Source organism: Leuciscus leuciscus (assembly GCF_965113295.1).
Source record: "Leuciscus leuciscus genome assembly, chromosome: 5".
Lineage (NCBI taxonomy): Eukaryota > Metazoa > Chordata > Actinopteri > Cypriniformes > Leuciscidae > Leuciscus > Leuciscus leuciscus.
Window position 1 is genome coordinate 43,399,214 of NC_138729.1, and position 72,089 is coordinate 43,471,302.

The 72,089-nt window shown below is 37.2% G+C and overlaps 2 protein-coding genes across 2 annotated transcripts in view; one reads left to right on the forward strand and one right to left on the reverse strand.

Annotated features, from left to right (window-relative positions):
- Positions 1-451: 451 nt before the first annotated feature.
- Positions 452-56,567, reverse strand: htr7c (5-hydroxytryptamine (serotonin) receptor 7c). Its single transcript, XM_082170355.1, has 2 exons — positions 55,294-56,567; positions 452-9,895 (listed from the first exon to the last, which is right to left on the reverse strand). The coding sequence occupies exons 1-2, from the start codon at positions 55,752-55,754 to the stop codon at positions 9,148-9,150; spliced, it is 1,209 nt and encodes a 402-aa protein (XP_082026481.1). The 5' UTR covers positions 55,755-56,567; the 3' UTR covers positions 452-9,147.
- A 9,938-nt stretch (positions 56,568-66,505) lies between these two features.
- The window catches only part of piwil2 (piwi-like RNA-mediated gene silencing 2), a 24,811-nt gene continuing 19,227 nt past the window's right edge, over positions 66,506-72,089 (forward strand). Inside the window, exons 1-4 of the mRNA XM_082170202.1 lie at positions 66,506-66,961; positions 67,712-67,808; positions 71,167-71,278; positions 71,708-71,908. Coding sequence (XP_082026328.1) covers positions 66,521-66,961; positions 67,712-67,808; positions 71,167-71,278; positions 71,708-71,908 — 851 coding nt within the window. The 5' untranslated portion in view covers positions 66,506-66,520. The remainder of the gene's footprint in view (positions 66,962-67,711; positions 67,809-71,166; positions 71,279-71,707; positions 71,909-72,089) is intronic.

The following is a 72,089-nucleotide window of genomic DNA, read 5'->3' on the forward strand; positions in this document are numbered from 1 at the left end:
CGGTATTTTGTCCCGCGACTACAGCGGCTCACCGTCACCCAGTTGCCCCTGCTGCACGGGCTCTACTACAGCCGGAACCGAACAATGTACAGATTTCACTAAGCTAGTCGCATCCAAAGCAGTATCTAAAGCCCTTACGCTCTTACAATTAACCTCGATTAAAGCTTGGATGCGTGTCTCTAGTTCTGAAATCTTCCCCATCAGCTTTACTATCTCCCTGCATTTATCACATGTAAATCCTGTGCTGACAGAGAAGGATATGCTAAACATGTTGCATGAGGAGTAACAATAAGAGGAGAAGATGACATGACTTACCGTGTTTGTTGACTGATCCTAAGTTGTTTGATGGACTCGTAAAAGGCGCGCGAGAAAAATAAATAACAAGCGCATGGATGGCACGCTAACAGGCTAGCGAATTACTAGCGTGTTGTGCTAGCAATAATGATTTAGATTGAAGCTAGCGATGTCAGGTAAATGTGTGATGTTGAGTAAGTTATATTTAGCAGTATAAACAAGAAGGAATGATAGTAAATAATGATTCAAAACAGAAAGATATACGAAGCTTACAGACGCAACGCAACAGCAGCAGAAGTAACGAGGAGGACAGGAGCAATCGATCCTTCAGCAGACAGAGATGTCACTTCAGTCGCTTGTGCGCCTCTTGAGGCCAGGGGAGTGAGGTTTTACTCACACAGCTCTTACTAGCTGGTCTCCATTACACTCTAGTGTTGTCAAAAGTACCGACTTCGGTACCAAGTCAATACTGAAATTTAAAAAATGTGACGCTTTGAGCGCTGTTGAGCGGAACTGTAAACACCTTGGAATGGCCATTGTATTCACGCGCTCATCAAATATGTCTATGATTGGCTACAATGATCAGCGCTTCAAAAGCACGCTCCGGCACCAATCTAACCCCTCCGGTTCTACTCTACCTACTCCGAGTAGAATTCGGATTAAAGTTTTTTTGGGGGGGATGTGATGGGCACATATAGCATTTCGTTTTGTTTGTGCAAAACTTATTACGAGGCCAGCAGGGGGTGCTCGCCCTGTGGTCTGTGTGGGTCCTAACACATAGTGATGGGTACACTATACTGTCAAACAGCAATGTCCTTCAGATGAGACGTTAAACTGTGGTCCTGACTCTCTGTGGTCATTAAAAATCCCAGGATGTCTTTTGGAAAAAGAATAGGGGTTTAACCCCAGCATCCTGGCCAAATTCGCCCATTGGCCTTTGTCCATCATGGCCTCCTAATCACCCCTATATATACTGATTGGTTTCATCAATTTGTCTCCTCTCCACCAATAATGGGCATTCTGGCGCAATATGGCTGCGGTCGCATCACCCAGGTGGATGCTGCTGGTTGAGGAGAAAAGCGATTTGAGTACACAGAAAAGCGATATATAAATGTAACAAATTATTATTATTTTTGTTATTATTATTATTATTCCTATCCCTGATATAGCTATACCTTGGGTCCTTCTTCAGAGGGACTTTTTTCTGAGATAATTACCATCTCCTATAGCCAAAAATCGGATCACTTATAAAAGTAATAGCAGACCTCCTCACAAGCCGCATGATTTGTGGTATCATTCATATCTGCACCGCAATCCAAAAGTTTAATACTTGGGGTTAGAAGTTTGTTCAAATCCGTTAGAATAAGTATGAGGTTTAACGGTATGATGCTTGCCTTGGTAAGCCCCTCTAATAACACCTAATCTCTAATAATAAAGCAGCTGAAGTGTGCTGAGGTTTGCCCTCTGCAGATAGAGTTATAGAGGATGTGCGACTCAACACAAACATGCATTGTCTTTCTGATTGCTTTGCTCCCTGTATACGTCATCCACTCCTCCTGTCTAAGTGCCCATCAGAACAGCTGAATGGGGAGCACATCTGCCACACAACCTCTGAATAAAATATTTCCCTGCAAACTGAGAGAAGAATAAAATGCCTTTTTGGGTCACAGTCTTCATTCTACGTTTCTAAGAGGCTGAGTTTTTTTTTTTTTTTTTTTGGCTCCCAAAAGCTCTCTGTTCCTTCCAGCTTTGTTATTAGACTTAAAACCTCTCAACTCGTGAATTATTAACCGTATGGGATGTTTCTTTTGGGATCACTTCCAGGCGGTCATTCAGCAAGCGGAATCCACCGAGAGAGTCTCACTTCTCCAAGAGTTAATGTCAGAAACAATTGAGATGTTTGTTTCTGGTTGGTTTTACGGTGGCAATCTAGTTCACAGCAAAGACAGCTCAGACCTAAGGGTGTGTGTGAATGAGTGTGTACACAGTGTGTTATGACAGTTCACCATAAATGCAATAAAAAACATGCTGTCATGTTTACCAAGACGGTGACACGCAGACATAACAGAAAAAAAAAAAATACTCAGGGCTCATAAACTTGTTCACAATTTTATAATTCCATATATAAATATAACGAGGTAGAAAGCACTTTTTCATGTGATCAGATGTGACATATTATACAACATGACTACAGTATGATAAAAAAAAAAATCCTTCTCAACTTTGCCCACATCCTGTAAACATAAAAGTTAGCAGGAAGTACTTCATGCAAGTGTGTTTCCCCGGCCCTGTAACTTTAATAACAAGCAGTCAGTCTATAGGATTATGATCGGCTTTGTTTGACCAAACACTCGTTACTAGCGAGATAGATTCATTACAAGCAGTCATTTAGATATAACAGATGTAAAACTGCACTGCAGTTATGTGTAACGCAATGCTGGGGGGAAAGAACAAAGTTCTCAGCAAACAAGGAACATTTGTGCTGTATCTTTCTGAATATGTGGCATAGTTCAGATAATGCACTGATGATGGCAAACGCGTGCACAAAAGCTGACACCTGTTTTCATAGGTGTTGCCTCATCCTGTCAAATCAGTTGTTCCCTAAACACATTCTGCTTTCAGATCTCAAGTTGGCACCATCTGGCTGGCTTTTCACATTGTGTTTGAGCACAAAGATGTGCATGATGTGCTTTAGCTGTCTTCAAACACAGCTTTTCCTTCCAAACAGGTCTTAAAACAGTTCAGATCTGAACACAATTACCAGTCAGCCAGGATTATGTGCCATGTCAAACAAAGGCAAGTGACTAAGAGTAGATATTCTTTTATTCATTTTAGGCTGAGACAACATTTTTTCACGCGAAGGTTTCTTTTAATTTGTTAAATGACCTTAAGGAGCTGAATTCATTTATATTCCTGAATGCTTATGGGTTCCGCAAGGATAAAGACCTCCCCGGGCTACTTTTCTAAACACCTGTTTGTCACTATGCACTATCAGAAAAAAAAGGTACAAAAGCTGTCACTGGGGCAGTACCTTTACAAAAGGTACACATTTGTACCTTATTAGTTACACACTTATTAGTTTGCAAAATTTTCCTGTTCTGTTAGGTTTGTGCATGTAATACAATCTAATAATCATAATTTATTTTCAGTTTTTATTGAAGGTTTTATTCATTCCAAGGTCAGTATACTCTCATTAAAAAAAAGGTTATTTTAAGAACTGTTCACTGGAAGTTTTGTTTGTGGAAACAAATATGGTTCTTCTATGGCATCATGAAAAAAAAATATGGTGTACATTTTCTTACAGGAGGCTTTTATCGATGTTATACCATACAAACAAAATTGGCTTGTATTGAGTAGTTCATAGTGGTAAGAACTGGATCTAGTAACTTCGTATTCCTTTCAAGTGCCAAAATGGCAATTAAAAACAATGATTTTGAGATAAACACTCTTAAAAATAAAGGTTTCTAATTTTTTATCATAGGGAACCCAAAATGGTTCTTCTATGACCAAAAAAAAAACTAAACTAAAATAAAACCTTTTGGAACCTTAATTTTTAAGAGTGCAGAAACATTAAGAAAAAGACTAAAAGTTCAGTTTGAAATATCACAAATGTGTCAGATTTTTTTTTTTTTATAAATATTTTTATATATATATTATTTTTATCTTAAAATAAAAAATAAATACAGAGACAGACACTTCATGGTAAAGTGGTGATATGTCATGGTAATACCAAGTTTTTGGAAATGTTTAAATTAATAGTATTATCATTTCTAATGGGAAAAACTATGTATCTTCATTTATGTATTATACATTACACTGTTCAAAAGTCTGGGGTCTTAAGCTCTCCAAGGCTGTATTTATTTGATAAGAAATAAAGTAGAAATAGTAAGCTAATATTGTGAAATATTCTTACAATTTAAAATAAGTTTTTTAATTCTAATATATATTAAAATGAAATGTATTCCTGTGATGACAAAGCTACATTTTCAGCATCATTACTCCAGTCTTCAGTGTCACAGTAAACATTTCATTTTTATCCATGTTTAAAACAGTTGTACTGCTTAATATTTTTGTAGTAACCATGTTATAAATAATTAGGATTCTTTGATTAATAGAAAGGTCAAAGGGACATCATTTATTTTAAATAGATTTTTTTTGTAACATTGTACAAGTCTTTATGTCCCTTTTGATACATTTAATGTACAGTATCCTTGCTAAATAAAAACTTCTGAACAATAGTGTAAATGTATATATCTATATTTATATGCTCAAATTGATTGTTTAGGACCCCACACTAAATCCATTATTACCATGTTACTGTTTTCTAAATCACAGACCGGTCAATATCAATGAGGCAACAGTACAAACTACAACTAATACATAGTTCTGGTATGAAACTCTGACGAACGCCGATTGGTTTCAACACTGAAAAAAATAGTGTGTTGGATTTACATGATTTAATAGCATCGGTTTCACGTGAATCAATTAAGTTAAACAAACATAATTTGTTCATGTAACATCAACATCATGGAATGAAGTCATTTTAAATGACCCAATTAAGTAGTCTCAAAGTGAATTTTAAAAGGCTCCCTGATATGATTCAGGTATTCAAATTCATATATTCAATCCAGAGCAGCTAGAGTTACAGAATCAGTACGCATCCTAACCAAAGGCTCCACTCTTCTCCACAATGGTAACCCACTGCAACTTAAATGGTTCTAATAATTCCAATGTAACTGAACATTAAACACAATTACACACTATCAAGTCTTCCCCTTTTCTCAGTTTCTCAAAAACACATAAAATAACACTTAATTTCAACATTTATTCTCTCTTAATTCAGCCATATGCAAAGCATGCTGGGAACTAACAAGCACCGCCCAGTTTCAGTTAATGCAACACAAATAATTTGTGTAATCCAACACAAACAGATTGAGTAAACTTAAACTTTACATATATTTAAGCAGATTGAACACAATCAAATTAGGTTAGGACAAAATGTATAGCAATTGTGTTGCTTAAGCTCATTTTAATCAAGCAATCTGAACAAGCAGCAAAAATAAAATAAAAATCAGTGAATGGAGCGGCCAATCAGAAGTACTTCCACATCCACGTACCCTTATATATCGTACCCTAACCTGCGATCGGCATGCTGCGCAATATAAAAGCTTATGTCATCCCTCCTCCTCCCCAGCAGCACCTGCAGAGTTCTGCTACGGAGGTTCTATTTCTTGTAACAGCCTTTCCTTTGTTTGTTATTTTGACTAAGCTGAACAAATTATTGTATTTGCTCAGCAGCAGCAGCAGCAGCAGTGTAGCAGATCTCATCCGCAAAATCAAGCCTATGTGTATTTCATGCCCCATGCAAATAAATGCTGGTTGAAATGTATTCACTCCGAGAGGTGTCATGACTGAACTACGTTTCACAGATTTCTTGAGATAAACGGAAGCTACAACTTTTGGCAGGCACAAATAGACTATCCATTTGCCATCAAAGCTATGGCACACATCAATGAACAGCTTCTGTCACTGCACAGATGACAGTATCTTTGCTGTCTGGATTTTGACCACAATCGCTTTTTCATCCCCACAAACTACTCGCTTGATCCATTGTGGCTCTACCGTAGCACCAAAATACTTGTCAGCAGGTTCAAAACCATTTATTTCCAAGCCTCAGCACATGCAATTTAACTTTAAGTAACAGCACTTTACCTGATAATGACATGTCTTAGGCTGCTATACATCAGTCATGTTTCATTCTTCTCTGCTCCCACTGTACTGTAATGTTGTTCTATTCATAGCTATTGAATTGTATGGCCTTGAATACCTCTGTGCTGTATATAATGCAGCACTGCTTTATCTGCTGCATGAACACTATGATCCTATATCATTTGATTAAAAAATTTTAAAGGCTGTTTTCACAGTTGTTTCTTGGTAACACTTTATTTTACAGTGTCTTTGTTACGTTACATGTATAGTAATAACTATAAATGATGCATAATCATGTGCAACTAACCCTAAACCAAACCAAACCAAATCCTAAGTACATAGTTACTTAATATCATTCAGTACTTAAATGTATAATTACAGTGTAACAAAGACACCTTAAAATAAAGTGTAACTGTTTATTTTATTTGCTCTGAATAAATGCTACTGTAAAATGTTCTTTACACTAAGAAAAAAAAAGAAAAAAAACGGTTATTGTAAGGATTGTTCACAGTAAGGTTCTTTGGGGAACCAAAACTGGTTCTTCTATGCTATGGCATCATTGCCAAAACCCCATTTTGGAACTTTTATATTTGAGAGTGTACATGTAGAACTAGCAAAGAACTAGTAGCTACTGTATAACAACTCAGAAGATGAAGACGCCAGTTTTTGTCCCTTTAGATTTACCACCAAAACGGCACTCGAGTCTGTCTGCCATGAATGTTTAGCAAGAGATACACCAAATGGGCGCTGCTTTCCGAAAGTAATTCACAAATAGAAATTTGCATTATTCTGTAGTAAGTGTGACTGAAAATGGAACAATACATAATTTCCTGGAATGCGTTTCATTGAATTTCAACACTTCTTGCCATTTACCTTCCTGTGTGGTTTGACCAATTCAGTTCAAATTCTAACTAATGAACTAAAAGGAAAGCCAGTTGTTAGTTTTTGCTTTTTCCAATACAACCAAACAAACCGAACTCCGAAGTCAAACAAATCTGGGTCCGCATCAAAAGCTCTAGTGTGAAAGCACAGTTAAAGGGTTTTCCGATATATACTGTATATAATCAATTTATATTATATTATTATATTTTAAATTATAAATTAATGTTTACAAAGGTTCTTAGATGCCCAGCCATTTTTGTCATTTCCACAAATCATTGCAAGAAATGATGTGCAACCCACAGGTACAGTAAGTTAATTCTGTGGAATGAAGACACATTGATGATCAGAATGAGAATGTCCTTATAGAAATACCCTAAAGAAGTCAAAACTGTCAAAAGAGTACCTTGGTTTCTTTTTCTTCTAATTTATTTCATTTCTTTAACTTTCTTCATTTTCCTCTTTACTTTGTTTTACATCAACAATCTTGGCAAAACACTTCGTGTTGTCCTTGTTCAGAAAAGGTAATACACAAAAATGCACAGGCAATTTCAATGTTTCTGGTGCATGGTTAAAATCTGTGACAATAAACACTTTGTAAGCTTCTCACAAAGATTTGGCAACACACATATACAACTGTACATCAAAAACATTTCACCTCCAGATCTCCGTATGTAAACAACCACATCAAGTTGTTCAGTCAATAATTTATCTGTTAAGAGTCTTTAAGACTTGAGATTTAACAGGAATTCAGTCCTCAGTAAATGTTGCTTACCACAAGTTTTGTCATTCATGGTTGAGGAGACACTTAAAGGCATTGAAAGTATTTTCCAATTGCCACATCAGGTCAAAAAATGGGTAGAAAACTGACAATGCCAGATCACAGCATATTCACAAAGGCTCACTGAGTCAGATGTTCCATCAAAGACAGCCGGCTATTCCATGTTCTTAAAGTTCTTAAAATAGATGGACTGAATCATCGGAAAAGCAAGGTGAGTGTCCTGTCTCTTGTTGTTTCTAGGCAGGGATTCACGCTCTCGCACACACACATTCTGATGGATTTCCAATATCAGTCAAGCCTCATAGTGACAACTGCCCACAAGCCCTTATTTTTCCTCCTCTGGAGACTCGGTCACCTGATATGTACAGAACATCTGCTTTAAGGTGGCCACATACTTCTTCAGAACACTCACACGTGGAGGGAAATCAATATAATCACAGCTTAATGCAGATAAATGAACCAGCAGCTTTAACCAATGACTGGCTAAATACAAACTAAGGAAGCAGCAAGTGTGAAGATTTAGGCTGCACTTTTGTGTCACATTGCAGAATCTATTGTGATGAGAAAATGAACAGCTTTGAGAAGATAACGGCCAGGAGCATCCCTATAATCACACCCAGTTGCTTTATGACAGCAAAAAATGAGCTGATTGCTGTGAATTCAAATAGCAAACGTACTGTTGCTATAATTTTCGGATATCACTATTTTATCCAAGCTGTGCAAATTTCAGGTAATTTTGGCCAACTTTTATAATTTAAAGTGTCTTAATTTACCTGAATTCACTCAAAATTTCCAAATGAACATATGTTTCTTTCTCCCTGATTCTTGAGAGTTTAAGCCAAAACATGAATCATATTTTAATTTGTTCTGAAAATAGCCAATAGCCATTGTTCTTTATACAAAGGTACAATTTTATTTGAAGTATAATTATATTATAACTCTTGCTGAATAAAAATATTTCTTAATCTAATTATCCTTACTGATCGTTAACATTTAAACAGTATCATATATCCATAGAATTGAAGAAAAACAGAATAACAGGTAGGTCTATATAAAATAAAATATAAACATATTTATATAGGTTTAAATGGTTTATATTATTTAATGAATTAAACAAAATAAAAGTATTTTTTAATGCATATTTTCTCAGTTATGTAGCCTGTTTTGTCTGAAGAATCAGTGCTGAATTGTTAGCCAAGTATTTTAGTAAGTCTAATCCTCAGTGAAATCATGCCTAATATGGTATACCTTGTTGTCTCATGGGGGAAAAAATGGGGGAGAAAAAACAACTACTGACCAAAACTATGCCTTAATGGAACAGAAACATAAATAATAGAAAGAGTGTTCTGAAGAAATATGAGTCTGTGATTCTGTTTATTGTTCACACTTTATCTATAAAAACCAATAAGTGGATGTAGCAATGCACATTGTTCGGCTTTGTGAAAACCAAAATTGGGCCAGACTACATCCTTTATCACTATACCTTAAACCCGCAGTGCCTCATGCACACCTACAGCCGACAGTCGCCGGTTTATGTTCCGGTACCTGCAACGGAGCAAATCCCTGTAAGTGGAGCGCAGGTCCCGGTTAAAGAAAGCATAAATGAAGGGGTTCATTAGTGAATTGGCATATCCAAACCATAGTAGAGTCCTCTCCAGCCATATTGGTATGCAACTACACTTGACCCCACATATAAAGGGTCTCGCTGTAGATAGAATAAAAAATGGCAGCCAACAAATGCCAAAAACTCCAACTATCACGCCCAATGTCGTAGCTGCCTTTTGCTCTCGCTTAAAAATTGAGATATTCTGTCGTTCACGGCTGAGAAAGCGAGAAAGAGCGGCGCACTCCTCAGCTACGCCCGGTGTGTGTTGAGGTTTTAGGCCTTGCATCCTCAGGGCTTCGCTGGCAACGGTCTCCAGGCGTTCCCGGCGGGGGAAGTCAGTAAAACGATGTTTGGCGCCGCTTTTTCTGGCGGCCTTGAAGATCTTGTAGTACATGAAGAGCATGACGATCATAGGGATGTAGAAGGCCACGGCGGTGGAGTAGATGGTGTAGCCGAAGTCCTGGCTGATAAGACAAACCCCAGCCGTGTTAACGTTCTTCGCCCAGCCGCAAAATGGCGGCAGTGTGATGGAGGCCGACACAAGCCACACACCAAATATCATCTTCGCCATCAATTGCCCATTTTGACGAGCAGGGTAGGTCAAAGGGCGGGTGATTCCAAGATACCTGCAATCAAACAAACAGATATAAGACATTATGATGTGATTGTCACTATGAATTCCAAATTGACATGTGCCCTCGTAATCTAATCAAAATAACAAAATAACTCTTGCAGCGACATCTCTTCTATGATGACATGTTTACTGGCGTGAAGGCGGGACAACCTGTCACTCACATGAGATCACAGCAATAGCAAACCACAACCATCCAATGATCCAATCAATTCTCTATTGACAAAATTAAGTCCCACCCAATTTTTTTTTTTTCTTGTAGGAGAAGCCATTTCTCTCGGATATATATCACAATCATAGACTAAAAAAAAGTCTCTGCTTCCTTCCACTGTAGAAAATGAAGCCAGTATCCAATATCCCAGTAATGGTCGTTGCCGATTACTTCGTTGGAAGCCCGAGTCTGCACAGTAGTGATCCTGCACTGCAAAATACTTGGTGCTAAAGGGATAGTTCACCCAAAAATGAAAATTATCACAGAATTCTCTCACCCTCAAGCCATAGATGTAAATTACTTTCTTCTTTCAGCCGAACACAATCGTAACAAAAGTTATATTTAAAAAAAAATCCTGGCTCTTCCAAGCTTTTTAATGGGAGTGAATAGTAACTGAGATTTTGAAGGCCAAAAAAAAAAAATCACATCCATCCATCATAAAAGTAGCCTAATCCATACAGTTCCAGGGGTTTAATAAAGGCCTTCTGAAGTGAAGCGATTCATCTTTGTAATAAAAATATCCATATTTATAACTTTATAAACTAGAATCACTGGCTTCCGGTAAACACCGTACGCGAGTCGAGTTCCGGCGGAAGAGTGAACTCTGAACAGACGCATGACGTATTGACAAAAACAGAGGATAGAGCAAAACAAAACACCGGTCACAAATTAGAATTCTAAAATTAGAATTTTTAACGAGAAATGTCGGAGGAGATTCATTTTGTTGCCCAGCCCTATTTGTTTAAACTGTGAGAGGCGTCTGCTCTCACCTAATCTTATGCTACGCCTACATCATATGACGGAACTCGACTCTCTCGTGAATGCGCGTTCAGCCATTATCCGAAAGCTAGTGATTACAGTTTGTAAAGTTATAATTATGGATATTTTTCTTACAAAAATGCATCGCTTCAGAAGACCTTTATTAACACACTGGAGCTGTATGGATTACTTTTATGATGGATGGATCTGCTTTTTTTGGGCTTCAAAATCTCAGTTACTATTCACTTCCATAAAAAAAGCTTGGAAGGGCCGGGATTTTTTTAATATAGCTTTATAATATATAATATTTAATATTTAATATAACAATTGTGTTTGGCTGAAAGAAGAAAGTCATATACACCTAGGGTGGCTTGAAGGTGAGTAAATTGGGTGAACTAACCCATTCAATTAACACTGTTTGGTGTTTATATGGAACCACCAGCAGAGAGTTAAAAGTAACCCTGAAGCAGTGTTAGAGTTAATTAGATAATTAAGTGATTAATTGAGTGATGATTGAGTATTATTGAAGCTCAATCAAGCTCATTATTAAACCTGATGATAACAAGCAGAATTATTGAAGGAAAGAGAAATACAAGAATAACTGACTTCAGCCACAGCCTTAGATGAAATCCACTCAAGATAAAAGAAGACATTTCATCTCTCAAGATCTCTGCAGAGGATTAAATAACTCCAAAACAGCATTACCAGCTTCACTTATTACTAAAGAGTTAAGAATTGTTGAGAATTAAGAGGTTTAGATGTTGATGTTTTATTGAAAATAATAGGTTGGTGTAAAGATCACCATTATGGTGATCATCGTTTGCTTTGGGCATTTTCTCTCTTGATTCTTTAATGAAAGTTTTTAAAATGTGATAAGACGATGTTGGCTACTTATTGATGATAAAGATATAGTGATCATGTAATAGTCTCATTCACTGATCTTATTCAGAGTCTAATCTCTGATTTTGAAGCACTGTGACTGCACATCTTGATATTAAACAGTGTTGTGGTATTAAAACAGTTTAAACCGAAAAAAAAAAGAGAAAAAAAACTGCTTCATTTGGACACACAGACATAAAGAACCATCATCTGAATCTCAACAATGGTGACATGCTTCATGCCGCTATGCATGCTGTGATCCATACGTTTTATACTGTGGTGGCTCCCAGAATGCAATGCAAGAGCCCAACTAAAGCAAACACCGATCACCATAATGGTGACTTCAAACCAAACTATTATTTTTAATAAACCATCAAAATCTAAACCTCTGTTAATTCTCAATAATTTTTAAGTAAAAAGTGAAGCTGGTAATGCTGTTTTTGGAGTTATTAATTCATCTTCTGCTGAGATCTTGAGAGATCTAGGCCTGGTTTCACAGACAGGGCTTAGACTAAGCCAGGATTTAGTTCAATTGGGACATTTAAGTAGCTTTTATAAACGTACCTTAGAAAAAACATTTCGGGTGTGCATCTTGAGACAAATCAATGACACAAACATATTTTAAGATATATCAGTGCAAATTGCTTTCAGTTAAAACAGCTCATGCATTTTAATTGCAGGCTAATGTCTTTTATCTTCAGTTGATTTCATCAAAAGCTGTGGCTGGAAGTCAGTTGTAGTTCTTGTATTTCTCTTTTCTTCAGTGATTCTGCTTGTTAGCATCAGGTGTCTTCAATGATGCTCATTTATCACTCAATTAATCACTTAATTATCTAATTATCACTGCTTCAGTGTGTTTTGCGGTGTGTACTTTGATTTTAATACCTTTAACTTTCTTATTATTCTCAGGTTAGGTAGAGTAACCCCTGGTTCACACCGGATGCGGAAGCGTCGCGGAACGGAAAATCACGCGCGGTCCGGCGCCTGCCTGTTCACACTAGACGCGTATTCTCCGCGGCGGTCGACAAGCGCTTCTGCTCAGTTGTTGTTTATTCAGAGCTATTTTTACATCATGGGTAAGTAAATAACCTCATAAAATGAATACACCATGTTTCTGTAACCAAGAAGTTTGTACACTTCTTTTATTAATCCGTTGTCGAGTCACACACGCAGCCAGAGAGAGAATATGGTAGACAGTTTTTTTCTTTGTTTGTTTTCATCTTTCTAGTCTGTTTAGATACACAAATATGATCGCATTTGTCACTCGCGGTATTTTAATTTGAAAATTGCTTTTATTTTGACAATTGACCGGATGTCTCGTGTTTCTTGGTGTGACTTCCTGCTGGAATGGACGCGGATCACTCGCAGTCGCGCAAAAAATAGACCAGACGCCGAAACTGGCGCTCCACGGCGCGGGCCGGCCGCGGCATGCCGCGGCGCTCCGCGTCTGGTGTGAACGACACCATCATAGGTTAACATGGGCGCCGAAAGGAAGCGGCCTCCGTTCCGCGCCGCTTCGGCGTCGCTTCGGCGGCCGGTGTGAATGGGCCGTAAGTCGAGTCTGTCTTAAATTATAAGCATTTTTAATTGCTTTCAGTTTAGTCAGAGGACTTCTCTGTGGAATGTTCTTGCTAAAAGCCTTAAAACACTATACAAAAACTGCCTACCGAGGCTTTGATTTAATCAATTAAATATCTTTAAATTGGCTACTTTATATAATGCACAGAAATGTAAAGGCAAATACAAATTCATTAAAGGATAAAATATAATAATCACGCTTTCAATCAAAGGTGTAGTCAACTCTGGGCTTCTTGTCTTCAGTTTATAGGAGGATCTTTGTTGACATCTTTGTACGCATGCGCGAGTGGTTGTGTGGCAACAAAACAAACAGTATTGCGGGCAGTAAAGACGCGACGAGCACTTTCAAGAGAGTTAGCGGGCGAAATCCACAATATATAAGCACTTTAACATCTGAAGACCGGAGGAGGTTTGGAGAGAAGCTCAAAATTTGTATTGGTGACAAAATCGAAGTTATTCAAAGCCCATATGAGATCTGGGATGACAAAAAACGTTGGTCCGACTTGCCCGTGTCTTGGCCACCAATCTGCTGGGGAGACATTTATTCTTATTTAATAGAAACCCCTGGACCCTTCACTCATGAAAGATTAAAGGCTTTCAAAAGTCTGGAGGCCTATGATTATTTTGTTTTTTCAAAAAGTTGGGCCGATCTTTTCTGCCAAACAGAAAGCAGTGATCGTGCTAAAAGCAGAGGTTAGAACAGCCTTTTCTTTTGCTTTTAAGTTTTGCGATCCAGAATAGCCCATTTTGATGTGAGGAACATAGTCTGGGTGCTGTGGATCGCGGTTTGGGACACCTGAATCAGAACGCGAAAACATATGACTCGGTTGATTTGACTCAGATTTATTATTTTTTTTATTCAATCTTCTATAAATACATAGTCACTAAGACTTAGGCCTACCATGAACAAAATGAGCCTCACAAACTCGATCAGTAACGTTAGCTGCAAGAATCCAGGCTTTCTTTGGAGCGTCCAGGTTCAATCGCCTAATTGCACGCAACCATTTCTTTCGTTTTTCGCGATCCTTTTCGGAGGGAATTCGAAAACTTTTTATCAGGCCCCCAACGAGCCGTACTCGACCACACAGCAAGAGTGAACCATCCTCTTCTCTAAATCCTCCTCCAAACGTGCAAAACAATCAAATTAGAGGTATCTAGCGGTGTTTCCTGCCACACGATTCCCATGATGCAACGCGACAAACATAAACAATGACGTCACAAAAGATCCGCCTATTGGTTTTCTTGTTCTCAGCTCTGAGCTTCTAGGCATCGGGGGTACAAATGTATCAGTATCCAAAGAGGCAATGAACTCATCAGTCTTTTATACTCCTGTTGTGTAATAATTAGTAATATTTTGTAAGCAATGCATTATATTAAATACATTAAGCTCCTGCACACTCAATTGCAAGCACAGCTGACAATCATGACATTACACCCCGTTTTAGCATCAAATAACTATAACTAAAAGCAGACTTACTGGGAAAACAAAAAATGACAGAAACCATATTTGGATTTATTTATTTTTTTAATGTAATTGGATTTTTTTTTTTTTTGGCTCACGTCCCTATAGTGAGACCTATAAGACCTATACTGCAGCCACCCACCAGGGTAGGGCGATCTAAATACTTTGCCTTCACTTTTCAGGATTTGTGCTTCACTTTTCAGAATAGGGAAGAAAAGATTATCGCAACATCAAATTTTCATGCCAATTTAAATCCGGAGTGTGATTCCTGCATATAGCTTTGACAAAATAAAGTGCTAAATTAAAGCCATCATTTACTCACACTCATATCGCTCCAAACCTATTTGACATTTTTCCATGAAACTCAAGAAGATGTTTAGCCAAAATCGGATAAAATTATAGTCCATTCTTATGAGCTATATTCCAATTCTTCTCAACGTTAAGCTTTTCCTTCACAGCTCTTCAATCTCATTCACATTTGCATGTATATTCAATATGCCTCATCCAGATGCCACACAGGTTTGACGTCAATAATGACAAATTACATTGATTCATCTGTGTTTTGCCAGTTATTGTGATGCACCAAATTTGAATATGTGCGTATTCAGATCATACTGATGAGATTTGACAATCAGAGGGAAAGATTTTCAGTGTCTAACAACTTAAATTTCATATGACTGCACAAGACTTGGAATAAAGTGCATGAGTCATTATTCAGTTTCAACATCTCCTTTTGTCTTTCACTGAAGAAAGAAAATTATGCAGGTTTGGAACAACATGAGGTTGAGCAAATGACGACTTTCATGTTTGGGGGAACTATACCTTTAAAATTAAATAAAAGAAAGTAAAGTATATAAATTACAAGTGTAACTTCTTTCCCAAAATCATTGCAGATGAATTTCTCGCCTCAATCTCGGTTCCCAGAATTCTGCTCAATGTGTGGTACTTTACAAGATGATTGAGAGGCGAATGAGAGTGAAGCGAGACATTCAGTATTCTAAAAAACACAAGTTCACATCAGGGGCATACTACAGCGAGACAAGAGCACGGCGGTGCAAATTGCATTTGTCTGAGCAGCTCTTGTCTGAACCAATCAGCACCCACTCAAGTTGAATTGAGCTGGAGCGCAGAATTTGAGAAAAATGCATGAGCAAAAAAAAAAATCAATTATATTATTGCCACTTCTGCTGCTGAGGAAACTGACCTTGATGGTGCCATTGTGTTTGTTGTGGCTAGATCGCAACTTAAAACCGCATTTAAAGAGCATAAGATTACAGCCCTTGAAGGTTTGATGAAGGATTCTCATTGCCATGACCCCTGCCCCCAGGAGACACTTATGCAAGAATGTGCTTTCCATAGAGATCTAATTTAATCTCTGTGCAGTTTCCACTCTTGCTGGGGTCGTACTGAACTCACAAAGCCGGTGAGTTTAGAATGGCTCTGCACTGTTAGTATAAGACCAGGTATGAATGATACTGAATAACTTCCCCTCCCTCTTGCAGCAACGTCTCATCTTTTCTCTGATGACGTGTTCACTGTCACGAAACAGAAGAGTGCAGACAGAGCATAAACAGAGTTTATTAAAGTACGCAAACGAATTGTTACGCGAATGAAAGGGATGCAAACAGGTGAGTATCTGGAGAGAAGATAGTTGGCGTGATACTGGCTGTGAAATGACAGTTTTTATCGGTTTCAGGTAGATCAGAGAAGTGACTGGAGGACTGTATGGTTGGCAGATGGATGATCACAGACGACTGAAGCAGACTGATAGTTGGGCAGTTTGAGAGAGGATTCCACCAGTGGAATCAGCAGGTAGGTAGTTCAGGTAAGTGTTCAGGAATAAACAAGAAGACCAGGGGTGCATTTCCAGTACAACGACATAACTCGCTGCTTTACTACCATAGTACGATGCATCATTGAAGAAATTAACTAGCTAGTCACGACTTTTTCACGAAACCGTATCGTCGCAAAATTGGTCGTTCAACCACGTTGGTTAATGATGTTGTCACGCATGTGGTGGAGTAATAACTACTTTTAATTAATCTGTTTGAGATCGAATTAATGCTAGATGTTTTGCGATAAATTACAGACATGGCATCTGAGGACTATTTCTCATTTTTCTCAGTTATTTTGTTTTATTTCCAGATTCAATCATAGGCTCGTTCTTACATACTAGAGCACGTACACAAATTCACACTCTTCAAAAATGACGCTTTGAATCTCTTGGCAAACTAAAATACGTAAATGACATTTGTATGTATTCTAAATAAAAGATATAGATTGTACTGAATGTTCTGAGTCTTCCTGATTCACAGCAATAGCAAACCACAATGATCCAATCAATTCCTGACTTACATTTATTCATTTAGAAGACACTTTTATCTAAAGCAGGGGTGCCCAATCCTGCTCCTGTCGATCGACTGTCCTGCACAGTTCATCTCCAACCCTAATCAAACACACCTGACTTTAATTTTCAAGTAATCCTGAAGGTATTAATTGGTTGCTTCAGGTAGTTTGATTAGGGTTGGAGATGAACTGTGCAGGACAGTCGATCGGCAGGAGCAGGATTGGGCACCCCTGATCTAAAGCAACTTACAAATGAGGAATACAAGCGTTTCATCTTAAATTTCTAAGATTTAACTGTGGTCTGTGGTCTTTATCAGTAAGACCAGTTACATTTGGTGCCGTGACCCCGGATGTGAGTGAGGTTTAGGTGGGTGAGTGCAACGGAGGCAAGAATTCTCTCCGTTACACACACGAAAAGTCTTAAATGTCCTTGTTAGCATGCCAGCCCTCCCATGCCAGAGATGAAAGTTCAAATCCCACTCGGAGTAGGTAGAGTTGGACCAGTTACATAAAGAATATGTGGTTAAGTACATGTGCAACACTGATTTAAAATTCCTGAAGCGCAATATCCAATATGCAGTGACAACTCAACCATTCAGATCTGAATCTCCATGGCACCAGCTCTGGCTTAGACACCATCAGCTGCATAAAGTAAATGATTCCAACATCCCTTTAAGCAGCTTAGCAGTCAAACACCCATTGGTTTATGACTCCCAGGGCAACGTAGAGGTCTGCGGGTCATGTAAATAACATGGCCATTATTTATGTAATGACACTGAGGGCACAGGAGTTTCCAAGGCTTTAATTTTAATCATAATTCTAGGTCATATGGAAAATGCAGTCTGACCTTTCCATGTAATCCTTTGAACAACACGTACAATTTCCCACTTCAAAATGAAAAAGAAAGTTCTTATGAGAGACCTTATGAGTTCTTTTGAGCTAGAAGGCTAGAAGAGGTTCAGGGTACTAATCATATACAGATCTCATGTGGCTGTATTACTGTATTTGACAAAAGTACCAGTGATTTCTTGACATGCAATTCTTTTAACGTTGTACAAAGCTCAGTGCACCTTTAAGGTTTTAGTTTTTAGCAATGCTTTTGTTTTCTGTTATATTTGGCAAATCTCAAATCTTGAACTTCATGTTGTTATCATTCTAAATCTTGAGGGTTTATTTTAACACAACATTCTTCTTCGTGCATGAAAAAGAGAATCTGAAATCTTCCACTTAGCATCAAACATTTTTCTGCTTTCATTGTTTTAAATTGCATCCATGACTTTTCAAAAGCATCTAAATGACAGTTTGATATAGTAACCATGGGAGCCACTAGAGTGAAAGTACTCCAAAAATAGCTATGATTATTTTTCTCATGTTGAGTCAACATTGTATATTTCAGATGTCTAGGAGTGAGGAGTGAGAGGGAACAACTCGATGAGCTTCTAGAACATTTCTGGCTCTTCTTTTCTTTCTCTCATTAGCGATATTACTTAGGGCATTCTGTGGTCTTTGATGTACATTAAGGCCGGGTTAATGGAGAGGATTAACCCTTCCACTATGTTGCAGAAGAGCGGTGAAGTGATTTCTATTTGAATGTTTTCCCAATACTGCTATGGCTCATCTTTTTGTGTCTGGGACGAGAGACAATGGAATATTCAAGTACCGCTTTTAGATGAACTCAAATGTCAAAAAAAAAAAAAAAAAAAAAAAAAAAAAACCTTCACAGATCTTTAAAAGCACTTGAAAATATGCTATAATAACTGAGAATCACAAAAAAAAAAAAAAAAGATTTTGATTCTGCTATTTAATATAATAGTTTTGTCAGATTAATTCCTTAACCAAGTTCAGAGTTTTGTTTAAAATAGTTTCCTCATATTTTGATGGATTAATTGAACTTGTAGGGTAATTCAAATATGTCTTCCTTATCTTTACAATATAACAGTTTATATATATATATATATATATATATATATATACACACACACACACATTTATATTTTAAAGATAATAAAGTCATATTTTATGACCATTAATATTTGCATTCTGACATTATTTTTAATATACTAGATAATTAGACACATTTCCCCCACAAATTCTCATTATTTGACGAACACTGTGCCGCTATTCGTCCGACTGTTTGTACTGTACTATATTTTATTTTATTTTTCTAAACTGTTTTAATTATTCTTATTTATTTTTATTATTTTTATTTCTTCTTATTTATTTTTATTATTTTTATTTCTTCTATGTAAAGCACTTTGAATTGCCATTGTGTATGAAATGTGCTAAATAAACTTGCCTTGCCTTGCCTTATCATAAAGCATCTAGACTTTTTACTTTTGAGTGTTTTAAAATTATTCTCAATGACCTCTGATTCTTATTAGATTCACAACAGAAACAGAAAATAAAAAATAAAATAAAACAATAAAAACTTTGCACTTTGCAACACAGCCACACTTGCAACATAAAACAATTTCTGCTACCATCTCTGAAAACAACCACAGGCAGGGCAGTTCATCACTTAAACAGGAATGTGACTGACAAAGGACATCAATGTTCCATACAGGGCACACAAAATACAAACCTTAACACAAAATGTTTTCAAACAAACTTTTGCTTTATTTTCCAAAAATGGCAGACTACAAAGACCATAACACCTCTTGCTTAACAGTAAGTCATTTTAACATTCAGTAACATTTTCCTATAAATCATTAAAAAGTTCTAAAGTGTCATTCATATTAAATTATTATGATAACAATCTGTGAAGGTAATTTCTTAATTTTTGTCAGGAAACCTTATGCATCCACTGAGAGAGAAAAAACGCCTGAACACTTCTCTACACTGGAGAAAAACGTATGGATTTGCATATGTTTACTTAAAATGTATTTAAAGAGAAGCCTATTCTTTTTCCTATTTTTTCCAAAATAGGGTGTTGTTATCATTATTGAGTACACACGTAATGTAATGTCTGTTTCATTCATACTCGTAGTTGGAGGGCGCCATCGTGCAGAAAGTCCACAAGTAAGACTCAGAGAAGTAATAAAAAACGTATGACATTTCAGGAAATCCCTTATATGGACAAAGAAATCAAGCTATCGCTGTAGAGACATTTTGACAGTATAAACATACAATACATATATGGTTTATCTGTGTTCTAGACATTTTCATAAGAATAAAGTATATTTATAGGCTATAATGCTAATCGACATGGCCTTTACTGCCTCGATATGAAGCAACGTCAGATTACAAAAGGAAGTTATTTCAGACTTAAGAATTTAAGACTGTTGTTACGAAGTGAGTTTGTCATTAAATGTTCTCTTTTGTTGGACAACAGGTTTGTAAACGCTTCTCATTTTCAAACTTGGATAGATATTTGGTGCGTGTTGCTTTTTCAAATGCACGTCGTTAAAAAGATAGTTCACCCAAAAATGAAAATTCTGTCATCCTTTACTCACCCTCATGTTTTTCCAAACCTGTATGAGTTTCTTTCTTTTGTTGAACACAATATATATTTTAAAGAATGTTAAAGGTATAGCGGAGGATGTTTTACTTCCTGGTGGGTAGTCTAAACTATTGGTCCTCCTAATTGTCAATCATTCTGGTGAATCAATCAAACTTTTCAAAAAGTGGAGAGGGCGGGTCTTATCTAAAATTTGGAAAGATCCTCCGCTATACCTTTAACCAGAAATTTGACCGTTTTGACTTCCACAGTTTTTTTTTCCTACTATGGAAGTCAATGGCTACCATCAACTGTCTGGAAACTCATACAGAACTCATACAGAATTCATGATTTTCATTTTCATCCCTTTAAGTGACTCAAACTCAAAGCTCTTGAAGAGATGGACTGTGAACAGATCGACCCGCTTCACCATGAAACACACTGTGCATATACTTATTTAATTAAAGGGGTCATGAACTGCGTTATTTTATTATTTTATAATGTTTCCTTGAGTGCACTTATAATAGTAGAATGATTTTTACATAATTTTTTTTCATAATTTAGAAATAAATGGCATTTTTCCTACTCTGATTTTAGCCCTCTGATTTGAACGCTCTGTTTTAAGGGGCGTTCCTGCTGTGAGACTTTAGTGTAAATGCTCACTGCTGTGATTGGCTAAAATCTCTACATATGGAAATAGCTAAGTATTACATGTGGCATTTTCTCGAAAATTTTAAGCATGTTTTTACAGTACTCAAGATTTACTAAAAGTGAGAAGTGTTGATTATTGCATTATATTTAGATTGTGGCATGAAAGAGATCTTGTCAAAGGGAGCGTTCTTTGATCGCTTTCTATATATAATTTAATCACAGTTTAAATAACAGATTATTTTCACCATGCATCTTTTTTAAATTCAGGCTCTCTGAAAATCCAATGCAGCCACTGTGTTTCTCCATAACTGCACAACATTTTGCACTCTTCAAAGGCATCTTTATCGCTTAGTTGCTCGTTCCAGTAAAATCATGATCAAGGACCCCTTTAAAACTTTGGGATTTTGCATTTTCAATTTAATTTCAGTCAATCGTGCAGCCATAGATAACCTCACACTCTTACAAGCACACAACAAATGCTCACTTAACACAAACAAGCGGCTCTGTCTCACACACATGCAAAACTGTATCGCACGCATGCTACAGTGTTAAATGTATTCATTGCACAGACGGATATTTAATAGCACGTGATTATAACACCCCTGATATTGTATTTTTGTTATTATTATTTCTTATCAGAGCGACTGCATGTAATCCTATCACAATCATCACAGTTACAGAAAGTAATATTAGTAATATTGTAATATTAGACCATCAATTCTAGTTTATTGTAAAGTCTTCCTTGCTTGGAGATAGAAAGAGTAAAGTCCAGGCTAAAGTGCTGCAGAGACCGGGTAAATGGATGATGAGACATGGCAGGGAAATGCACACAGGTCCGTCTCTGAATGAACTGATGAAAAGTGACATACAGAGGACAAAAAACAGTCAAGCAAAGGCATTTAATGTGGCCACTGCTCCTTCATCTTCCTCCTCCAGCTCAAACTCTTCATCAAAACACAGTTTCTTCACCATCTCTCCACTCCTACCTACAACTTTAACCTCTATGTTGATTGCTTCTGACATTCTCTTGGCACAATTTTATGGCACTTTATTTGTGAATTAATTTGTCAACTTAATGTGACTTATCTGTTAAGTTTATAGTGGAGTGGTGTAACGTATGCTTACTATGCATGTGCATGATGCATTTTGTGCCAAATACATGGCGATCACACTTATGTAATTCACTTAGAATGATGTAATTCTTACAGTATACTGTAACTAAAAATATCTGCACAATAGATAAATGCATTCACTTCATCAGCAAAAAAATACAAAATATCTAAAGGGCAAAGGATTTCTTCTTTTGCTTACGTATCTATTCCACTACAAAAAGTGAGAATTGTCCGACTTGACAGCTCCTTTTTCAGTTCTCTGCCTGCAGCCGCCTACTCTCGTCTACATACAAGATGAGTAGTTTGGCATCGCAAATGAGCCTAAAGCCAAGAAATGCAGAGGCTTGATGGAAAATGGACCACAGCACAGTTTTAGTGATGCCAGATTAAAAAAAGCTACAGCGATGTTTTCCTTATGAGACTCTCTCTCTAAGTCCCTCTCTATGGATTCATAATCTCACTGTACAACATTACTAATATTTAATGACATTTGTTTTCTTTTTGTTTATACCTGTCTTTGTTCCTCATTCTCTTTCAGTGTATTTTTCAATAATCCATACCCAAATCCAAAGAGCTTTAGTGGTATGTTTGGTCTCTGTCCAGGCTACAGCTAGTATTTTTTTAGGTCAGGGACAAAACCGTTGGCTATTTTCAGATTATAAATAAGACAGACAATATTTATCTGAATACAAGTAGATTCTTTCCATGTGAAACTACCCTTTGGGTAATATTTTTGTATCATCATGATACAAAAATACTGACCCCAAATGTTTTATATAGGGTCAGTAAGATGTATAAAAAAATAAGATTTAAATTAGATTAATAGTAACAGTAAAGATATTTTGTGATATATAATGAAGGTAACACTTTACAATAAGGTTCATTAGTTAACATTAGTTAACTAGTTAACATGAACTAAGAATGAACAATACTTCTACAGCATTTATTAATCTAAGTTATAATAAATTTAAACATTTATTAATACATTATTCAAATCCAAGGTTGTATTTGTTAACATTAGTTAATGCACTGTGAACTAACATGAACAAACAATGAACAGCTGTATTTGTATTGTAACTAACATTAACAAAGATTAATAAATGCTGTAACAAATGGATTGTTCATTCATGTTAGTTAATACATTAACTAATGTTAACTAATGAACCTTGTTGTAAAGTGTTACCACAATTTATAATGAGTTACAAAAGATTTCTATTTCAAATAAATGCTGTTCTTTTCACAAGAATGACTTAAAAATATATGAAAAGGGTCATTTTAAATTATATTTCACAATATTACGGTTCTTAATTTGTAAAATCTCTCATTTGTGATTGCAGACTTCACAAATTCGAGCACATTGGCATTGTTGAGATTTGTAAAGTCTCATTTGTTCCTTATGGAAAGCTGTTGCTTTTTTTTTTTTTTTTTTTTTTTTTTCGTAATGGACACAGTTGGCAAGCACTGCCAGATTCAATTACACAACCACACACCTTTAACTGACTTCATATTTCTATCTCAATGCACATGTACATAACCTTGGGCTTAAAAGCACTTTTTGGATGAGGCCTAAGCACTCGTCTTTGACCTGCCTTTGACTTTGTTTCTTACAGAACATTCGTCATCTGAGTAAAAGAGATGCAGTCGTATGACAACTGTGTAAAGTGACTTGTAAACCTTTTAGTGGCAAAGACCCAGGATTGAACTCATAAACAGATTGACCCTTTTCACAAAGCCTGACATTTTAAAGAGAGTTACTGAGAGGAATGAAGCTGCATTTAAGTGATAGGATATATCGGAGACTCACATGTTAAGTGAACTCAGGCGTTCATTGGATGCATGGTATTATTAAGAGAAGAGCACGATTTTAAACTCAGCCTCTCTATAAAACAGCTCTAAGCAGAGTTGGCTAAAAAGACAAGCCTGTTTTTAAAGGAATGATCCAAGTTCAGCCGTCGACAACAGCTGCCTGCTGTGGATTACAGAGAATAGTTTTAATTCGTCTCTCAATTCGTCACTCAATTTTGTTGTTGCTTCTGTAACAATTCTTTCATGTAAAATTCTGTGATATTTGACCTTTAAAGTTGTTTAAATCTTCCTTATAAAGGTTCATTACATCTAGTTTCATTACATTTTACTTTACATTTATGCTTTTTACCCAAATTAACTTCCATTGTATACATGTTATAAGTATACATTTTATCAGTAGTGTACTACTGATGTAATTGTTGTTGATGGGTTTTTTCTCTTTGTAAACCACCAGGGGGATATGCCACAAAGTTGTTTGCAATAACAACCAAAATATTGGCGGGACAAAACAAGGATGCAAAAACCATTTAAATACTGAAACTTAGCTTTCAGTTGGGTTTAAATATTATACTTTTACTTCATATTGATGTGTCAATTTTAAAAAAAAAATTTTTTTTGTTAAATGTTTTGATAGATAGACAGACAGACAGACAGACAGACAGACAGATAGATAGATAGATAGATAGATAGATAGATAGATAGATAGATAGATAGATAGATAGATAGATAGATAGATAGATAGACAGACAGACAGACAGACAGACAGACAGACAGACAGACAGACAGACAGACAGACAGATAGACAGATAGATAGATAGATAGTTAGACAGATTGATAGAATTATCCTTCTTCAAAATGGTCTGCTTAATGAATAAATGTATATGCATTGAGAGCTACATGCAAAAACAGCTTAAGTTGTATTGAACCTGTAATATTAAATATATGACTTAGAAGGAAGAATAAGTCATTTTAATGACACTTTCATATAAAACAAGATGGTTCATTGCCAAATGTATTCTTCTGTGACAGATGTGGCTAAAGAAACACTCACAAATTGGTGGTCCTTGGGGAAAATTCATGAAAACAAAAAGCACAGGGAATAGATCAACAGTCCCATTTGCAGCTATATTTAAACAGCTCTATTTTGATGTATTATAGGCCTTATAAAACCTCCCACGTAATTGTGCACTGCAGATTCAGGAGCTAATTGCTCTCTAAATATGTCATATGACACATGTCCTACAGAGTTTATTAGCGACAAACGCCAATACCTCCTCATTTATTAAGATAATTAATTGAACAAATTTCCTTAGTTCTGCTAATATGCACACAAGCAGCAGCTGTCACCCTAAATGCTTAGTGCTGAGCCAGACAGACAGGATGAATGCATAATATATTTGTGTTAGAAAATGTCATGTTTGAATACACTAGTCTGAGCTTCATGAAGACAGGATACATGGTGGAGAAAACTTGAAGGGATAGTTCACCCAAAATGAAAAATTTCCCATAATTTACTCACCCTCAAGCCACCACAGGTGGATATGACTATATTCTTTCAGACTAACACAATAGGAGATATATTTAAAAATGTCCTTGCTCTTCCAAGCTTTAGATGGGAGTGAATGGGGGTCGAGATATTGAAGCCCAAAAAAATGCACCCATCCATCATAAAAGTAATCCATACTGCTCCAGGGGGTTACTAAAGGCCTTCTAAAGTGAAGCAATGCATTTGTGTCAGAAAAAAAAAATCCATATTTAAAACTTTATTAGCTATAATAACTAGCTTCTACATGAACTATCCCTTTAAAAATCCAAGGCAACTTGACGTGTTCAGATTTTTAAGTTCAACTATTCAACTATTGTTTCAACTATTGCCTTAATAAATGTACTGAGTAAAGCTACTTTTGTCAATTTTAAATTGTTCCGTTCACTGAATGCAAAAGGCCTTATTTAGCCAATGAATTCAAGACAACAACAGATTTCTTGTTCAGCATATTTTCGTTTAGTAACACAACAAATTAATTTGTTGTTTTGATAGCTTTATAGTCTTATAGGACAATTAAAAGGTTGAAGGTAAGATTTTTGGATTAAAATATACAAAAACCACTAAAACAATGTTATATATTTTGTTGACTTTCTTTGCTGAGAAATCAGCAATTTCCACCAGTGTAACGGCTCGTGTCATTGCGTCACCTCTCAATGAAGCCCTTAATTTCCGGTTTTACTTCCATAAAGACCATGGAAACACCAAAAGACGCTTTAATATATTATTATGTGTTTTATTAGACAGGAGCAATTGTTTGGATGCCTTTATCGACAGAATACTAATCATTGTTATATAGCTCAACACGGTTATTCTTATTGTTTGAATCTCTTGTTTTCTTATTTACCACGAGTAACATGTTTGTACCATGCCTCAGAGACAACAGTATTTTGTCAAGTGGCTAACATAGCACAATCAGAAAAGGCTTTTGTACAATTTTTGTAAATACAATGTATTTTTTTTAAATGAATTGCATGTCATTTAGCAAATCAAGTCATCCAGCTTATATTAATATGATATACTAATATCGATCTAGCTTATTGCAGTGTGCAACAAGTGTCTCATACCAGCCACTGAGCGAACGCACAGAGTAACGTTCTAACATAACTTTCAACACACTCCAATGTATTCTTAATATGATTGTTTTGACCAAGTAAAACAGCGCTGTGTTTCCCCACAATTTTAATTAGTCAAATAAAGTGACCTTCAGCACTTGCGGCTATTTCATTAGAATGAAATAAAATAACGTGAATTTATGTGATCAAGAGTAACTCTAAAAAAGTTAAAGTTTAGGAAAGGAGGAGGACGTTAAACGTAACTTTAATCGTAAAATAAACATAAACAACAAAACGAAAGGAGTGGCATACTGTATAAGCATAATAACAACAGCAACGTAAAATGTCACAGGCTCTCGGCCCCACCGTGCTTTATAACGTTAATAAAACTTTAATACATTAGCTCTTTCATGAACATGATTTCTGCTTTAGTCCCATCTGATAGCTTTCCATCAACTGTGGAGATGAAGATGACAACTCCCATGATTCCACACTCATTCATGGCGTGATCAATCTAAACTTTTGTTTTTGTTCAAAATAAACAACCTCTAGTGGCGAAACTTATGGCGCTTTTCCACTGCATAGTACGGTACGGCTCGGTTCGGTACGGCACGCTTTGGCGCTTTTCCACTGCATGGTACGGTACGGCTCGGTTCGGTACGGCTCACTTATGGCGCATTTCCACTGCATGGTACGGTACGGTACGGCTCGCTTCGGCTCGCTTTAAATGGTACCACCTCAGTTGAGGTTCCAAGCGTACCGTACCGATACTAAAATGTGACGTGAAAACACTGCAGATCACTGATTGGTCAGACAGAATCATCACTACCAGCGTCATTGTATTTACGACACGAGACACTAAACCCGCTAGATTTAAATAGCCAACGCTGTAGCACCTGTTTTAAAAGTGTTTGCTTAAAAAAAAAAAGAGTATAAACTTAAAAAAAGAAATGGCTGAATCGTGGTCAGTGGACGAGGTGCAGACGTTCCTCTTGTTGGTTGCCGAGGAGTGAATGGGGAAACACGGAATGAAAAAATCGCATTTAATATGATGATGTCATGGCAGTACAGACGGCAACTATAACGATCAGTCCCACCCACTTTGAAGCGGTACTGGCCCTGTCCCAAATGGCGCACTTCATGTGGACTTTCGGTCTCGTGGACTTGAATTGCGCGTGCTCGCTGAGTCTACGAGTCCGTAGGCCGTCCCATTCAGCATTTTACCGCTCTGAAGTGTGCTCAGCAGCGCCCACTTTGTACCCTTGAAGCGGTCTTCCGCGAAGCCCGCATAGATGCAGGCTCCACGCACTTTAACTACCCAGGAATCCTTGCGAAAGGCCAATCAGACAACAGATGGGAGGAGATTTCACTCACGGATAATTGTTGACATGGCTGAGAAGAAAATATTACTGTTTTTATGACCTAAATGTACATTTTACCAGTTGTTACCTACAGTTTATACAAACATTATGGTCATCGACCAGTGGTTGATGTCTCAAACATAATAATAGCGTGTTTAATAATACGATCGCATTATGATTCATTAAATAAATAGAACCGAATGGCAGGGCTTTACTGAGTCATATGTAAACATAGTAGGCCTATGAATATTGAAACCTGTAAATTGAAAAAAAATATGTTTAAATTATGTTTTAAAATTGTAATCTTAGTTCAAATGGAACATTATGTATTATTATGTACAACTGTATACATCATTTAAATAAGCATGATTTATCTATTGTCTAATGCCCAGGTGATATGCATAATATCAAAATATAGAACTGTAACATTAGGCTGTGTAGTGGACATGCAGATAAGACGTCGGAGCGCAAAAATGTGATTTCTCCTGTCCAACAACAACCAGACCGTTATTTCCGGCATGCCGAGCGAGTCTGTCCCAAAAATACCTCTCAATGCGCCCTCGTGGACTCGCGCCAAGGGCCCTATAGGTCTGCACTACATGACGTCACCAAAGTGTGGACTCTGAGGAAGTCCACAAGTCCGGAGTGTGCCATTTGGGACAGGGCCACTAACTGCAGTGGAAAAGCAACCGACCTAAAGCGAACCGAACCGTGCCGTACCGAGCCGAGTCGTACCACGCAGTGGAAAAGCGAAGCGAGCCGAACCGTTCCGCGCCAAGTCGAACCGTACCGAGCCGTACCATGCAGTGGAAAAGCGCCATTAGCCTACATACTGTGCCTTTCAGTGAACTATATGCTGTCTTGGTTTGTAAAGGAACAATCATCCTAATCATAATTTATAAATGCTGCAAATTGCAATGCATGCTGGGAACTCACAAACCCTTAAAGTCCCCCTGTAGTCAACACTTTTGATCACCAAAATGATATTAAATTTTTTTTCATGACTTAAAATAGCTTGAATGTAACTCTACACACTTGCCTCATTTAGTACGCGGTTCTATGAATATGCAAACTAGCCCCGCCTCCACTCACACCAGCTCAGAGATCCACACGTTGACGATCACACGTTGACATGATTGGTTACAAGGTAGTTTATGACGTCAGAAACACCATCGATTTCAAACCGTGTTTTTGAAACTGTCTTTGGTTCACTGCAGTTGAAACTACTCAGCAATTGTTTTGACTTGTTTTGATGCATTTGCACATGGTTTGTCTTAAAGCATATTAAAAACACCACATATACATATAAACAACATATATGTAGCTTGATTTTCCCCACAGGGGGACTTTAGATTTCAGCACATATGAAGTTCTTTGTTCAGATAACTGTTTGACTAGTTGGGACAACATTTGGGGCAATTCTGTTGGTCTGACATTGGTTTTTTATGTATAGTTTCAAGAAAATTGCAAGTATTTGAGTCTCAAAAGGTTTTGCATACTGGAAAATATGTAGTTGTTTTTTTACAGGATGGAAATAAGTATTTTTCTATAAAAAAAATATATATATATTTTTCACTCACTCACTAAATCACTCACTCATATTGTTCACAAAATGAAATAGCATGGTCGGCGGTTTACCTTTTCTAAGATATTGTTAGTTCATTTAAAATGTAAAGCTTGACATAAAAATTTTTTTTTTAAATGGAAAAGTATATTGAACTATAAATAATAGGATAGGAGTATATGGAGTTCATACTCATGGAGGATCAAAACACTCAATTTTATTCATAGGCAAATATAAAGTTTTTATTGTGGAGGGCAAGTAACTTCAGTCCAATAAGTGTTCATCTTAAATTATTAATAAGAATATAAAAGTTATTCCTTTGTTTACTGAACAAAACTCATTAAAACATTAAAAGATTTCACATCAATTTGATTTACATTATAAGCTATCAGAATTTAATCTTTAAAAAAAAAAAATCATAAATATCACCAACTGCACCAAAATGCATGTGCCTATGAAGAAAAGCAGCAATTATCGGGGTTCAAGCGCTTTAAGGCCTTTAAGCCAATGCGTAAAAAGGTATTATGTTTTATTTAGGAAGCATGTAATCACTTAGAGTAAATATAGTGTTTTTTCACCTTTATAACAGTTAAAGTGGCACCTGGCCTGATGTCCATAAAAGTGTCCATGCTTCTTTAGAATCATGTGCTGCATGTGCACACCCAATTTCGTGAAGTTCTACACAAATCAGGCAGGAAGAGGGACATTTTCAGTCATTTCATGGGATTTGCCATAGAAATACAGCATTTTTATACCTTAATAACAGTTATGTCCCCACCTAATCCGATCTCCATAAAAGTTTGCATGCTTCTTTACAATCATGTGCCGCATAATATGTTCATCTAATGATGCGTAGTTCTGAGTTTTCGTCTAGGAATGATTTTGGGTAGACTTATTTTCCCCGCTATAGCTATCCAAAGGCCAAAGTTCAACATGTTTCTGATAATTACTATCTTTAATTACTAATTACTATACTAAAATATTATCGAGGTCGAGACTAGTTCGCCAAAGTTGTTTTTTTAAATAATATCCAATATTTAACAAACGATTTGATTGACGGTGGCGGTCCTAGACGCAAAGTTGCTCAGAATGAGGAATTCATGCGGTATGAATGCTGTGGGCTTGTGCAAAAAATCGCGCGGAATACAATCCTTTACGCACATGAAAAAAGCGAAGGCCCAGTAAGTTTCGTTCCGATCGGCCTTCCTTAACCTTGTCTGATAGCGGCTCAAAATTAATCGGCCTCATTTTTAGAGATACGCGAATGTCCTCAGGCAGTCTTGGCACCGTGGACGAAGACAACGCATGCCAATTTTCAAGTCAATCAGACTTGAAATAGTTGCATAGTTATAGGCATTTCTATGTTTTTTTTCCACGTTAGAGCGCCACCAAGTGGCCAGTCACCACATGTTTTTTCACACGACCACAGAATGAGCTCTTACATATGTGCGCTGAATTTGGTGAAAATGTCTCATTTCGTTCACGCGTTACAGCCATTTTAGGAAAAGTGGCTCCTCCCACTTCGAACGTTTTGGTGGCCCTTATCAAAATTTCAACTTTTTAAAAAATTATTATTGACAATCAGACTCAGAGAATTTTGCTGCACTGGTTTGATTCCGACAGGGCCAAAAACATAAGACTAATTTGCAAAAGTAGGTTTTCAAAAAATCTTTTCATTTAAAAAAAAATACTTTTTTTTAATGTCAAGCTTTTACTTGCTAAAAAGTATAAACTATAAATCAAATGACAGACTGTATGTAGTGGATTGTGTACAACAGCTTTTTAGCAAAGTTTGATAATGTTGATAATGTTGAGGCCTTAGAAAAATTCATATCAAATATGATACAGTAGGCTTTATAGGGTTAAGTATAATCTTTCTTGCCTTAAAGAATGTTTATGTTTAACAATTGCATTATCTTTATCAAGATTCTTAACATACTGTTCTGGCATGCCAATGATAACATAAGTGTCCCATAGCATGCTGAATTATCATAATGGAGTAGATTTGGAATATAAATAGTTGAACAAACATTTAGACAATCAGATGTCCTTGAAACATGCAGAGTATGACTAAACAAACAGTGAAACTGATAGTGAAAGATCCTAAAAACTAAACGTGAAGATTTGTAGTTGCAGAAGGAACTTCTTTCGTGAGCAACAGTGCTGTGACTAAACATAGTTTTGTCAAAGAGTTTCAGTTTATCTGCAGTATTGGAGGAACAATTCAGTTCAACATCCTTGAAGTCTTTGTTAAGGAAGCAGTGAAATTGAAGGTATGTAATTGAATGTATACACTATACTGTATACACGAGGAAATATGCAAAAGGGAAGGACACTAACACTAACTATGAATTTTATCAGTGGGCTGTTGCACTAGTTCTTGACATACAGGATTGCTGTTCAGCTTTGGCCATTTTTAGGGCCCTTAGAGCAATACTTCAATGAGAGGTTGATTTCTGACATTGTTAAATTGAAACAAGAGGCCTAACATTCCACAGAGGGATAGAAGAGGCCAAAATGAAACTAAAATGTCATAAGTAAATATATTTGGGGTCTGTAAGATTTTTTTTATGTTCTTAAATAAGTTGTTATGCTCACCAAGGCTCCATTATATCATCAAAAAACTGTAATATTATGAAATTTTATTACAATTTAATAAAAGAAAGTTGAAAAAGTAAAAAAAGCATAGTTGTAGTGGTATCGTGCAGTGTGTTGAAACTCTGACAAAACACCAAGTTAAACTGTTGCCAATGAAGACAGAATCATAGTAGGGTTGATCATTTACTGCCACACTTCCTCATTAACATGTAGTGGTGAAAACTGTAATAAAACAATACAACAATATTCAGTGTCCATTTCTTAACATTACATTGTGAATGACTGTAACATATATACAATGCTTTTCTCACCTAGTAGTAGTTATACTGGCCCTTTTAAAATAACTGTTTTCTATTTTAATGTTAAAATGCAATTTTATTCCAGTGGCAAAGCTGAATTTTCAGCTGCCATTACTTCAGTCTTCAGTGTCACATGATCCTTTAGAAATCATTCTAATATGCTGATTTTTCTTCAGGATCCTTTGAATAATAGAAAGTTCAAAAGAACAGCATCCATTTGAAATACAAATATTTTGTTACAAAAATGTCTTTACTGTCACTTTTGATCAATTTATTGCATCCTTGCTGAATAAAAGTATTAATTGTATTAATTTCCTTCTTTTTTTTAACTACAGACCACAAACTTTTGAAGTGTAGTATAAACAACACATATTTAGCATCCAAGGCTGTCCAGTCACAGTAATGTTATGAGGCGGAAGATATACGTGTGAGACAGTGCAAACTATTTTGAAAAACTATTTTGGACCCGACAGGAAACCCGCTGTCTCTTTGCGAGCACATACAAAGAGGGTGTTTACATAGATGTTGTAAAGTCACAGCATTAAAACAGCCCATTTACTTCTGAAGGTCAGATAGAGGGTGGAAAATGATCATAAAAAAACTAAATGATGCTGTTTTTTAGTGCACAAAAAGCCTTAACTAACATTACAACTGGACCAGGGAACACAAAGAAAATGATAAAAAGTATCAAATCAATCTGACATTTAAGTCTTAAAACTAAATACTTTGTTATTGTAACTGCTTAAAACACTTGATGGTGTCCTGTCATCTAGATAAGACTCACATGGTCAAAAAAGAACTGCTCTGAGAGCCACTTCTGAAAGACTGGCTTCCCATCAGAGAGCCTATCTTTGTTTATTTTCACTTTGTTGATGGCACGTGTTGCTGGATCCTAAAATAGTTGAATAGTTTAAATAACCATACTGCAACTTTCTAATACTGTTTTTAGCTTCACTTACCATGCCGTTTCCCATGGCACTACAATTAAAATCGATACACTATTAAAGGGTTAGTTCACCCCAAAAATGAAAATTCTGTCAGTAATTACTCGCCCTCATGTATTTCCAACCCTGTAAGACTTTCGTTCATCTTCGGAACACAAATTAAGATATTTTTGATGAAATCTGAGAGCCGGCACTCCTTCATAGGCTGCTAGGTAATCGATATGCCATCCCAGAAAAGTTAGTAAAGACATGGTTAAAATAGTCCAAGTGACTACAGTGGCTAAACCTTAAGTTTATCAAGCGACGAGAATACTATTTGTGCGCAAAAATAAAAGAAAAATAAATAACGACTTTATTCAACTATTCATTTTCTTTCATTTTCATTTTCATATTCTCGGCGCTTGATAAAGTTAAGGTTGAGCCACTGGAGCGGGTGGGATGCAGCAGCTCATTTGCATTTAAAGATACATGCACGAAAACAGCATGTTTTTCCTTCTACTCAAAATTTCCATTTACAACATGGTATAATAAATTATATGTGGGGTATTTTGAGCTGAAACTTCACAGACCCATTCTGGGGACACCTGAGACTTATATTACATCTTGTAAAAAGGGGCATAATAGGTCCCCTTTAAATGTCCTAATTGAACTAAGGCCTAATCCTGGCTTAATATAAACTCAATATGTCTCTGAAACCAGGCCATAGACTGTAAAGCCACAACAATGTGGCTTGGTTTCAGAGACGGGGCTTAGATTAAGCCAGGATTAGACCTTCATTCAATTAGGACATTTAAGTACCTTTTATGAATGTGCATTAAGGAAAAAAACATTAGGCCTACGGGTGTGAATCTTGTGGCAAAACAATGGCATTGACATATTGTATTATATTTCAGCAAGTTGCTTTCAGCTAAAACATCTTAAAGGAACACTCCACCGTTTTTTTTTAAATAAGGCTTATTCACCGTCTTTCCTACATTTAGATAGGTGGGCAAACGCATTTTTGTCTCAGTGCGTGCATTGTTTTAGTTTGGCTTGGCAGCGCCGCCGCTAGCTTAGCTTAGCATAATGAATGGAATCCTTTGTTGCCAGCTAGCATGTCGTGAGTAAAAGTGATCAAAACATAAAAAAAACCTAAAAAACGAATTACTTCTTGTAGCCTGCATATTCACAACGAGTACAAATATCAAGGCAGATTAAGACTTGGCAATTTCCTAGGCAGATATTGACATGGGACTATATTGGGGTGAAGCACAGGCGAAGCACTGCTACTTGGGCGCAGAGATATCACGCAACACCTGAAATCCCCCAACATCCGTCAACATACCGGTGTGAATAGTAACTGGCTATTTTTCCTACAGTAGACATAGTGAATGGCGATGAACATGGCGGATTTTGTGAGAGACGAAGAGGGTGACTTCTCAGATAGTCAAGATCCAGAACAATACCTCTATGAACCAGAGTTTGAGAGGAGGAGCTGCGTGCTTTGGAAATAGAACGACAGGAGGAGGTTGCGATCGCTCAACAGCCTGAGGACGTGAGGATGAGAGCCAACACGAACTGGTGGTGTGAGTGTGGGGGAATGTGCCAACCTATGCCGACTGAAATAGAGTGGCTGTGCTGTGGCGAGTGGGACAAGGTACTCCCATCGATGACCAGGCTCAATGTGGGGGGATTTCAGGTGTTTTGCATGATATATCTGTGCCCAAGTAGCAGTGCTTTGCCTGTGCTTCACCCCAATATAGTCCCAAGTCAATATCTGCCTAGGAAATCGCCTAGTCTTAATCTGCATTGCTATATGTACTCGTTGTGAATATGCAGGCTACAAGAAGTAATTCGTTTTTTAGTTTTTTTTTTTAATGTTTTGATCACTTTTACTCACGACATGCTAGCTGGCAACAAATGATTCCATTCATTATGCTAAGCTAAGCTAGCGGCGGCGCTGCCAAACTAAAACAATGCATGCACTGAGACAAAAATGCGTTTGCCCACCTATCTAAATGTAGGAAAGACAGTGAATAAGCCCTATTTTAAAAAACGGTGGAGTGTTCCTTTAAGCCTTGTCTGTGAAACCAGGGGTGTATGACTTACTGGACAAATAAATGTAAGGGATTTTAAATCTAATTTATACACTTCCTTTTTCTTTTTTACTACATTTAGTATAGAGAAAATCTGGTTTTATCCATTAACTTCTCCATTTCATTTCCTGAGTGAAGCCACATTTTATTTTACCCTCAGGTGCATTAGTAGCATATTTTATTCACCTTGGAAGGCCAATTCAATATCTAGATGGTTTTTCTTGTCCCACTTCACTCAACAGCATAAGAATTTTGTTTATTTCCTGTTCCTGACATAAAAAGTCAAAATTACGACATACTGAGTCATGTTGTGGTTTCTAATCAAGAACGACTAGCAAAGACCAACTAAAAGGCATAAGCTTAAATACACAGAGAAATCAATGATAATTAAAGACATTAAGTGTAACTAATGACGGTAACTATAACAACTAATACGACAACAAAGGAGAGACAATGAGAACAGAGAACGCACTTCAAAATAAAACTTCATACAAAACAAAAGACACAGAACTGGGATCACAACTTTACTTATAGTCAACAAAATGTGTCAAGGGGTTCATCAAAATAAAGTGAAACCAAATACTGATTTACACCATTAAAAAGGGGTGGTGGTGGTGGTGGTGGCGCAATGGATAAGACACATGCCTTTGGTGTGAGAGACCCGGGTTCGAATCCACTGTGAGACACCAATGTGTCCCTGAGCAAGACACTTAACCCCTAGTTGCTCCAGAGGCGTGCGACCTCTGACATATATAGCAATTGTAAGTCGCTTCGGATAAAAGCGTCAGCTAAATGAATAAATGTAAATGTAAATGTAAAAACAAATAATGATGTGAACACAGAATGGATAAATGCAATGTTGTTGAACTGAATGAAAGAGATCTGTATGGGAATGCTTCTTCTGGGAAACCACAAAATGCAGATAAATAAATGCCTATTATACCCGTTATTTATAACAAGCTGACTCCAGGTATTTTTTATCTAAGCAAGTTCATCAGGTCAGAAACTCAGGACGTGGTGTCTGTTAAAGTGTCGTTCCCGGTCGATTTGGAAATGCAGAACAAGGGTGTGTCTGCCCGAGATGACATATATCCCTTTCTGATGAGGGGGGGATTGAAGTCTGGCCCTTTTCCAATCCTGGAGTGTGATTGGCCACTGGTGTCTGAATAGTCACAGTGTTGCATTATTCCTTTACCAAACCTCTTTCAAATTATTAAAGGCATCATATGCAACATCCATGACGGTGGAGTCATCATATCTGTTGTGTTAACAGTCAATAACATAAACTGTACTTTGCATAAAGGGGAAGAGTGTTACAGTTTATATCAATTTATGGTCTCCAAATGTATGATTGGATTTAAATATATCTGTGACTGTGGCCTTTCTTTGTTTCAGCCACTGCTGCCGCATTGGGAAGGAATTTTTATAGCAGTTCTTGCCTAAACCGTCAAAATGAGTTTAGTGGTTGGAGTCAACCTGTAGTCCAATAAGAAGTCCTCTTTTTGGTGTTGGTGGGTGCAGAAGGTCTGCCTGCCTCGTAAGAGGTGTCTGGCAGTTGTCTTAGCATCTTATCTGATGTTGCTGACCATTTGTTTATGTTCATTCATCAAGGATCCAATTACAGTGTGGCACACCGGCAGTTAAAGAGGGGCCCTGCCATGAACCGGTGTCTGGAATGTCTTCTTTACTGTTGTTAACCACAGTCTTACACAACACAACATGATCTTGACTTTTTATTGTCATAATTATGACTTATGTCATAAATTAAAATGTTCCTCTCATAATTATGACTTAGTAGGCCTACATTCTTTTTTTTTTCTTATGCGGCAGAAATGGGCTTCCAGTATATGACTTCTATGACTTTTCATATGGTATGACAAGCATACAGTGAAGTTAATGATTATTTCATCCAGGTAGAATTTATATGCATTATCAGATATGCAGCATTTGCATGTGTAATAAGTTTCTTCATAAAGCCAGTAATGGGACTGCTTCATGTTATTGCTATTGCTTTTACTTCACAACATCATCTAATGTTTACCTGAAAGATTAGGAACGATCAAATGTCCTTGTTAATAGTACAAGGCATAAAGCAATCTTCATAAGTAAGTCTAGCTGAACATGCTAGTGTCACAGACATCCTCCATGTTTTTTTTATGTTTTTTTATGAAGCATGAACATCTGTTGCTAATGCATGTGAACAACAATGACCTTTGTGCTTTTCTAATGGTAAATGGTCATGGTGTCTGTCGTGACCGGAAAGGAATATTCCAGATTGTTTTTTTTTTTGTAATGTCTATGATCAGCATCTGTGGAATATTTTTGTTTACCACAAACAATAATTCTGACTTGTCCCACAAGTAAAAATTTGCTTATATCATCGAGTTTGTCATTTTAATCTCAATATAGTTATGTTTGCTGGAATTGTTATTAAGGTAACACTTTACAATATGGGTGCACTAATATGCATTAATTCATGCTTAACTAATGCACAGATAATCATGTGTTAGTGTATGACTCATGAAGAACTAAACCATTAATTAATTATTACTGCATCAGCAACTAATAAAGATTCTATATTGTTAATATATTAAGTAATATATGAATTGTTATTAATTAAATGTGTCACAATGTATTAATTTCTTAATAACATATTTTATTAACTAAAAGTGTAAATGAATGTGTTAATTACCACAATTAGTCAAAGCAATGTACTTTAACTTCCTGTTGTCTGCTTTAATTAATCATTAACTAATGATTTGCAATTGTATCATTATGTTATGACTACTTGTTGAGGTACATGACTATTAACTAATTGTTAAGTAATATGCCATTTATAGGTTTTGACAGTTTGCACATGCAGTGAATGTAATTTCAAAGAATGTGTTTGAAGGATGGGTAAGTTGGGCTGCACACAAATATCAGCACACCAGAATCTGAACTCCTGACCGCTGTACACTGTTTAAACTGGACGAGACTAGCTGTCTACACTGGACATGACAGACCATTGCAAGTTCATTTGTCCTTCGTAACAGAACTAGCGCAAGAGCTCGGAGTACGTCAGAAATATAATGTGGCATCAGTTTACTGTCAGGGTTTTGTTGTGTAGCGTCGCGCCGCATCCAGTGTAGTATCACTGACTATAATGGACGTTCTATTGTCTTTGTCCAGTCTAGACACAGTGTTATGAAATAGCAATGCTCGGCGCATGTTCTCAGTGTACCTCGACCTCAAGCTTAACTTGACATGTTCCTGTGCCATGAACAACAAGGTTCATCGGACTCAGTGAAATCTTGGTTGTAGATGGTTGGCAATTGAAATCCATGACTTAGTGTGGATGTCAAAACCAAAATGGCATATTACTTAACAATTAGTTAATAGTCATGTGCCTCAACAAGTAAAGTCAAAACATAATGATACATATGCAAATCATTAGCTAATGATTAATTAAAGCGGACAATTCGAAGTTGAAGTATATGACTTCCACCCATTGTGGTAATTAACACATTAATTTACACTATTAGTTAATAAAATATGTTATTAAGGAATTAATACATTATGACACATTTAATTAATAACAATTCATATATTACTAATATTATACTAATAATCTATTAACCATATAGAATCTTTATTAGTTACTGATGCAGTAATCATTAATTAATGGTTTAGTTCTTCATGAGTCATACACTAACACATGATTATCTGTGCATTAGTTAAGCATGAATTAATGCATATTAGTGCACCCGTATTGTAAAGTGTTACCTTTATGAATAATTATTCAAAAACATGCATTACCTCTGACGTGATAATTTAAAAGATAGGGGCCTAATTAATATATTCCCTTTATTTAGGCTACTACTTTCAGTATTTACAGTATTAATAAAATAATCATGATGTAATGTCTATTTTTGAATCATCCAATGAGTTAAATATAGTGACAAATTTAAATAATTCAGTTTCATTGTTTGTTTCACTCCTATTGTCTGTGTTTTCATGGGTGACTAATTTCTTCAAGTTACATCGATATGCCAATAGGTGGCAAAAAGGGACTGTCTTTATGAGTGAGTCATTTGAAGTAATAATTCAATTGATTCATTCAAAAAAGCTATTTCATTCATAAATGAAACAGTCATTGCATCCAAAATCACATACTATCTTGAGTAGATACTTATTTTGAATAAGTAACTACATAACGATCGCTAAACAAATGTGTTCCTTATAGTATGAATGTGTGTAGTATGAATGTAATCCGGATGTACTACATTCGCCATGTTATAACTGTCAGGTGATCTACCAGCGTCAGTTGTGTCGCTTCACTGCCATTCACAAATGTGAATTTGGATTTCTTGTCACATACTGTTATTCACCTACTATTTAGTAGGAAAGTAGGTTATTTTGGGCTGTTTTTATGAGTGAGCTATCAAATCATTCACTCAAAATACTGATTCATTCATGAATGAAACAAGTTATTTATTTTATTTTATAATTTTATTTACAGAGCCGTCTCTGCACTCTTGCGACCGCGCTTTCTTCGTTTTCTTCGCCGACTGTGCCATGATTCACGTCTGAAACGCGTGCTAGTGTCTTCCATAGAGGCTGCTTCATATGTTGTTGATGTATGTGACGTCGTGCCGTAAAGCAAGTCGTGATTCTCACGAGATTTGTCGGGGCACCATCTCTCAAACTTGCTTTGCTGGTTTTGCCAGCGGTTTTGCTATCGGGATGATTCGCCCTACTACGAGTTTGTTTACCATCGAAATGATTTCGAAGCTGTTATATTAAGGTACAAATCTTGCATAGTATGCTTTTTGCTTAGTATTTGATATAGTATATAAAATAGCCTATTATTTTTTCCATAATATTTGTTTTAATCTCTGTCCTAGGAAAACGGTTTGCAAATATGCACTAAAGTTCCAGGATTTCAGTCATTAAGAAAACAAATGCAATTAAATTAAATGTGAGATTTTACAATATTAAAAACATGTTGTGTATTATGGGACGTGTGGGTCTAAACTAGTTTTTAATTACAATTAAAAACAATTACAATTGTCATAGTATTACAGAGATTCTGTGGGAAAAAAATGTTTGGCACTGAAAAAAAACACTATGGCGACATTATGCAACATGCTATGTTTATGATTTCCTGTGTTTGCACCCCTGATGTCTAGCCTTACAACCACTTGACTTGCATCCTTAGCAACCCATCTGTGTAACTGCTATTTAAACATTATGTGTTCCTTATGAGTCATTTGACAGGAGTCATTTGACAAGTGTCAAGAATGTAAATAAATGTATAAACACAAAATGTGCTAGTTTATATAATCAAAGCATCCCTATCTACACGCACAATTATGTGAACATGAACATCTACATCTACCCTCATGAACACATCTGATCATGTCATTGCTCTTTTGCACAAATACATGTACAGTATGTAATTTAATAAAGGTAAAAAATAAAGGTTCCAAAAGTTTTCTTTTTGTTTTTGTTTTTTTGCAGTGATGCCAAGGAAGAACCATTTTGGGTCTCTGTAGACAGCCCAGGCTCCACAAACAGCAAGAAAAACAAACTGGCCCAGCCTTGGCCACAAAACATAACAAACTGTGTTCCAGCCAATAACCGACAAGAATGATTTGGGGGTGGGGGTTGGGGGGTTCGTGCGCGTGCACATGAAGGGGGGTGTGGAGAGTGGAGGAGAGAGAAGCATGAAGAGGGAAGGTAACTAGAGGAGAGATACGACTAGTCCTAACAACGACTAATGTTAAAATGTTATATTCTTGAGAATTTTGATATAGCTGACACACGACCAAAGAGACGACGTTCCGATGAACAAATAACAAAGAATAGGGAAAAGGAGAAGGAAAGCGTGAAGTCCTGAATTTACATCGGAAAAGCGTTCAAAAGGTGGCGAGAACCCCGCCGGCAGAAGGGCTTCCGATCCGACATTTAGGTGGCTCTGTTTTTGCTGGACAGCTGTGTAAATCCAGTTTGTTTTTTCTAAACGGTTCATGACTGTTTCAGGAAGCACGGAAGGGAGGGGGAGGGGACGGGATGAGGAGGAGGGAGGGTCGAGCTAGCCTCCGTTTTGTTTGACAATACTTCGAACATCAACAAGAAGTGACGTCACCCAACATCGCTTAGAGCACCTTTAATCCATTACAGTGTGTCGCAAAATGGCAGCAGCTGCGTTTGTGTGAAACAAGAGAGAGCGAGTCCACAATACTGGATGACACAGAGCTGAGTAATAATTTGATCTATATGTTATGGTATTAAATGATTATTTGATGATCATCTATGATTATTGAATGATCATATTTATTTACCACAGAAATTACATTGTACTCAAAGACACTTTAATTTTACCATGGTATTGCCAAGGTATGCTATTACAAATGTCTAAAACACCATGATTAATTTTGCTATTAATTTTTAGTCACATCACTATATGAGAATCACAACACTGTCAAAAAAAATTGCTGCTTTAAATTTTTAAGTATAATCATGGATATTTAAGTCATTTCAACTTAAATTACATTAAACTGACTTTAAAACATGAATTGAATCTTCTATTACTATTAAAAAAAGTTGAAAATTGCCTAACTTATTTTGATGAGCTAAAGCAATGTAAAAACATGTTGTCATGACTTATTGATCATATAATTTTTTGCAGTGAATAGACCACTTAGAATAAAAAAAGTGTTATTTTCTATTCCAGCTCTATCCATCTCTCAACCTGAAACATATTTGGACACTTTTGAAACACCTGACAAACTTGCTTTTGAAATTATAATAAGCACAAACATTCTCAAGAGAGAGCAAATTCTCATTTGACAGTGTATGTCAACAAACGCTCACATGGATACCACATGGTAAGGCTGCTTCATTTCATTCACACCTGATACTAAATAACACAGATGCCACTAATCGTCTGCCCTTCATCCATATCAGCAGGCACATTAATTCAAACAAGGAACATGGCACGGCATTCAGTTGCAAAAACATTTTCTATTCATCTTCAGAATGATGCCATTTTATATTTGACACTTGTTAATGATGATGCAATATTCAGTGGGCATCCATTCCAACGGTTTTTATATTTAATTCATGATTATTTGTGCGCATTTCCTCATATTTTAGTCATTTATTCTGGGCATTTGCACATCAAATTGGAGACATTATATCAAAAACCAGTCCACATAAATTTTTATGACCTTCCCAGCTGAACAAAAAACAGCACAGATGAAAAATATATAATCTGTTATGAGAAGGCTAAACCTATTGTTGTGGGGATTCATGAAGCATGAGTGGCATAAATAAAAACAACTCTACTTTCCTATCAAATATTCTGGTTATTAAAATGTAAATTTTTTGGGACAGTTACAAATAACTGAAGCAGATATATATAATAAATCAAAAGCTTGTTCATTCTTTTAGATCAACCAGAAACATTTTGTGAAAACATCATGTCCCATTTAAAGGGTATACAAAGTTCTGTCTTTGTATATAAGGTATATACAAAGTTCTGTCATGAAAATCTAAATGGCACAGGTTGATAGGTCCTCAACTTAATCTGCTTGCAATCACATCATTCTCTATAGGGCACAGCTGATTGGTTCCTGTTGTATCAGTAGCCAATGAGCTTGCTGCTCAACCTTCAAATAGAGCTGGTAAGTCCCGTCCATCCGTAAAACCCCAAGTGGACCTCTAGGTTGAAAAATCGTCAATGCAAGTGAATGTGAGAAAATAATTATTGAATTGTGCCATGAATGTGAACATATGTCTGTGAATTTTTTATATAATTTTTCATGTTACGAGTTTGACAGTATATTATATGATTCTTTGGCTAGCAGTTGTGGAAAAGACATAACGAGAAAGACTACATGTCGCCTATGTGACGTCACCCCATAACACATTTTCCCTCCACTTGACAAATCACGGTGCTAATGCTGCGATAATCTATGGAGATAGATCGAGATGCCTGTGTGTTTTGTACCCAAATGTCACCATTCAAACCAAATGGGCTGTTCTTTCTTCAGATTCCCGTCTGATGTAAAAACTAGGTTGTAGTCCACAAAGTGCTCTCACACAAAGTCTAACCGTATCAAACTTCTACCCGCTAAATTGTAGCATTCTTCACACGAAAAATTTATATTAAAAATTCACAGACAACATATGTTCACATTCATGGCAAAATTCAAACGGGACCAGAAAATAATTATTTTCTCACATTCACTTGCATTGACGATTTTTCAACCTAGAAGTCCAGTGGGGTTAGCGGAAGGGGCGGGACTTACCAGCTCTATACCTAGTCAGCTTTTTCTGTTAGCAGTCTGCAGCGTGCTTTCAGAAACCCTCCATCTTCCCCAGCTCCACCTGTATAGATCTGCTACGGGTAATTCCATGTCCATATCCATTACCATGCTAAACACTCAAAGAGTTCTAAGAGCCTTTATCGCATAACAATAGAACGCCGGAAGTAGCTGTGAAAAATTGCTGAAGCAGTGTACTCTTCCGGCTGCCTGTTATTTATCACCGGACTACTTCGCTCTCGCATCTCCCAAACATTTTCCATTTTAATGGTTTAATTACATTTTTATAACCAATTATTTAAAATGTAATGATTTAAGCAAAACTTTCTTCAAAGGTTAAACCATTTGACGGGTTGCAGTGTAGAAGTGGTAGACCTTTGAGTCTCTCTGTGTTTTATGATATGACGATAGTTTTTCTCAATGAAGCTAAAATGCTGCTGAAGTGACTCTCAGAGCGGCTGTGTTGCTGAAGTGCATTAATGTCCTCATATATGCTGAAAACATCGCGAGCGTCGTGAGTGCCTCATTGTGTGTGTGGTAAATGAAACAGCGCGTCTGTGCCATTCATTCACGGAGACAAGAAGAACATGCATCATTCCTATTTAAATAGTCTTTATGCGGTTTAATATTGACAGACACTGGTCTTCGCAATTTTATTTAAGTTTACTGACCTACTTTTCATCTAAAGGTAACTAAGTAACCACCGGAAGTGCGAGTACACTGCTTGGCGATTTCGAACGTTCCGAAACCAGAAAATTAGATAAAGGCCTATGACAGAATTGACTTTGCTTGACATTTAAAACCTACTAAAGGTTATGTATAACAAAAATAACATATTTACAAATATACTATTCTCAAAGTTAATAAAAAATAAATAAAAAAAATAAACCTTAAACAAACACACAGTTACGAATTTTCTTTTCTTTTCTTTCTTTTTTAAAAATAAATAAACATAACAGCTTCAAAATTTGCACTTTCAATAAGGGTTTGGGTAATTAACTTTATTTTAGGCAGGGGAGACCAATTATCCTCACAGAATCAATTATGTAAAAAAAACTGGATAAGAGGGCAAATTATATCTTTCTCAAAGGAAGTACATTCATCCTTATTAAAGTAACTATGTAATTCCAGGTATGTGTCATGGGGGAAAGTGAAAATGATTAAATCCACAGATTAAATAAACAGTGGAGAAAAACGACTCTAGAGTGAATCATGGGGTCCTTAGTGAGAGATCACTGGACTTTTCCAAGTAAAAATTGATGTCTCATTCTCACCTAATTTAGACCCTGTTGAATGAAAAGAGACACATACTTTCTTTATAAATCAGAACTGTTTTGATAAATTAACTTTCTTCCAAAATATTTTTTTCTGTATATGTGAACAGACAATACTTTCTGCTGTTTTCTGAGCAAAATGTTTACCCTTAATTTCAGATGCTATGAGCATGTGCAGAAAACTGAATTAAAAAGAAGAAACTCGTCGTATTTGACAGTTCTAACAATTAATGAGCCTGAATATTCATCATAGACCGCCACTGTGTTGTGCAATAATGAAATTCAGAACATCTACAAAGGACATGACTGTTTTTTTTTTTCTTTCTTTTTTTCAGGTTGACTGAAAGTCTCAGACAAGCACAAATAATGGCTTTTGGGATGGTTTACGCCTCATATACCATGTGAAAGATCACAGTTTATTGATCTGTGTCAAATTATTTTAATCGAGATAAGATGGTGGGCCGATGTGTGAAAACTGTAAGCCTTCAGAATGATTTTCATTCGAAAAAATGAATCTAATCAAAATGCTGTTACTGAACTTTTAATGGAGTTTAGATGGAGCATGACATGATGACACTCTCCTGTCAGTAAGTCTCCAAAAAATGCAAAGACCTCATTTTAAGAGGTTAATTTATTTAAAAAACCTGAATAAGGTAATGTGAACATTTATATGATTTAATAGCTGATAGATAGATAGATAGATAGATAGATAGATAGATAGATAGATAGATAGATAGATAGATAGATAGATAGATAGATAGATAGATAGATAGATAGATAGATAGATAGATAGATAGATAGATAGATAGATGATGGATGGATTGATTGATTGATTGATTGATTGATTTTAGTAACCTAAAATAAGCAGCCATAAAAACGCCCATGAGCCAGTAAAAAAATCATGCGAGCCACAGAAGGTTAAATATTATCTGTCGAATGGATATCGCAAATTTTTTAAATCAACCCTTAGAGATGTTGGTGTTTGTTAACTTGGACTGTAAAGGCAACTGATTCCGGTAACACTTTATTTTGATGGTCCCTTTTGAACATTCTGTTGACTATAAGAAACTTTGCAACTACATGTCAACTAACTCTCATTAGAGTATTAGTAGACTGTCTGCTTAATATCTGCCAACACTTTATTTTGATGATCATCCAACAAACATTCTACTGACTATAAGTAACTTTGTAAGTACATGTCAACATATTCTAACCCTGACCCTACCAATCTACCAACACTCTACTAACACTCGAATGAGAGCTAGTAAACATGTAGGCGCAACAGAATGTGTTAAAGGGACCATCAAAATAAAGTGAAGCCCTGATGCCACCTACAACTAACAATCTCTTGAACTATGAGCAGAAACACTAACACGGTTAAGTTAGTTAAAAATGTATGTGTGTGTATAGGAGATGGGCTGTCATGGGCATATATAGGAGTAAAATAAATTTAAAAAACTCTAGATTTTTCTCAGATCATTTTTATAACACCATTATATTTGCTTCTTTATTATAGATGCCCCCATTTGCAGACTTCATTTGCAGTTGCAGAGAAACGTATGTACCAAATAGTAAAAAGATTATTAACTACCTAGAGGATGTTATCATGATTCCCAAGGAAGTACATGTGTGAAAATTATATGAAAGTAATTTCCACCAAATGGCCCACTATATATATACCAGTTCCAGCTCAACTTGATATACCAGATATAGCCTATACTTGAGGTATCTATGATGAACAAGCTAGTAAAATGGCACCACCTCATCAAGGAAAAATATTTTGCATACAAAAACAGGTTCATTATCTATTGTCAATAGTGTAGAGATGTATGAAGCAAAGTTCACATAGAAGTCATTTTCAAACCGAGCAGCTTTATGTTGGTCAGTGTGGCGAAATCTCATGAAGACAAGCTAAAAAAAAATTCGCCCTCACACGAAACTCCCAATCCTGCAGATTCCTGCTGGAATGACTGGTTATGTGTCACTGACATTATTTCTGTAGTTTGTAAGTAGTTTAAAAACTACTGTAACAGAGAAATCTAAATTATTTTCTGTGTTAACTGACAGGATCTGCTATAGTCTTTTCTTCCCTATTGTGACATCCGAGTGAAACGGCTTCTCCAACAAGAAAAAACACATCATCAGAGAAGACAAGAGGTGATGTTGCAAGTGGAAGGGGAAGTTGCTTTAATTTAAGATTACAAGGGCACATGAATAAATAAATAAAAGTATGTCCACGGATAAGTCTAGCTTCCTTGAAAGCCAAATTTATAGTAAATACTGCAATATTCCATTAAAAAGCATAAATTTTCCATACATTTGGATTTCATGGTGAGATTAAATGCATAGTCCACCCAAAAATGAACATTCTGTCATCAATTTCTCACCCTCATTTTGTTCCAAAATGGTAAAACTTTCTTTTCTCTGCAAACCACAAAATGATAAATTTCCACACTCCTCTTTTCCATACAATGAAAAATGTTGACCAGGGAAAGTAAAAAAAAAAAAGAAAAGAAAAAGCCCCCAACATGCAACTTTATGTTGCTTTTTGCTATTTTTGAAGCTTGAAAGTGCCTGGTCACCATTCACTTCCATTGAAAGGAAAAGATTAAAAATTCAGCTGAATGTTTTTGTGTTCCACAGCAAAAATAAAATCGCATGGGTTTGGAAGATATAACAAAATAAAGGTGAGTACAAGATGATATTTCTATAAGAAAACTCTCTGTGGTGCTTATTCCCTTAACATGTACATCTGAAACCTCCTGTAAGTAACTGTATAAATTCTCAGCCTCCCTCCTGTGCAAACAACTGTGTTAACCTCCCTTGTGCTTTTCTCACACTCTGCTCTAGCACACGCGGTTCCCCGTATACAGCTTGCTTTCCTTTCCCCGTCCTCCCAGAGGAATAAAGCATATTAAAACTTGTCATCATTCCTGGTTAGTGTATCTCATTCAAGATGATACTCAAGCGTGTATGCTTGAGCGTGTAAACTGCTGGACTCCTCGCAGCACGTTAGAAATGTGCAATACTCTTAAGTGGTTGTATAAAATAGTATTAGTGTGAAATTCACAACAACAGTTTCTCCTGTCCTTTCCCCTCCTGGAGAAATCGGTGACGGTCGGAAACACCTCGGACTACGCTGAAAGGTGTGACTCAAAATGTCAGGCGCATCTCAGGGGAGTTTTACCTCAGAGCGACGTCTCTCCGGGCCTCAGATTGCACGGCGGTGCTGCTCAGGAGAGCAGAAACAGTGTCGTATGCTACTAAGACTCAAGGAGAGTAGTCACAAGAACACTAGAGACCTGAGGCTAGTTCCTGGGCCACTGGGAAAACCTGCTTTTTGAACCTGAACTGTATCTGTGTCCATTTCTATTTCTAAATTCTAGAAGACAGCCAGACCGTGTGTGTCTTATTTGCAATTTTAATGCGAATCTGTCCCTTCCTATCTCCATGCGCAGCATTCCCCTGTCCAGCATATATGAGGCTATTTTTTCTTGCACAAAGGACAGAGTTACTGCGGCTAAGAGGATAGACTTCCTCCACTTACCCTGAAGTTTAAATATTAATGTCACTCCCGTTAATAATTGATGTCACAATTTATTAATCTCAACAGGAACACCAGACCTAAAGTAACCAAGAAAATAAAGAGATACTGATGGAAGTTTTAACCGTTTCACAGATAAAATGGGTGTATACAAAGAGTCAGTGTAACTAAAGTCCTACATTCACAAGAGGATTAAATTCAGTTTGGTGTTATTTGTAAAGTGCTTTTTTTTTCACAAAACAAAAAAAATAGTTCCAAAGAATATATATGTAGTCACATTAGCGAAACTTCACGAAAATTTCACTGGCAAAGTAGGTCCATTATCCATTGTCAATGGTGCAAGGCACTGCAAGCAGATTTTTATTGGTAAACGAGTAGAATTCGCATGTGAACATTTCCACAAACTTAAAATCGATGTGAAATCCACATGGGATTTTTTTACATTTATTTTTTATAAATGGCCTTTCACGTGGATTCTGCGTTTCAGTCACAAAATGTCACCATACAAAGTAACTCTTGTGTGGGGATCTTTCAGTGGCCCTTCTGCAGGTTACATCAACACGCCAGTAGATGGCAACAAGTCTCAAAAGTCCCAAACTACGGGCCAGGCAAGTGTTTTTTGCAAGTTTCAGCCCGACGCAGTTATCATTTTCACGTCCTGTGCCACGTTCTTTAAATAGCAAATGAATTGGCGCCCATGGGCGTGCTGGTCTGAAAACAAGGTGTGTTCAGGCGTGTTGTTGGCTCGTTGCTATTTTGAGGCAACTGAAATATTTTTTTTTGTTATTTAAAGAGCGCGTTAGTAATGTGCACCTATAGGCGGGTCCACAACACGCGTACACTCTGCTTATTACACACACAGGGTAGCACACAAACATGCCAAATATTAAAAATAAAAGGATTACAATGTAAAAGATTAATATTGTGTACATAAAGATATGGTGGAATCAGGCTGGTCCAGTAGATGATCTGCTTGCGCGCTTTAACCTCGCACACGAGCAGATCCGTTTGCGCTCTGGAGATGCGTTCAGTCTTTCCGCTTGCAAATTCCGCCATGAGCGCAACTGGCTTTTAAAGAGAATGGGAAATTACACTCTGATTGGTTTATTGCACATTACGCCCAAAACATACCCATTACTCATTAAGAGAATAGGGACAAACATTTTTTCTTGTCCTTGTGGGGATATTTTTGGGTCCCCATGAGGAAAAGAGCTTATAAATATACAGTTTTATTTTTTATTTATTTTTTATATATATAAATGCTGAAAGTTTCTGTGATGGGTAGGTTTAGGGTTTGGGGATAGAAAATACAGTTTGTGCCCATAAAACCCAGCGTGTGCGTGTGCGTGTGCGTGTGTGTGTGTGTCTGTGCAAAATGTGTACAAAATGTATACATTCAAGACAAGATGAACCATGGTGGTATTATAAATGCAAATGCATTTCTATTTTTAATGTATCCTCTTTAATAATGAAACAAGTGTGATACTTGATTTTTGAAGTGCCATGCATTCACATTAGCACATTACACGAACATTACCCAGTCACATTAACATGAACATCATGAGAAAATTCAAGCACTACTTTCTGTTGTCTTTGTGCCTTTCCGTCAAACCCAAAGCTGCGTGGCTTCTCAATACTCTATACCAGCAGCAAACATTCCATTCACTAACACTTAAACCTATAACACTTTTTCATCACTGTCACTTCACCCTGAGATGAAACTAATATATGACCATAAATAAGAGACAGGTCTTCTGTTTTAGTAAGATGGATAACTTGCTTGAGCTCACTCATGGACAACTTAATGTGGTACACTCTAAAAAATGCTGGGTTGTTTGTTTCAACCCATGTTTGGGTCAAATATGGATTACATTTTTTTAAATATTTTTTTTACCAATGGCCCACATTTGACCCAAACATGCATGGGTTGAAACAAGAGTGTAAATTAGAGTGTATTTGTGGGTTGTGAATGAGGGTGATGTGTCTTTAACATTGGAGAAATATTGATGATTTATTTAATTGAGATAATACAAGCCCATTAGAGAAACATTTGGCCCTTTCCTTTTATGATTGTTAATATCTTTATCAGTTTCCATAAATGAAAAATAGTGTATGTTTCTCTGCCTTATTTAGTGATAGGTATGTAGATTTCAATGAATGTTAAAGATAGATTTAAAATGATTTTTTTTTTTGCAATGTTTTGAATACTTTGAGTGACCAGAAATAATAGTTTGATTTGATTTCATGTTGATTTTAAAATCTGACATAAACCCTTGTGATCTCATCAGCCTGAATTCTCAATCGTTTTTTTTCTTTTCCTCCTGCTATTTTCCCTTTGTGTTGAAAGGTCTTTCCTCGTTGCTGAATGGCTTCAATCTCTACAGCTTGTTGGTCTGTGAATGATTGTCCAGTAGATGGAAAGAATTGTTTCTTCTGTGAAGAGCCTTCTTGTTGGAAACACCTCAAGATTTTGACAACATCTAGTAAATGGTCCTTTAAGAAGACTTCACTTTAAAGATTAATGAGGAAAAGGCACTAGCAAGTTTCACTTCCATTATTGAAATGATATGTGAACTAAATCAAAGGTCAAAGTATTTGTCAAATATACTTGAACACTGAGTTATAACAGTGAGTTTACAGGCACTTCAGTTCCTGTTTAGTTGCTGTTGACTGGTGGCTTCTCTGTAAAATTCATTTAAGAGAATTTGGGGAAATCAACCTTAAAAGGGCCAAGGTGGCATTTTCATTACATTACTCAACATACAGTAAGTTATATTAATGCTTTTCAAGCCAACATTAAATCAAAATTGACTTGCTTCCCAGCTAACAAAAATATATTTTGCTAACGTTGCCATTAAGCTCCGAATGGCCTCTGAACATTCAAAACGTCGATGTTTTTTATTTTATTTTATTATTAATCTTGGTTATGCAAACATTAAGGGAACCTTCCATTTTTATCAGTTTGCAAACATTATGGGAACATTACTTTTGAATGTTCTCTGAAGTAATAACAACATTTAAAAGACGTTTTAGAAAAATGTTATGAACAATGTATAAATAATGGTTTTAACTTCGCGAAAACCTTGCCAGAAAGTTAGCAAAAGTTCTGAGAACGTTCCCTGTTAGCTAGGTTGGAACTGAAACTATTTAGCTAAATTCACTAAATAAAGGTTTGTGTCACATCATGGGAAAACAAATAGAAGGTACATTTATGCTAAGAAATCATATACAATGTCATTCAGGGGGCCGTTATATCCAGGTACATTTTCTGATTAAATACTGGATAATTTTTTAATTAATAGCCAATCAGACTGTGCAGGATGGGTAATCTCATCACCAATGGCTGCTGCTACACAATCTTCATTTAATAAAACCTGATCAGAGCAACCTGATGGATCACACTTTTGTCTCAATAACAAAAAGCACTAAGCACCTCCTGTCTACTGTATGTTCCTGGTCCTCACAGAAAAATGGCAATACTCAAATATGCAATCACTTCACGTTAGATTTTTTCAAACAGAAACGTCATAAGAGACTAGGTTTGTTTATAAAACCTCAAGTGCTTGTTGAAAGAAAATGATCCTCTGGTATGTACGTGTATAGATTAAAGTGTCTACTAAGCGATAGCAGACGTAATGTGCTGGAAAAAAAGAAGAAAAAAGGATGTGTGCGTCACAAAAAATAAAGAGACAGAGTGTTTCCAAACACATTATGTCTTAATGTCTTAAACACAGTCTTTTTTGTGCTATGCATCTCAAACTTGGATACTATATAAAATGTCCATACTTTTGATACATTTCTGATCAAATTTAAATAATATATTAATAACTATGAATTTATTGTCTAATCAAATTTCACCACTGTAGCTCATTTCTAATTTGTTAAACTGAGGATGGTTAAACTACATCACAATAGATGGTCATCTTTAAATAAGACAGCTTTCCAATGATAATTTATAGATTTTTTAATGCAGTTGTTTAAATAAACAACCTGAGTTTCCAGACCAAAAGATAAAGCAGCAAAGTTCAAAACCGCAAGGTACTGACATGCTGTATTCCTTCCCCATTGACTTGTCATAGAAAAACAGTTGATGTGTTCAGCTGGAAAGCAACACCTTTTAAACTAAATATTAAAGGGGCAGTTTACCCAAAAATGAAAATTCTGTCATCATTTACTCACCCTCAAGTTGTTTCAAACCTGTATGAATTTCTTTTTTCTGCTGAACACAAAAGAAGATATTTTGAAAAATGTCGGTAACCAAACAGTTGATGGACCCCAATGACTTCCATAGTAGGAAAAAAAAATACTATGGAAGTCAATGGGGTCCATCAACTGTTTGGTTACCGACATTTTTCAAAATATCTTCTTTTGTGTTCAGCAGAAAAATAAATTCATACAGGTTTGAAACAACTTGAGAGTGAGTAAATGATGACAGAATTTTCATTTTTTGGGTGAACTATCCCTTTAACGGCCACTCTGACGCACAGATCAATGACTAACTGAATTAACTATTCAATCAGATAACAGTTTATAACAGCCATATGTGAAAGTGAGAACTGCTAAATGAATACACCACTTTTATTTATTTTTTCAGCATAACCTATTCTCTTAGTGAGCTTCAAATAGATTCTTGGACCCAAAGGACACTAGCTCCTCGGATGTGTCAAACGAAATCAGGGTCTTTCAGCGACCCCCTCGTGATGTCACATAGGAGACTGGCTGCAGGTGTATTGACCCTATTCTCAGTCTGGAGGAATGATGTCCGACATGGACACAGAGTTGTCAGTATTCATTTCTGCTGTACAGTGGACACGTCCAGAGAGTTACCTTGACATTCGAGAGAAGGAAGTTGCCATTCCGGTTTAGTACTGACTGATGCTTATTTATCTGAGGAGTAATATTAAATGAGCAACAACATGGACCATTTATGATTAGATGAGTTGCTGACATAACATGAGTGCAGTGACACTGACATCAGTGCCCTGCAGCATTTTTCTAATATTTGTATAAAAATGATAAATGCCATTGTATGGGAATAAACATTTACAGACTCACTCTTAAAAATAAAGGTTCCAATAGAGGGTTTTTGCAGTGATGCCATTAATAAGAACCTTTATTTTTTAAGAGTGTGTGGAATATTTTTACTTTAACAAATTCATTTGTAAAGTGCTAAAAGCTAAATGGTGTATAAAATGGTGGAAATTCTAAAAGAAATTACCAGGTACAGCATCTTAAACTATTGGCCTAATTTCTTTAATGAATTTAGGACACTTTTATGCCTTTGAGATGACTGGGAAAAAGTGTCCCAATCAACCTGAATTCACCCCTATACAGTGGGGTCCAAAATTCTGAGACCACATTGAAGCCTGGCTTCCAATGAATCACAAGATGCTCTTTGAAACATTCTCAAATCATTTTGATTTGAAAATATCAGGTTTTACACAAACTTGTGGAGTTCATGCAGCATGATTAATATATATTTAATTAAAATAAAATAAAACAGAAATTCACCAGTGATATTTTGTATGCATCTAAGCTTAATATATAAATACAGTACCGGTCAAAAGTTTAATGTTTTTTTTAAAGAAGTCTCTTATGCTCATCAATCCTGCATTTATTTGATAAAAAAAAATACAGAAAAAAACTGTAATATTGTGAAATATTAATACAAATTAAAATAATGGTTTTATATTATTATGTTAAAATATAATTTATTTCTGTGATGCAAAGCTGAATTTTCATCAGCCATTACTCCAGTCTTCAGTGTTACATGATACTTCAGAAATCATGCTGATTTGATACTCAGTTCTTATCAATGTTGGAAACAGTTGTGCTGCTTAATATTTTTTGGGAAAATGTGATAGGCCTACTTTTTTCAGGATTCATCGATGAACAAAAAGTTAAATAGAACAACATTTATAAAAAAAAAAAACCTTTGAACGGTAAGTTGTTACAAAAGATTTCTATTTTAAATAAATGCTGTTATTTTTTTACATTTTCAAAGAATCCTGTATCACAGGTTATAAAAAAATATTATGCAGCACAACTGTTTCCAACATTGATAATGAATTTGCATAATTAGAATGATTTCTGAAGGACCATGTGACACTGAAGACTGGAGTTATGGTTCCTTAGAATTCTGCTTTGCATCACAGAAATAAATTATATTTAAAGTATATTATTATAGAAAACCATTATTTTAAATTGAAATAAAATTTCACAGTAGGCCTACTCTTTTTCCTGTATTTTTGCTCAAATAAATGCAGGCTTGATGAACCTAACTTTCAAAAACATAAAAAATAGTAATGTTTCCAAAAATTTCACCAGTACTGTATACACACACACACACACACACAGTTATCCTGTTGCTTAAGGATAAAACATTTTGCACGAACACCTTGTTGTTATAAAACTGATGCTAAATAACCAAATGGGTTGAAGGTTCAACCTCCTAAACACAGGTTGCTTCATACCATCACCACTGTATTCAAAACATTTGCTCCAAGAGGATTGTCCCTGTGAAAAAAAGTCACTTTGACTTTTAAGCGTCCCCTACATGGCTTAAGAACCCAAAGTACACTCACCTGTCCACACTGATCACGCACAGCGTCATGATGGATGCAGTGCAGCACATCACATCCATAGCGATGAAGATATTACAGAAGACCTCTCCAAAAAGCCACTTTCCTCCAGTGAGGTCCGTCACGATCACGAATGGCATCACCACAATAGCCACGGAGAGATCCGCCACGGCCAGAGACACCAGCAGATAGTTGGACGGCTGTCTGAGCTTTTTAACGACGCACACCGCGATCACCACCAACATATTTCCAATCACCGTCACGGTGGTGATGATGGCCAGCATCATTCCGATAATAATCTTCTCCGCCGAGGTGAAATCGAGCAGTTGTTCCCCGCAGGAGTTGTTCCACATGGCCATTGAGATGTTGTAGAATAAGTGTGAGGAACCATTGAGAACTTCCGACGCGACTTCAGGGTGAGTGAACGAGAAGAAATCTAGCGCGCCCGATGAGTTGAACATCATCCCTGCGCCTGATGATGAAGAGCTCGCCAAGAGTGCGCTCCGTCCGCCAAACGCATGCTGAAGCGAGCGCAGATCTGGGGTGTCTTCCAGCTCTCCAAAAGAAAAAGAAAAAACAAGACAAGTCGTACGGAAAGGAAAACTTAAATAAACGGGGCGAGAGAGCACAATCGCTTGGTTTGTCTGGTAATAATGTGCGCGTGGAGGCTACAGTCCTTGACTTGATGGAATTGACAGTTCTTCATGCGAGGAAGTGTGTGAGAATTGCGCACTCTAGTAGGTTAAACGTGTAACTTTCTCATCAAAGGGAAGCGGAAGGTCTCAGCTCCACCTACACGAAGATGTGGGGTTTTTTTTCTTGTTTCTATTTCGGTAGAAAGTAGCTAACACTGTTTTTAAATTTGCTCTCTAGTCATGATCTGCACCTCTCTCATTTCAGTTCTCCGGCGTTTCACTATCAGTTCTGTTGTATGTCCTGTTTTGTAGCCTTGCTGCTCTAAAGGATAGCATCTTATATTGCGTTATGCTGTTGTTTTTTTTGTTTGTTTGTTTTTTTGTATTTTTATTTTTGCACATTAGATTAAATATGGACTGGAAAGGGGAGAATAAATAATAAAATGACTTATCTGACAGATAGGCCCATAATTAAAATACAGTAGCCTACACCTTCCTCTCTGACAGACCAAATGCTGTGTTTACAGCGACAATCATTTTCAATAAAAGATAAACTGGAGACTGCCATGAGCGACTGCGATCCTTTGTAATGTGGGCGTGTCCAATTAAATATAGCCTATTAATTTTATGCAAATATACAACATCAAATACGAAGCGACTTCATACAGCAACAGCTGGAGAGTGCAGACAGTGGAGCTTGATTAAGATTGTAAACTAATAATAATTATATATGATTATGAATATGAATAATAATAGGCCTATGAATAATAATAATAACAATAACAGGACAACTATTTTAAAAGAATTAGAAAACTTAACCAGAATATCTTTCTGTCTGTCAATGTTTGTTGTGGAGCTGGGTGGGGTTTTGGTGACTGAAGGGGTGAAGACTGACATGTTTGGCATTTTTTTAAAGGCTTTGTATTTTTACAATGTTGGTAGTAGCCTATATAGGCTAAATTAACAGTATAGCCTATGTACTCGTCCTTCATGTTATCTGCACCCAGATCTCCTAGTTTATTTGTCAGTTGGTTTGAGCTCAGTGCATTATGGAGGTTTTCCCTACTATTTTTCCCCTACGTCATTGCCATTATCTCTGTTTTCTCTCTCTGTTTTTTTCTCTATCGCCTTTCTACTGAATTCTTTTCAAGTTTTATTAAAAGCCCATCTTGCCATCTTGGCGAATCACCCCTTAGGTTGGTGAACAAAAAGGCTGGTTCAAACCCTGCAAGGGGCGATTCATGACCACTGACAGTGCCACTGAAAAAGCCCCTTAAATCCAGGTTTCTTCAGGGGATATTGTCCATGATATAAGTGTACTGTAAGTCACTTTGGATAAACAGGCAGAAAAAAAAAATGCTTATCATTTTAGACTTTTCAGAACACCACGCAGAGCTCGGAGATAACAAAATCCCTGAAAAGCTTAACATTCAAAATCTATCAGCTGAAATTCGACAGCTACAGAGACAACGCTTGGAAGAAGAAAAGAAAAAACAACCTATATTGTATGTGAATGGTGAGCACTCATCCTCATGGAGTTAAGAGGCATGAAAAATGAATCTAATGAAGCAGAGAACTGCACAGAATAGGACAGCATGTTCCCAGGCTTATGTGAAAAAGCCACCACCATCATCATCATCATCATCATCATCATCATCATCATCTTCTTCTTCATAATCATCATTGTTAAACAGGGGCAAGTCACCCCCAGAGCCTTATGTTATCTGAATGCACAATTTTTGTGACCAATTCTTTGATTATGTAAAACTGGGTTTATGAATTAAAGCAGTATAGAAGCTGGGGCAGCTTTCAAAAGGTAAACTTTTGTACCTTATTTACCACTAAACAGTGTGTGTTAGTACCTTAAAGGCACATATTAGTACTTAAAGTAAAGTGATATTACCTAAATGATTTATAGTACCTTTTGAAAGGGTACCTGCAGTGAAAGCTTTTGTGCCTTTTTTTCTGTGAGTGAATCTTTTAGATGCCATGGGCCCCCAAATATGATCTTCCTGGTGTGAGGCCCCCCATTCCTAAAAAGGTATACACTACCGTTCAAAAGTTTGGGGTCAGTAAGAATTTTGATTTTATTTTTGGGGGAAAGAAATAAAATAAATCAATCAATACTTTTATTCATCAAGGATGAATCAAAAGTTACAGTAAAGACATTTATAATGTTAGAAAATATTCTATTTTAAATAAATGCTTTTCTTTTGAACTTTCTATTCATCAAAGAATTTTGAAAAAAAATTGTACACAACTGTTTTTCAACATTGATAATAACTAGATGTACCGCATCGCGGTACAAAATATGACCGCCGCTCAGGCCTGCACTGGCTTTCCACAAAAATAAATGACGTGGAGTAATTTGGCTGTATTGCGTGTTTATGTATATACCTAAAAAAAGTAATAGTATGTGCATGTCTGTCTGTGTGTGTGTGTGTGTGTGTGTGTGTGTGTGTGTGTGTGTGTGTGTGTGTGTGTGTGTGTGTGTGTGTGTGTGTGTATGTGTGTGTATTTGTGTATGTGTGTGTCTGTGTGTGTGTGTGTGTGTGTGTGTGTGTCTGTGCGTGTATGTATGTGTGCGTACATGTGTGTTTGTGTGTGTTTGTGTGTGTGTGTGTCTGTGCATGTGGATTTGTATGTGTGTGTATGGGTGTGTGTCTGTGCGTGTGGATGTCAGTGTGTGTGCATGCTTGCGTTTGTTTGTATTCCTGCATGTGTGTGTGTGACAGTATCATCCTAAACCAGCAACCCTTCGCTCAACAGCACCATCTACAGGCCGATGAGTGTACAGTCACTAAATGTGCACATAAATGAATTTATTTTATACCCCCCCATGGATGAAATTCTACAAAACTTAGCAGAGGATACCCCCAGAGGTTGTCAAGTTAATCATACACATGAAATATGGTGCAGTTCTGAACATCTCCACTGAAGATAGGGGCGATTAAAGCAGAATAATATTGCATTTTCATTTTTTATGGGAGGGGCGCAAATCACAGGTAGTTATTTAGGAAAAACTGCATTTTTTGGGGTTTGGGGGGGCCCAGCGTGGGGGGGCGGGGGAGGGGGGGGGTGGCCCCCGGGGACCAAACGAAATTTTTCCGTAGAAGTCTAGTGGGGCTACATGCCCACCAAATTTCATGTTCCCCGGTGTTTCGGTGTCCCTGGTATCGTTGACGAAAAATTTACGGGGGCCCCAGCGCAGGGGGGGGAAGTGGCCCCCGGGGACCAAACGAAATTTTTCCGTAAAAGTCTAGTAGACCAACATACCATAAAAATGTCTTCATCCTCGGTGCCACGGTTCAGGTAGTTATTTAGGAAAAACTGCATTTTTTGGGGTTTGGGGGGGCCCAGCGCGGGGGGGGAGTGGCCCCCGGGGACCAAACGAAATTTTTCCGTAGAAGTGTAGTGGGGCTACATGCCCACAAAATTTCATGTTCCCCGGTGCTTCGGTGTCCCTGGTATCGTTGACGAAAAATTTACGGGGGCCCCAGCGCGGGGAGGGGGGAGTGGCCCCCGGGGACCAAACGAAATTTTTCCGTAAAAGTCTAGTAGACGAACATACCATAAAAATTTCTTCATCCTCGGTGCCACGGTTCAGGTAGTTATTTAGGAAAAACTGCATTTTTTTGGGTTTGGGGGGGCCCAGCGCGGGGGGGAGTGGCCCCCGGGGACCAAACGAAATTTTTCCTTAGAAGTCTAGTGGGGCTACATGCCCACCAAATTTCATGTTCCCCGGTGTTTCGGTGTCCCTGGTATGGTTGACGAAAAATTTACGGGGGCCCCAGCGCGGGGGGGGGGAAGTGGCCCCCGGGGACCAAATGAAATTTTTCCGTAAAAGTCTAGTAGACCAACATACCACAAAAATTTCTTCATCCTCGGTGCCACGGTTCAGGTAGTTATTTAGGAAAAACGGCATTTTTTTGGGTTTGGGGGGGCCCAGCGCGGGGGGGGAGTGGCCCCCGGGGACCAAACGAAATTTTTCCTTAGAAGTCTAGTGGGGCTACATGCCCACCAAATTTCATGTTCCCCGGTGTTTCGGTGTCCCTGGTATGGTTGACGAAAAATTTACGGGGGCCCCAGCGCGGGGGGGGGGGAAGTGGCCCCCGGGGACCAAATGAAATTTTTCCGTAAAAGTCTAGTAGACCAACATACCACAAAAATTTCTTCATCCTCGGTGCCACGGTTCAGGTGGTTATTTAGGAAAAACTGCATTTTTTGGGGTTTGTGGGGGGCCCAGCGCGGGGGGGGAGTGGCCCCCGAGGACCAAACGAAATTTTTCCTTAGAAGTCTAGTGGGGCTACATGCCCACCAAATTTCATGTTCCCCGGTGTTTCGGTGTCCCTGGTATCGTTGACGAAAAATTTACGGGGGCCCCAGCGCGGGGGGGGAAGTGGCCCCCGGGGACCAAACGAAATTTTTCCGTAAAAGTCTAGTAGACCAACATACCATAAAAATTTCTTCATCCTCGGTGCCACGGTTCAGGTAGTTATTTAGGAAAAACTGCATTTTTTTTGGGTTTGGGGGGGCCCAGCGCGGGGGGGGAGTGGCCCCCGGGGACCAAACGAAATTTTTCCTTAGAAGTCTAGTGGGGCTACATGCCTACCAAATTTCATGTTCCCCGGTGTTTCGGTGTCCCTGGTATCGTTGACGAAAAATTTAAGGGGGCCCCAGCGCGGGGGGGGAAGTGGCCCCCGGGGACCAAACGAAATTTTTCCGTAAAAGTCTAGTAGACCAACATACCATAAAAATGTCTTCATCCTCGGTGCCACGGTTCAGGTAGTTATTTAGGAAAAACGGCATTTTTTGGGGTTTGCGGGGGCCCAGCGCGGGGGGGGAGTGGCCCCCGGGGACCAAACGAAATTTTTCCTTAGAAGTCTAGTGGGGCTACATGCCCACCAAATTTCATGTTCCCCGGTGTTTCGGTGTCCCTGGTATGGTTGACGAAAAATTTACGGGGGCCCCAGCGCGGGGGGGGGGAAGTGGCCCCCGGGGACCAAATGAAATTTTTCCGTAAAAGTCTAGTAGACCAACATACCACAAAAATTTATTCATCCTCGGTGCCACGGTTCAGGTAGTTATTTAGGAAAAACTGCATTTTTTTGGGTTTGGGGGGGCCCAGCGCGGGGGTGGAGTGGCCCCCGGGGACCAAACGAAATTTTTCCGTAAAAGTCTAGTAGACCAACATACCATAAAAATTTCTTCATCCTCGGTGCCACGGTTCAGGTAGTTATTTAGGAAAAACTGAATTTTTTGGGGTTTGGGGGGGCCCAGCGCGGGGGGGGAGTGGCCCCCGGGGACCAAACGAAATTTTTCCTTAGAAGACTAGTGGGGCTACATGCCCACCAAATTTCATGTTCCCCGGTGTTTCGGTGTCCCTGGTATCGTTGACGAAAAATTTAAGGGGGCCCCAGCGCGGGGGGGGAAGTGGCCCCCGGGGACCAAACGAAATTTTTCCGTAAAAGTCTAGTAGACCAACATACCATAAAAATTTCTTCATCCTCGGTGCCACGGTTCAGGTAGTTATTTAGGAAAAACTGCATTTTTGGGGGTTTGGGGGGGCCCAGCGCGGGGGGGGAGTGGCCCCCGGGGACCAAACGAAATTTTTCCTTAGAAGTCTAGTGGGGCTACATGCCCACCAAATCTCATGTTCCCCGGTGCTTCGGTGTCCCTGGTATCGTTGACGAAAAATTCAGTAAGGTGACGAAAAAAAAAAAAAAAAAAAACTTTGACAATCCCTATATGACCGGCTAGCTACGCTAGCGGCGGTCATAATAATGAATGTTTCTTGAGCATCAAATCATCATATTAGAATGATTTCTGAAGGATCATGTGACACTGAAGACTGGAGTAATGATGCTGAAAATTCAGTTTTGATCACAGGAATAAATTACAGTTTAAAATATATTAATATAGAAAACAGTCATTTTAAATTGTCATAATATTTCACAATATTATTTTATTTATTTATTTTTTTAAATAAATGCAGCCTTGGTGAGCAGAAGAGACTTCTTTTAAAAACATTAAAAAATCTTACTGACCCCAAACTTTTGAACAGTACATTTTCATGTAAAGACCAAATGTATACTGTTAATCTAAATAATAATATAAAACTAATAATCTAAATATGCGTTCATTTCTTTGTTACATTGTTCTGTTTTTTCTACCATTGTGCTTGAATGTAGATATTATTTATTTATTTATTTATTTATTTATTTATTATTTGTTTATTATTTTTATTTAAATCAGTTTATTTTAATCAGTGTTTTATTTAAATGATTTATTTTGTTTAATAAAAAATTGTATTACGTATTTATTTGTAAATTGTTTTTTACACTGAGCTATATGAGCTATAGGATTAGTTTTAGACTTCAGTGCTGAAATTCAACTTATTTCATGCTTGCTAGAAAGGTCAATATTCCAGTAACAAGCCACCATGCCTTCTGTTTTTAAAGCTCAAGGTCAAACCTGGGTCAAGTGCTGCGAGAGAGCTGAAAGCCAAACAGCTGCTTTGACCCAGCATGCTCTCTGCTTCACTCAAGCCTCATTGTTGTTTTTTCAGAGAATAGCCTGACAAGCAGAGCACTGACGATGAATGTCAGCTTAAATTAAAAGTCATTGCAGTGATTTGCACTGACTGTTGCTGAAATTGCCCTGTTTAAGTTTGAAATGCTAAAATTCAGTTATGATCCTCGTAGCTGAGATCTGGGAATGGTGTTTTTTTATTTACAAATCTCATCTCTAGGCCAATTAAATCATTCATTCATTAACCATTTATCCGACTCTCGGGGGTTCTATGAGTTATTTCTCGCCATACGCAAGTGGTTGTCCATGAATTTTCTTAGCAATGATTTTTCCGTGGTAGGTTGCCAAGCCTTTCCCCAATCCTCCCCATTACATGCCTTGGGACTCACACACACACGTATTCACACCTACGGACAATTTTTAGTGTCTCCAATCTTCTCCATGCAATTCACCTCAATGTTTTGGGACTGTGGGGGAAAAAAGAAGTACCCGGAGGAAAAGAAGCTAGGGCTTTCTGGCTCAGCCGGGACTGGAACAGCGGTTCTCCAGTGAGGCGACAGTGCTAAGGCCTATTATATAATGACATTTATGATAAAGATAATAATTATGTTGTTTTTTTTTCCAAGGAGAGAATGAGATCAAGACATATGCTACACAGGCCTGACTCAAACCTGCATGAGCACTGCATCATAATTACATTTTGTTTGATTGACGTTTAATTTAAATAACTAAATCTCTGAAGTATTTAAATGTGCTCAAAGTTGTTCCTCGTTAAAATGTTTTACACATAAATTAATGAATAGAACATTTGAAAATGAAAACATGTTTAATTATGTTGTGCACAAGTTTGCTGTGTGATACTAGAGACACAGTTACCCATCCAGATGAGTGTTTTACTGCTGTATGATGGTGAATATTAGGAAATATCAGATCTCTGAATGCCACATTTGACCAGTCAGAAAACAAAAACTGAATACAAGACAAGTCACAAATATGAAATACAAATTTTCCCTATCTGTTGCTTTTTTGCTTCACAACTCAGGATAGTCACTTCTGCTTGAACCTATATATATATATATATATATATATATATATATATATATATATATATATATATATATATATATATTTTTTTTTTTTTTTTTACCAGAACAGTTTTGAGCCTAGTTGAATATACCATAGAGACATTATCCTGAATTGCCCTTTTTGTGGATCATCTGCACCAACCTGACAATTTGGAATCATCTGGCAGAGTTACATTTCCTTCCAGTAGTTTTGTTCTCTCTGTAGACATTTTTAATAATTAATTGAGATGTCTGATGAGCTCAAAGACTTGTTTGTTGCTGCATAATAAAACAGTGTTTACTCTACGTAGCTTGTGTCTTCACAATCATACAGCATGGTAAAGAAGAAATGTCTCACACAATCCTCTAAAGGCAGGAGACAAAAAAATAAAAATAAAAATAATTTTTGGCAGGAGGCAGGAGATGTTTGACTTATGGGCTTTCTCATAATAACACTGATGGATACAAACTGGCAATGCAAATGCATAAGTGAAAAATCCTGACTGCGAAACGAATCAAACTTTTCACAAATTAAGAAATGTGGCAGCAATAGGCTGGTATGACAATAACTTTGTATTTACTTGGCCTAACTCATGGAGTTCATTTGGCAAGCTTTTCAGAATCTTTCTTCTTAGTTGTGTCCGCCACACAGAGCCGAATGTTAGTAATTCCCTTGAAGAATGATGAGGAATATTTCTGAGATAGGCCTATATGTTTAACTAAACAGGACGTGGAAAACAGCACCAGATAAGACATGCAGTTTATCTGACGGTTATTATCGCTCTCCTGCACGGTGAAACAAATGGAATGTATATCAGTGAGAGTTCATATAAGACTGCAGCATCATCTGTTTTGTGAAATATTTTCTGGCTTTGACATGGTGAACTTTATTCAGTAGTGGCAAGAAAAGGAATTATCATGCAGAAAAGTTTTACCAGAGTCCTTGAGGAAAAGGGGTGAACACTTTGAAGAACTTTTCAAAGTATTCACTATCCAAAGTAGACTATTCCTTATGCTGTTTTTCTTCTCTGTTGACTTTTAAAACGTTTCATGCAAATCCAGATTTGTTTTTATTAGTTAAAAGCTTGCATTCAAAATCAAATCGATTTTCACTTATTTTCTGAATTTTTCATTCAAATTGTATGGGATTAGATGACACCAAGCATGAAGAGGTTAATGCTCTGCCTTTCTAATTGGTATTTAATCTCATGGGCCCAGCAGTTTGTTTTTGTTCTATAGAGGACTTAAGCCATATTATACATTTCTCTGAGACCACACAAGCCACTGTTTTAGGTGGTGTCTTAAAGAGGACATCCTGGGCTTTCAGGGATACTAAATTTAGCAGTTTGACCATGACAGAATCCTTTGGGTTTTTTAGAAATAGCTATCTGACAATATCAGAAACATCACCTATATGTAGTATGGAAAGAGGGACAGGAGGTATGCTGATTAATTTTCAAATAAACTGCAAGATTTTCAGTCAGGGTATAGGCTAATTTACTTTTACAAAAAAAAAAAAAAAAAAAAAATATAATATATATAGGCTAGGCCTATGCAGAAGTGCTCATTCAAATATAAAAATACAAATATACAAATCTTCTTTAAAAATATTTGTCAAAATCTTTATTTTTATAACCAGAATTATAGAGAAAAGAAAATCTAAAGATTCTTTACATTCAAAATTATTGCTTGTATTTTAATGTGCCTTAATCCTGTCTAAGAGTAGCCTACAAAAAATAAAATCTTAATAAAAAGGAAATTGTTTCATGTTACTTATGTAAAAATAAAAAATAAAAAAAATAAAAACTGCTCAAAGATGTTTGATGGGTAACAATCTGTCCCATCATGCATCTCTGCAAAAGAACGCTTTTGACCGCGCACAACAGTGAAGCGAATCGGTTCTTCTGAATGGCAATTTTCAATGAACCAGGGAAGTCACGTGAAGGCCCACTGGGAATTTGTCCTTTGTATTTAACCCATACACGTTAGTGCACACACATTAGGAGCAGTGAATAGTGAACATCACACACCCTGAGCAGTGGCCATTCATTGCGGCGTCCGATTCCTTGCTCAAGTGAACCTCAGTCGCGTCCGGCTGGTATTAAGAATCGAACCCGCGACCTTCGTGTTATCAGTCTGACTCAAAGCTCCAAAAGCGTTCCCAAACGTCCATTTGACCTAATTGATGATTCATGAATTGTTTTGAATGAACCGTTTAAAAGAATCGCGAATCGGAAAACATTACTGATTCAGTGTTTGTTCAGTTAAACTTGAATTAGTTCTACCCGGCTTCTGGATCGAACGGTTGGTTCATTGTCTCACAATATACAATTCTAAATATTTGCAGCTAAAGTTACATTTACACCAATTGTACAATGTTATGCACGCATCAACTTGATTTGTTTATGAAAATTATCGAATAGAATTGCTTTTTGTTCGTCAGTCCGTCGAATAATCTCAATTTGACGTCGCGCGCGCGCTGTCTAGTGTAGGTTAAGTTACGGTCGACATAAAAAAGTACCATATTCACGTAGGTAATTTATCTTTCTCTAACAATCTAAAATGTAATTTACTTGAATTGGCGAATCATATTTTATAAGTAAAATAATCTCAGCTGTTGTTATAGATCCTGTCAGGCTGACACGTGCTCATTACATGTCGACTTGGGTAACGTTAACGACCATGACTCGTTGTTTGCACAAAAGGCATAGTCTCGATTGCAATCATTGGACTTATATATTGGATGTACTAAAGCATGTTTCTGTTGTGAAGCAATCTTGCACAATGACTCATTAATGTATTTGTTGCATGCTGTTTAGATTAACTCATGCAAATGTTTTAAGAATTGCTTATTAATCAGTGCATTGAGATTTACTAATATTATTTAATGACTAATAGGTCTGCATTGCTTTGACAATGTTTTAGATAGACATGTCAAGAAACCTCCATTGATTTATGTGCTTTGTTTTTGTCAGTTGCATTGAAGTGCAATAGGAAGAAATGGATCCAAAACGACCACCCTTTCCTGGACCCCCAGGGGCCACGCGTCTACCATGGCTGCAGCCGGCAGAAGATCAGGGTCAACTGCCAGACCAGTCCCCATTGGGGCGAGCCAGAGGTCTTGTCCTGTCTAAAGACGAACCTCTCCCTGGACGAGGTCGAGCCCTAGGTGTACCTGTAGAATCGCCTGTGCGATTTGGCAGAGGAGTAACTCAATCTGTAAGTGAGCCTCTGGTGGGCATGGGTAGAGGAGTGCAATTACCGATGGAAGAGGGAGGTTTTGGGCGAGGCCGAGGTTTTTTGCTGCCCACTCCTGAGCCCACTGTTGGGATAGGTAGAGGAGCTGCTGTGGGACCAGTGCCTACCCGGGACATTGAAAGATCAGATGTGCAGGAAAAGATGCCTGAGCTGCAAGCAGAGGTGACTCCAATTATTACCAAGGTAAGTGGTGGGCATAGTTAGGGGGCTGCAAAATTTGGGGAATTATTTTTATTTTTATTTTTTTAAATAAAAATTGCCATTGTGATTTAAAATGCAATTAAAACAATTCTAAGTTTGCTGTGCTTGTTTGTAGGATTGCACAATTGGCCAATGCACAATTTTGTGATTATATAATATCACTAATAAAAATATAAAAAATAAATATTACTAATGTAACATTTCACTGTAAAATAAAAACATTGAATATTGCTTGTTTGTAGGGCCGCACAATTAGGCCAAAAGTTTGTGATTTCTAAATCAATATGATTATATTATTATTATTAATTACTAAATAAAAATATTAAAATTACACAAAAAAAAGCAAAATACTATTGTAAGATTTCACTGTAAAATAAAAACATTGAAGAAAAATAATATTTAATAATACTTTTATTTTACATCACAACTGTATTATGGCTAACTTTTATGTTGACAGAAAATTGCAGGGAGCCCTTACAGTTGTCTTATAAGTGCTTCCCATTACAAGTTTGGGAAGATGGTTGCCGCATGTTGCGTTCCCAAATTGATAATTGCAGTGCACTAAGCCATATCGCAAATTCGGTTTTATTTTAATTAATGGCTAGAAAATAAAAAATTAACATTTGTGTCACCAAAGTACAGGAAATGGCTGTTTATTGTTATTTATCTTCTAGATAAACGCATTTGATTTGGTAATTTATGCATTAGGTCTCAGGTTTGGATTTCTTTTAGGTTGATGCTCCTGGGACAGGGTCATCGCTGGTGTCCATGTTCAGGGGCCTGGGCATTGAGCCAGGAAAGACCTGGGGCAGAGGGGCAGCACCTATTGGTATGTGAGAGAACAGAGAGAAAAGTTTTATTTTTGTTTCATTGTGTGTCTTAATATTTTCAGAAGTGATTTTTAAATGAAAAGTTCACCCAAAAAAGTCCTTTCATCATTAACTCACCCTCTTTCTGCTTGACCTTATTTTTTTCGTGGAATACAAAATGAAAAGTTTAGAAGAATGTAAAAGCTGTTCTTGTCCATGCAGTAAGATAAGAGTCCCTCTGCAGATCTGACAATGACAAAAAGGACCATAAAAGTAATCCATATACAGTGAGGAAAATAAGTATTTGAACACCCTGCTATTTTGCAAGTTCTCCCACTTAGAAATCATGGAGGGGTCTGAAATTGTCATCGTAGGTGCATGTCCACTGTGAGAGACATAATCTCAACAAAAAAAAATCCAGAAATCACAATGCATGATTTTTTAACTATTTATTTGTATGATACAGCTGCAAATAAGTATTTGAACACCTGAGAAAATCAATGTTAATATTTGGTACAGTAGCCTTTGTTTGCAATTACAGAGGTCAAACGTTTCCTGTAGTTTTTCACCAGGTTTGCACACACTGCAGGAGGGATTTTGGCCCACTCCTCCACACAGATCTTCTCTAGATCAGTCAGGTTTCTGGGCTGTCGCTGAGAAACACGGAGTTTGAGCTCCCTCCAAAGATTCTCTATTGGGTTTAGGTCTGGAGACTGGCTAGGCCACGCCAGAACCTTGATATGCTTCTTACAGAGCCACTCCTTGGTTATCCTGGCTGTGTGCTTCGGGTCATTGTCATGTTGGAAGACCCAGCCTCGACCCATCTTCAATGCTCTAACTGAGGGAAGGAGGTTGTTCCCCAAAATCTCGCAATACATGGCCCCGGTCATCCTCTCCTTAATACAGTGCAGTCGCCCTGTCCCATGTGCAGAAAAACACCCCCAAAGCATGATGCTACCACCCCCATGCTTCACAGTAGGGATGGTCTTCTTGGGATGGTACTCATCATCATTCTTCTTCCTCCAAACACGTTTAGTGGAATTATGACCAAAAAGTTATATTTTGGTCTCATCTGACCACATGACTTTCTCCCATGACTCCTCTGGATCATCCAAATGGTCATTGGCAAACTTAAGACGGGCCTTGACGTGCTGGTTTAAGCAGGGGAACCTTCCGTGCCATGCATGATTTCAAACCATGACGTCTTAGTGTATTACCAACAGTAACCTTGGAAACGGTGGTCCCAGCTCTTTTCAGGTCATTGACCAGCTCCTCCCGTGTAGTTCTGGGCTGATTTCTCACCTTTCTTAGAATCATTGAGACCCCACGAGGTGAGATCTTGCATGGAGCCCCAGTCCGAGGGAGATTGACAGTCATGTTTAGCTTCTTCCATTTTCTAATGATTGCTCCAACAGTGGACCTTTTTTCACCAAGCTGCTTGGCAATTTCCCCGTAGCCCTTTCCAGCCTTGTGGAGGTGTACAATTTTGTCTCTAGTGTCTTTGGACAGCTCTTTGGTCTTGGCCATGTTAGTAGTTGGATTCTTACTGATTGTATGGGGTGGACAGGTGTCTTTATGCAGCTAACGACCTCAAACAGGTGCATCTAATTTAGGATAATAAATGGAGTGGAGGTGGACATTTTAAAGGCAGACTAACAGGTCTTTGAGGGTCAGAATTCTAGCTGATAGACAGGTGTTCAAATACTTATTTGCAGCTGTATCATACAAATAAATAGTAAAAAAATCATATATTGGGATTTCTGTTTTTTTTTTTTAGATTATGTCTCTCACAGTGGACATGCACCTACGATGACAATTTCAGACCCCTCCATGATTTCCAAGTGGGAGAACTTGCAAAATAGCAGGGTGTTCAAATACTTATTTTCCTCACTGTAGCTGATGCAGACATCCAACCTGCACCCTCCAAAAACTTAAACGCAAGTGGTCTTAAAATACGTGTTTGAAATGGCTGTGAAGGTGAAGACGACAACTCCCATGATTCCACGCTCATTCACGGTGTCAAGCTACGCCTTTGTAATTGTTTTGAATAAGCGACCTCTAGCTTTGAAAATTGCATACTTTTAGTTTAGGTCACTTTTTTTGGCCTAAAACCAAAAATAACTGTTTCGCCAAAAATGTTAGGTAGCTGAAATTTTGGTGGATTTCTAAAAATAATAATAATAAGAAATGTTGTCTTAAGCACCAAATCAGCATATTAGAATGATTTCGGAAGGATCATGTGACACTGAAGACTGGAGTAATGGCTGCCGAAAACATGTATTAAAATAGAGAGCAGTTATTTTAAATTGTGTTCATATTTCACAGTATTACAGTTTTTTTCTGTGGTTTTTGATCAAATAAATGTAGCCTTGGTGAGTATAAGATGCTTCTTTCAAAAACATTACATTACGCTGAGATGTTTGAGCATTCATTCAGGCTGAGCTGCAGCATTTGGTTTGTTAAAAGATGCATGCTGGCACCATAAGAAGCAGGGCCTATACATTATAAATGCAATGCATCTTTCTGTATATTGTATTTAATCAAACTCGTACCTGTTTCATTATTCATGTCAGGGCTAGGTTAATTGGAGTGGGCATTAAATTGTGTTCCATCATTCTTGTATCCTTGGCAACACCAACAAAGTTAAATAGTCATCACTGAGACTTGTGAATTACTGCTCAAGACAGCAGGAAGGTCAAGTAGCTAATAATGAAAACAAACTTAATCTGCAATGTAAATACAAATGATGAAAGTAAGCCCATTAATCTTGTATTTAAGAGCTTTTTTCTTTGGAAGGATTTAAATAGTGCTTGAAATAGTCCTTGGCTTCTGTATCTGTGACCTTTCTACGTTTTCGCCTTGCGCACAACTCTTCGGGAGCCACTGCTTTTTTCAGGCTGCACTTCACAGCAGACTGACTGGCTTAAAAAAAATATTTTTTCAATGCAAACATGACATTTTAAGATAAGACTTCCAACCTTTCCGAGCACTATAATACCCTATGGCTCATCACAGTGTTTTCTATGTTCATAATGCAACGGTTCTGGAATTAAAAAAGCTGTCTTAACCAAGATCTTCCAATCAACAGCTCTTCCACTTGATTTTTCTGACTGTGGATGTCAGATATCAATATGTCAGTACCAAAAAAAAAAAGGAGACTAAAACAACTCAACAAATCATGTTGAATGCCCTCATAGTGAGATGGCATCCTGCCATCCTGATTCCATCCACGCTTTACGCATCACGAAAATCATGTTTGTTCTTTTAATGTGTATCATCTCTACAGTTTAGTTAACGAAGCAGGCTGTCTAAGTGTTATGTGTGTGAGTATAAATCTGTTATTTGTCTGTATTGAATGTTTTCTCTGTCCTTAATCAGGTAGGGGTGCAGCGGGTGATTTTGGGGCAGATGTCCAGCCTAAGCCGAGCATCATTGGGGCAGCCGCTCTGACTCCAGAAAGAGGAGACGCTTGCTTAGAAGAACCCATCAGGTGATGTTTTCCAGCACCACCACAACAGGATTGTTGTTTCTTGCTTGTTTTCTTAGTCCAGTTTCTTTCTCACTAATTTTTATTTGCACATGGATAACATTCTCTTTCATGTCATTTCAAACCTGCATGACTTTTTCTGGAAGTTGGAAGATTGTAAGTAACTCAAATTTGGGTCTGTTCATCACACAAGGCTGTCATATGACTTCAGACAAGTAAAGCCATATGGATTACCTACCTGTATGATAATTTTATGGTATTTATGTTGTCTTTTTGGAGCTTATAATTTTGCTTCATTGAGGAAAGAAAGTCATACGGTTTGGAACGACATGAGGATGAATAAATGAGAGATTTTTTACTATCCCTTTAAAATATGAATATTGAAATGCATCAAAATGCTGGTCACTTGAGTTTCACTTTTTGCATTTACAGTTTCCTGGGCAGAGGATTTGTTGGTGTTGGCAGAGCAGCATTGCCTCATATGGGTGTAGGTCGTGGACCGATTGGCCCATCAGGCCCTATGTCTCCCATTCCTGCCCCTTTCTCTTTGGCGTCTGCTGCCTCCATCTCTGAAGAAGCTCCGATTGTTCCAGGAACACCCACTAAAGTTGAAGTGAAAATTGAGATAGTGAAGTATGAATTCTTTCAGTCACCTCTGATTGTAATTTTGGATAATTTCAAGCAAGTAAACACGTCGTTTGTAATTTGCAGTATATACAAAAGTTGGGGTCAGTAAGATATACATTTAAAAAATCTATTTGAAATAAATACAAATGTTCATTTGTACTTTCTATCTATCAAACAATCCACAAAA

Coding starts and splice junctions, on each gene's coding strand:
- htr7c (XM_082170355.1), bottom strand. CDS start 55,754: ATGATGTTCAACTCATCGGGCGCGCTAGATTTCTTCTCGTTCACTCAC. Junction 9,896..55,293: donor TGCGTGATCAGTGTGGACAG/GTGAGTGTACTT, acceptor GTTTGATTGCAG/GTATCTTGGAATCACCCGCC.